Source organism: Staurois parvus, unplaced genomic scaffold (assembly GCF_062004578.1).
Source record: "Staurois parvus isolate SC_StPar_1 unplaced genomic scaffold, SC_StPar_1.0 ptg000137l, whole genome shotgun sequence".
NCBI classification, from domain to species: domain Eukaryota; kingdom Metazoa; phylum Chordata; class Amphibia; order Anura; family Ranidae; genus Staurois; species Staurois parvus.
Genome location: NW_028317933.1, coordinates 4,328,469 through 4,399,977, shown reverse-complemented (window position 1 = coordinate 4,399,977; position 71,509 = coordinate 4,328,469). Strand labels below are relative to the sequence as shown.

General features: G+C 44.1%; 3 protein-coding genes and 1 pseudogene across 9 annotated transcripts in view; 3 read left to right on the top strand and 1 right to left on the bottom strand.

Moving 5' to 3' along the window:
• Positions 1-4,581, top strand: part of RBM39 (RNA binding motif protein 39) — a 25,416-nt gene extending 20,835 nt beyond the window's left edge. For all 6 annotated transcript variants that reach the window (XM_089673273.1, XM_089673275.1, XM_089673278.1 and 3 more), the window contains 4 exons: positions 958-1,081; positions 1,997-2,102; positions 4,261-4,339; positions 4,429-4,581. In XM_089673273.1, the coding sequence (XP_089529399.1) occupies positions 958-1,081; positions 1,997-2,102; positions 4,261-4,339; positions 4,429-4,529 (410 nt within the window). In that variant the 3' untranslated portion in view covers positions 4,530-4,581. The remainder of the gene's footprint in view (positions 1-957; positions 1,082-1,996; positions 2,103-4,260; positions 4,340-4,428) is intronic.
• A 13,685-nt stretch (positions 4,582-18,266) lies between these two features.
• ROMO1 (reactive oxygen species modulator 1) lies at positions 18,267-32,828 on the bottom strand. Its single transcript, XM_089673272.1, has 3 exons — positions 32,671-32,828; positions 26,383-26,516; positions 18,267-18,722 (listed from the first exon to the last, which is right to left on the bottom strand). The coding sequence occupies exons 2-3, from the start codon at positions 26,514-26,516 to the stop codon at positions 18,614-18,616; spliced, it is 243 nt and encodes an 80-aa protein (XP_089529398.1). The 5' UTR covers positions 32,671-32,828; the 3' UTR covers positions 18,267-18,613.
• NFS1 (NFS1 cysteine desulfurase) lies at positions 32,762-66,777 on the top strand. Of its 2 annotated transcripts, none has more exons than XM_089673271.1 (13): positions 32,762-32,943; positions 36,663-36,739; positions 45,986-46,102; positions 48,026-48,109; positions 50,798-50,950; positions 51,050-51,143; positions 54,333-54,467; positions 56,323-56,480; positions 58,361-58,466; positions 60,288-60,369; positions 61,282-61,365; positions 61,811-61,900; positions 65,288-66,777. In XM_089673271.1, the coding sequence occupies exons 1-13, from the start codon at positions 32,853-32,855 to the stop codon at positions 65,349-65,351; spliced, it is 1,335 nt and encodes a 444-aa protein (XP_089529397.1). In that variant the 5' UTR covers positions 32,762-32,852; the 3' UTR covers positions 65,352-66,777. The 2 variants fall into 2 exon arrangements, with proteins under 2 accessions (XP_089529397.1, XP_089529396.1); XM_089673270.1 differs by having other exon boundaries at positions 36,660-36,739.
• LOC149465761 (uncharacterized) lies at positions 39,947-41,618 on the top strand (annotated as a pseudogene).
• Positions 66,778-71,509: the final 4,732 nt, after the last annotated feature.

Here is a 71,509-nt window from a genome sequence, read left to right as displayed (position 1 = left end):
CTGTGTGTTTTCCAGGCAAATGCTAGGAACTGCATAAAAGCAGTGGTCCGTGATGTCCACGATTCTTTGTCACATGGATTTCTGCTGGAAGATGTGTGTACTTGTTTCTGTAACAATCGGCCAGATCACATTTTGGTGCAACATATAAATAACCATGGTGCTATTTTGGTGTGGAACTATATGGACTAGCTTGCAGGCACTTGTGAACGGCTTTGTCAGTAGTTTGCAGCACCTGGCAGAAATATTTATCCTGTGATGGCAGATGGGATTTAGTTTAGTGTAGAGTAAATATGTAAACCATTCCTATCCGAAACTTTACCGGCAGATCCAAGTTACAAGTTGTATAACCATTAAACCGAGTACTTTAACTTGCAACTGCAATGACTTTTTATCCCTCTGTTGAGAATATCTTTATAGCATAGCTTTGCTTTTTGATTGTAAAAGAATAATATGTAGGGGAGACTATTGCTGGCCCAGCAGACGCGCACACCCTGTATACTGGACAGCTCAATTATTTTCTCAAAACATACAGGGGTTAACTTACTAAAACTGGAGAGTGCAAAATCTGGTGCAACTCTTTATAGAAACAAATCAGCTTCCAGTTTTTTTTTTGTCAAAGCTTAATTGAACAAGCTGAAGTGAGAAGCTGATTGGCTACCATGCACAGCTGCACCAGATTTTCCACTCTCCAGTTTTAGTAAATCAACCCCACAGTTCTACTGATGTATTTTTTCTGTTAGTCCTACCAGTGTCATAATGGCTTGAGTAGTCATACATTTTTTTTTTTGGCAATTAAAATCCCAGTCCTGCCTTCTCTGGCCGTACATTCCTGTCTCTTAAATCTGAACTCCCCTCAGCTTCTCTGCTGAAGCTGCTCGCAAATTTGATTCATGTGTGCACTCCACTCATTGTATTAATCCTTTTTAGTTTAGATGTTTTCTTTTTTTTTTTTTATAGCTCTTGCTGCTGCTTCTGCTGCTGCCATCTCGTTGACTTCAGCCACATTACCTATTCCAGCAACAGCAACTCAGCCACTCGCTACACAGTGCTTCCAGTTGTCAAATATGTTTAACCCTCAGACGTGAGTAAATGTCATTTCTGTGCTTTATATATGGTATAATTTTAGATTTTATCCTAGGGCATTTCTTAGAGCTTTTCTTTTTACTGCATTTTCCCCAGTATTTTCTACAATCCTGTCTGTGCTATCATCCTACTAAGTCCTGCTGCCGTATGACATCTATTTAGTCACTTGGCAAGCCTGTTAACATTTTACTAAATTAAAAAGTTAGCAAATGGTGGCGTGTAAACATCTGTGACTTGTTGGCTTACCTTGTATTTGCTCAATTTATAAAAACTGAAGCTTTTCCTGGTAGCAGCCTCTTTGCTACAGCTGAGAGATTAAGCCCAATTAATAGCTGTGGAAAATTTGATGTGTTTTTATAAATCAGAATTAGGCCTCAAGCTCACGGGGCTTAAAAAGATGCTGCTTTTACAGGCGTTTTGTTTTTTTTTTTTTTTTTTTTCTGCTTGTAAACACATCCCTGTTAACCTATATAAAGCGCTGAGCAAATTGTTGGCTTTATATAAATCCTGTATAATAATAACCTATGTGGCTATGCACAGAATGGAGTTTACAGGTGTATTCAAAGAGGAGTGTGTACAAAAACAATCACCAGCGTGTTCAGGAGATCTCTTGTGCAAATAGACCTGGAACAGGCATAAGTGCATTTGTGCTGTAATACATTCTAATGGCCAGAATACATTCCTATTCTGTCCAGTAGAATACGATAACGCACATACACATTTGCAATGCATATCTTTTACAGCGTTTTTTTAAAGCAATGTTTCTCCTGCCAGGAAAAAAGGCGTTCAGAGGAGCTGATCAAATGCTCAGTGCACACGAGGCCTAAATGTTGTGCTTGGTTAATGTCTGTTCAGTCATGTCCTGTCCTTTTTTGTGAGCCCTGCAATTTAATTTTATTTTTAAATCAAACAGGGAAGATGAGCCAGGCTGGGACCAAGAGATAAAAGACGATGTTATTGAAGAATGCAACAAACATGGAGGAGTTGTACACATTTATGTAGATAAGAATTCGCCACAGGTATGTTTTATTTGAGCAGCTCTGTTAGGTAATGGTCGTCATAGGTTTTACTCAGTTTAGTAGTTTTATATAACTTTTGGGTACAGTAATCTCCTATAGTAAAGTAAACCAGTCCAGTGGTGGTGGGTGTTGCCTTTTCCATCCAGATTCAATATACTCTGTAATTTAGTCAAATGAGAGGATTAATACTTTACTTCCTCCAAGGCCTTCTCTCTGCAGTTTGGTATGTTGTAAACTTCTTCACTATCAGATTTGGTTTGTTTTTACACAGTAGCTTGTGGTCTTCCTGCTTTACCAGGCTATTCTGTGGGATGAATGACTAGTAAAAACTAAACGCTGCTTCTGCTGCACAGGGGTGAAAACCCCTACAGGCTGATTTGTGCTAAACAATTTTTGTGTTATTCCCTTTTAAGACATAAATCCAGGATTTGGCAAGTCTTTACTTTGCCATTTTAAACCGTTACAACAGCTAAAGAACCTTCGGCTTTTGATAGTTCTGGGTGTATCGGATATCTGTTCCTCTGGTGTGTTTCTAGCCACTGGCCTCTGCTTCACCACTCTTGTCTTGTAGCAGCTGTGGGGAAAAACTACAACATATAGCAGGAGACCAGGTATTTGGCACACCCAGAAGCATTGGGTGCTGATGGATATTTATCTGCTGTAGCTTTGAAGTATGCAAAGTTCAGACTCATCCACTGGAGAAGTATTTAAAGGGCATCTAACCCAAAAAATATGCTGCAATTTACCAGTGATCTGATGGTATCATTTTTTCCCCCCTTCTTTTGGGTCTACACTCATTTCCTCATTGTATTTGAGTACAGCCATAGTTGTTACTAAGGTTAAACTTCAAATGTGCCTGCCTCTGTTCGTTCCCATTACCCAGTGGATTGATCAGGCTTGTAGTTTACATAATGAGAATATGGTTCTTTGTGCTTTCTTTTAAGCTCACAGGAAGTAACAAGGACCCCACATTTATGTCAAGAACTGGGATTTTTTTGATCATGCTGAGAATGTTCTCAAACATACAGCCACATATATGTCCTGGTAATGTTGGATACTCACCCACCCAGCGGCTCCAGTGTTATCCTGCTGAGATCCTCTTGTATTCCACCACCTCTCGGTCCCGCGCTGCCATGTTGATTGTGGCATCAAGAGGCCCACTGACTGGCTCTTCCTGGTTCAGCTGGCACTCCTGATGTGGCTCTAGGCCCGTCTCCCTCCTTTGTGAATTAAGCAATATGTGACATGCATATCCCAGGAGGAAAAGGGAGGACCTTGCATGGTATTCACTTAGACAAATTATGCGCAAGGGGTGGCATTGACCGCCCTTCTTTTTTTTTTTTTTTTTTTTTTTTTTTTTTTTTTTAAAGAGGGGGACAGAAAAGACGACATTCCTATTCTGGCAGGGGAGAGGGTGTGGAGAGGAGGGAAGCCTCTCCAGAGGGTGAAGATCCGCTTTAAAGGTGTTGTGAAGTCACATCTATTACATATCCAATAACTCATTACAAATAAGTTGCCTAGCATAGATGGCCAGATGCCTGCCTGCCTGCCATAGATAAATCTGCCTGTCATTGCATCAGGATTTGATACTGGTTTATCAGATTGAGGCAGTGCATTTTGTGGTTTTCTGCTGTTTTCCCTTTTAATGAAAAGAGGAAGGATTGGCAAGACTACTTGGATGAAAAATCTGTTGCAGAACAGTTTACTCCCAAGGTGTACTTGTGAATGGTCTGAGTGATCACAAACTGGGATAGGATTGAACTCGAATGGCACACCTAAACCTAGGGCTCTACTGGCAAATAAATCTCTTTACTACAGAGAAATGTATGCGCTTGTTGGCAGCTGTCTCATTTTTGCTGCTTAGATACGTAGTCCCTTGTTGACAGCCACCTCATTTTGCAGCAAATTGAAAACAATGATACTAATGAAAGAACCATCCCGAAACCGTTAAATCACTCGGCAGAGATGAATAGCACATGTAGCTCTAGGCTTAGTCTAGGTACACTGAACGGTTCTGATCCAATGTAATACTGCACTTCACTCTGCTGAACTGCTGTGATGCAGGGGTCTCCGCAGGCTGCGGTTTGCATGTCACTGTTTTGCATTATGTCAGGAGGTTATGAATGTCAGTTTTTCATGTTTTTCTTTTCCTTCACAGGGAAATGTTTATGTGAAATGTCCAACCATAGCATCTGCAATAGCTGCAGTTAATGCACTACACGGGAGGTGGTTTGCTGGTAAGTAACAGTTTATCACTGTTTTCTAAGTGGTTTGTGTAGCTATTTGATAGTTCAGTGCCAACTTTTTCTTTCTTTTTCATTCACAGGTAAAATGATCACAGCTGCGTATGTCCCACTTCCAACTTACCACAGCCTCTTCCCAGACTCCATGACCTCAACTCAGCTTCTGTTTCCTGTTCGTCGATGAAACAGACTGCTACTGTTTTGTACATAGCTTTTTTTTTTTTTTTTTTTTTTTTTCCAAGTGTTGAGAGAGGAGAGAGTGTTGTCAGATTTGTCTTTTATTTAGCTCCAAATGAAGAGGAATGGATGTAACTTTGTGTAAATTCTAATACCTTAAAATGTAAAGGATGAATGCATTGTATTGGCTAACCAGCATTCAGCCCCATCCATTTGCTGTGCTGCCTTACATCCTGAAAGAAGTAGCTCAGACAGTAGAAGGGAAAAGGGCATTGGGGAACTGAAATGCCTGACATGTTTAGGTTTCACATCAGAGGACCTCTGTTACAGATGTTTAGCAGTTAATTTGTTTTCACCAAAATCTAGAAGACTGAGGAAAAAGCAGGGAAATACATAACTGCAAAATTTTTTTTAAGTCTCGGATATTACATTTATGTATCTGTGAATTTATTTTGTACATAGTGTCATGGTGTTTCTTTCATACCAAACAAAATCTCAGCTGTTTCCAGGCATTACTTTTTTAAATCTTGAAAGACTAGTTGAGAGCCAGATAGCTGCCAGGAAATGCCTGACGTTTTGTCTGGTTGCATTTAATCTTTTGCTCTTTAAGCTCTGTGAGCTCTGAAATTATATTTTTTTTGTTAATTTTAGTGTGTTTGAAAAGACTGCTTGATATTTCTATCCAACTTTCATATTTCAACTATCTTTGTAAAGAAGCGCTCAAAAAATAAAAGTATTTGAAAAAAAGTGTTGCTGAAGACTGGAATTTCCTTGGTCAGATGTTGAGGGGTCAGTGCTTCAAGTGGAATGATATAGAAACTAAATACACCTGTTTAACCAGTTGCTGACCATGCTATAGCTGAATGTCAGGTGCAACATGGTCATCCAGTTCTGGGTATGACGCCCTCCCAGAACCACACACACACCTGGCGCTCTGTGATCATTGTCCTTCGGACACAGCTGATCACATGAGACAGTAATGGGCCAATCACAGCAGCCATTGACATTGTGATCAGCTGTTGTTGGACACAGCTGATAAGATGGCAATGATGGGCACTGTTGGGGCTGTGCTGATAATCGGTGCCCTGATTATTAGTGTAGATATCCTAGATTGTAAGATCCAAGGAGCAGGGCCCTCGAATCCCTCATGTATTGTTACTGTGCTGTCTTGAGTACAGTCTGCCATTATAATGTACAGCGCTGAGCAAACTGTTGGCGCTATATAAATATTATTATATTATTATTATACAGTATTTATAAAGCGCCGATAGTTCGCTCAGCGCTGTACATTACAAAGAGAGAGAGCATGTGACAACAATACCAATACAATGCAAAACATGAGGGGATCAAGGGCCCTGCTCTTTCGAGCTTACAATCTAGGATACTGTATAATAATGTGTCCCATCGCACTTGCCGGTTATCGGCAGTACTTTCCTCACTCTGTGACAGCGTGAGGAAAGTGCTGGTGATAACCTGCAAGTGTGAAAGGATACATCTACACTAATCAGGGCACCGATTATCAGTGCAGCCCCAATAGTGCTCATCATTGCTTCTAGTCAGTGCCCAGCAGTGGTGCCAGTCAATGCTTGCCTATAGGTGCCCATAATTGCCACTTATCAGTGCTGCCTCATCAGTTAAGGATAAAAATTACCTTTTTGCAAAACTTTATAGTTTGAAACTAAAACTTTTTTTTTTTTTTTTTTTTTTATTCCAACATTTTTGGTTCCTTTTTTTTTTTTTTTTTTAGCAAAAAAATAAACCCCAGTGTTGATAAAATACCACAAAAAAATATATTTGTGTACGAAAAAATAAATAAAAATTTCATATGGGTACACTGTTGCATGACTGCACAATTGTCAGTCTGAAGAAATATGGCCTGTGCAGGAAGGGGGTAAAAGTGCCCAGTAGGCAAGGAGTTAAAGAATTATCATTACAACTTTTTTTATTTTTTATTTTTATCCCCTAGGAGACCCAATCCATGTACCACTTGGTCCCATTTAGATCTGTTCGGAAATAAAAGTACATTCTTTCTGTTTGGACAGGCTGAAACCCAAATATGGGTGTTCTTGTAGGGGGAGTTGTAGCCAGTACTGAGCCCCCTACCCCTCTGTTTGTCATTCTGTGTAAACTGCCTATGATCAGGTAATCCACATACAAGATGTACAATGCAGAGCTGTGTAATTTTGCCACCTGTCTCCCCTCCCAGCTCTGTCTCTCAGCCTTTCTCTCCCCAGCAGCTTCACATTCAGGCAGTCTTCCCCCTAGCTCTAATGCAGGCTATAGACGGTTCGTTTATTGGCCGATTTTTCGTCCGAAAGAATAATCGGCTGATTTTCGCACTGTTAGTGGGGCAATGGCATCGGCCGATTTTTGCGGTTCCTCATTTTGTTTATTGGTCATGCTGGAAAATTCGTGATTGGTGGCAACATCGGGTTACAGAATGAACGTCTATGGCTTGTATAACACTACACCTCCGCTTTTTCCAGGCAGTATGAGTGATGAGTGAGCAGTGCTGTTAGGAAGCTACAACACCCAGATTTACTCATTCACTTTAATTTGTCAGATGCAAGGGGAATTCTAGAGTGTTGCACTCCTGTCCAGTGGCACCTGCTGACAAGAGTCCAGCCCTGTCACTCCTGTATTATTTGCTAGTAGTGTTGCTTTCCCCTCCTCCACCAGCAGTGATGGTGGAGAAGGAGAAAACCATCTGACCCATGCTCTTCAGCAATGACAGCCTATCTTGCAATGGGACCCAAGTGCTTTATGCACTGGGGAAGGGTTAACATGCTTTTTGATTTGTTATTCCTAAACATGCCAAGATCTTTCCAAAATTTTTACACACTTGTGATCCAGATGTTCCGCCATACTGTATAGTCATATATGGAACAGCAGTCAGTTTACACCAGTCAAAGCGTCTTTGAATACGTACTATGAATCCATTCCTATATAACTAGGCCACTCCGGATTGGAGAAGAGCACTCACATTGCTGTACCATATTTGCCTCTCCCCTATACAGAACACCCGTTTGGGTCATGACATGAGCAAACTGCTCTGCAACACACGAGTCTCTCCTTTGTGCCTGGATTTTTTCCTTCTCCAGTCTATTCCAAAGCTAAGTCGGTGACCAATCTTTTTGCTATTAAGAAATATACAGTCATAGTCAAAAATACTGGCAGCCCTGTATTTCTGTCAGATAATACACCACTTCGCCTAGAAAATTGTTGCAATTACAAATGTTTAGGAATTCTCATGTTCATTTCTTTCGATTGTATTGGTATGACACAAAAAAGTGAAGAAACAAAAGGCCAAATCTGACACATTCCATGCAAAACCCCAAAAACGGACTAGACAAAATTATTGGCACCTTCTCAAAATTGTAAGAAATAATTGCATTCCAAGTTGGTGATATTCCTGTAATTTGTAATTAAACTCGTGTCAATTAACAGGTGATGACAATATAGATATGACACTGGCAACCAGTTACAATGGTGAAAACTGTACATAACCTTTCTGTTAGAAAATAGCAAAGAATTGAGAATTTGAGAACAAAAATTGTTGAAGCATGGACAATCTCAAGGTTACATGTCCATCTCCAGAGATCTTAATGTTCCTGTGTCCACTGTGCGTAGCATTGTCAAGAAGTTTACAGCCCACGGCACTGTAGCTAATCTCCCTGGACTTGGAGGAAAGAGAAAAATGTATCAAAGATTGCAGTGAAGGATTGTTTGAATGGTGGATAAAGAACCTCAATCAACTTCCTGAAAAATTCAAGTTGACCTTCAGGCACAGGGTACAACTGTCAACTCATACTATATGCCGCCATCTGAATGAAGGGGTGTTATGGTAGGAGACCCAAGACTGGAGTTTGCCAAAACTTACCTGGGGAAGCCAAAATCCTTTTGGGAGAATATGCTGTGGACAGACAAGGCCTTTAAAGAAAAGAATACAGTCAAACATGGTGGAGGTTCACTGATGTTTTTGGGATGGTTTGCTGCTTCAGGCACTGGATATTTGGACTCTGTGCATGACATTAAATCTGGAATTGCCAAATAATTCTGGGGTGCAATGTAGGACCCATTGTCAGAAAATTGGGCCTTCGTCAGAGGTCATGGGTCTTATAGCAGGACAATGACCCACAGCACACATCGAAAAGCCCCCAGAAATGGTTTCAGACAAAGCATTTGAGAATACTGAACTGGACAGCAATGAGTCCAGATCTCCGTCCCATAGAGTACCTGTGGGGAGATCTCAAAACAGCAGTTGGGAAAAGGAACCCTTCCAATCTGAGACCTGGAGCAGTTGGAGAAAAAAAAGTGGTCCAAAATTCCAGTAGAGAGGTGTAAGAAACTTATTGATGGTTACAGGAAGTGACTGATTTCAGTTATTTTCCCAGGGGTTTGCAAACAAAAATTAAATTAAGGGTGCTAGTAATTTTGTCCTGGGGTTTTTTTTTTTTTACGCATCGAAGCCATTTTTGGAGTACAACCCAGAGGCCCTTGGTGCAGTGACTGCCTCCTCCCGGGGCTGGATTAGGAGCGACATGGGCCTGGTGCTGAGGATTTTGGTGGACCTTTTATGGAAATTCAATTTGCTGTGTACACTGTACACTGCACACATGCCACAGTCCTTGTACCCCCCCCCAAAAAAGACTCCTATTTACTGTGCCACAACTGACACCCTCACAGACACATGAACCTGATGACAAAGGATCATTTGTTAATAAATGCTTCCATTACACATGCTTTTGTACACACAAAAATGATATCATTTTGTCTGGCTAAACCTAAAGAACTTCAGAACCAGCGACAGGTGAGACAATAAACACCTTGGTCAGGACTAGGGTTGCGCCAATACACCGGATGCCGAAATGTATTGACTGAAAATAGTGTTATCAGCATTTTGCCGATAAAAAAAATAGGTGCCAATAATGGCTACTGAAAACGCATGGTTTTGCTGCATATTTAGCAAGGTCTAAGAGGCAGTGCGCAGATCTGAGGAGTAGCTAGTTTGAGAATCCTGGCCAATCCCCAACAGAAGGCTTCGCAAAGGGGCCAGGACAACCTTTAAGAGTAGCTGAGCCTCAGCAGCAGAAGAGTTTGGGTGAAAGAAGGATGTGAGAGGCTGAAAGCGAGAGCCTGTGAAGGGGCCCAGACAGAGAGGGGCTCATCTGCAGGCAGAGGACCTTGGAAGGCTGAAAACGTGTAGATTCACCAGTCCCCTGATAGAGGACCACCTGTGTAGAGGAAAGGAGCACTCTAGTGGGAAACTGGATTTGCTATCTTACCCAGGACTGTTTCACACTGCAGTGGCAGGCACTGGATCCCCTGCCCGGGAATTCACCCAGTACAGCCACCACATTGTCGCAGCATGTCTGTATATAGACACAGAGAAGAAAGTCCTTCTCTGAGTGACCCCACAACATACTTTAATGGTTCTGGGGACATCTACTTGGTACCCTCTGAAGGAACAGATGCTTGCTATCTTGATCCCTTTGACCTTGTAGCTTTATGGTCTACATCATTGGAGTTGTCTTCAGCTCTGTGGGTTGAGGCCTGTTGTCAGATACCTTTGCTGCAGTCACTTGAAGTCTTGGTGGCCCAATTCCTCACACATACTGCCTGCAGAGACTCTAAACATACTCCAGTACTATCCCCTGCAGAGTCTCTGACCTTCCTGTCGATTTAGAGCAAGCCGTGCCACCGGGTGCTGTGGCAATCTTTGACTCTGAATTGGATTCCCAATAGTCTATTTTGAAGAGACTATTTTTGAGGCACCACACTCTCTCCGTCACCTTAGAATTACAATGGATCGATTTGGATCTTTTTCATGCAGTGCACACTACCTTTCATTTGGAGGGCCAGCCTGTTGTCTCCAGCCTTGAGTCTTTTAGAACTTCACACCTGTAAAGACCTTTCCACTACACCAGCTACTTGGAGTGTTCCTATATATTGACTGGGAGCACCCCGAAAGAATCTGAGGAGGAGCGTATTCCTGCCTAACATTGGAGGTACAGGGAGGGTTTGGCCATTCATCTACTTCTGTAGATAAGGCTAAAAGACAAATCTGTATAAGCCCACTTAAACACCTTCTGCATGAAGGTGCTTCCCCACTTGTACAACATCCTTCTGGGTTCTTAAGGTACCCCCTTAAGCCCTCAGGCTAATCCTTTGCCTCTGGCAAATTCTGCTGTTCCCCCTGTTCTCCCTGTACTACCCAGTGTCAGCTCTGACTTGGGAGCTGACCTAAAGCCTGGCCACAATTCTGCCTCAGAAAATTTCCCTTCCCTTGGGGCATTTAAGTCCCTCAGTGGTTCCCTTCTCCAGAGGGACCCTCTGACCAGCTTCAACTGTCCTTCATCCAGATGAGCTTAATACTCAGTGTGGCCTCTGCACGTCAGATATTCTTGACTCCTCTTTCTGCCCTAGTGTTTATTTCTGACATCCCCATTGAGGGATACTGAGACTGCCTCTGATAGAGAATAGACATTATGGATTCTAGTAGGCAACATCTCCCAGAAGGGCTTGAGTCCTGCAAGATCCAGACAGATTTATCCTTGCCAGGTTTCAGCGCTGTCACCTGTCCTATGACAGGAGTTTAAGAAGAGGCTGCAGCTGGAGGAGTGGATCCTGGCAGCTTATCCTTCTCTATGACTGCCTGGTGAGGGTGACAATCGTACATCTCTCCCCCCCCCCCTTCTCTCTCCCCCTCTCTCTCTTTCTCCCTCCAGCTTTCTTTCTTTCCTTCTCCCTCTCTTTTTTCCCTCTCCATCCTTCTTCCTCTCCCTCTTTCAATCTTTCTCTATTTCTTCCGCTTTCTCCCTCTCCCTCCTTCTACAGCTCGCTCTTTCTCTCTCTCTCTCCCTCTCATTCTGTCTTTCTCCTTCTTTCTCTTTCTCCTTCTCTTTCTCCCTCTCATTCTATCTCTCTCTCTTTCTCTCTCTTATTCTCTCTCCCCCTATCTCTCTCTCTCTTTCTCCATCCAGCTTTCTTTCTTTCTCCCTCTCTTTTTTCCCTCTCCATCCTTCTTCCTCTCCCTCTCTCTCCCTCTTTCAATCTTTCTCTATTTCTCCCGCTCTCTCCTTCTACAGCTCTTTCTCCTTCTCTCTCTCCCTCTCATTCTCTCTCTACAGCTTTCTTTCTCTTTCTCCCTATCTTTTTCTTTTTTTCTCCAGCTTTTTCTTTCTCTCTCTCTCTCTTTATCCCTCCCCCTTTCTTGTTCTCTCTCTCTTTCCTCCCTCTTTCTCCCTCTCATTCTCTCTCTCCCCCTCTCATTCTCTCTTCCTTTTTTTCTCTCTCTCATTCTCTATTCCTCTTTTTCCTCCCTCTCATTCTCTTTCATTCTCTCTTTTTTTCTTTCTACAGCTTTTTCTCGTTCTCTTTCTTTCTCCAGCTCTTTTTCTTTCTTTCTCATTCTCTCTCTTTATCCCTCCCCCTTTCTTGTTCTCTCAATCTTTCTCTCCTTCTCCCTCTTTCTACAGCTCTTTCACTCTCTTTCTCCCTCTCATTCTCTCTATCCCCCTCTCATTCTCTGTTCCATTTTTTCCTCTCTCTTCCTCTTTTTCTCCCTCTCATTCTTTCATTCTGTCTCTTTTTATCTCTTTCTACAGATCTTTCTCCCTCTCATTCTCTCTCCCCCTCTTTTTCTCTTATTCTCTCTCTTTCTACAGCTCTTTCTCCCTCTCTCTTTCTACAGCCTTCTCTCTCTCTTTCTTCTAATTTTTTTTTTTTGGGGGGGGGGGGGGGTTGCCTGATTTTTGTGATGCTTAGGGCAGCGGCAGCATGAAAGTAGAAAATACCACTGCCTGTAGGTGAGAGGATTCATCATAGTTCCTTGATGCAAATTACCCCCTCGGCAGGTTTACCTTCAGTCCTTGTTACTCCTCCTTCCCTTCAGTGTTGGAGGAAATCCTCTGTGTTGTCTCCTGTCCTCCTTTCTCTTCTGGGTCTGCTTCAGACACTTTCCTTCTATTGCAGGTCTAGTTCATGGTCCATGGAGGCAACAATGCTAGACTGCTCATCAAGTCTTTGGTGTGACCACTAAGTCTCTCTATCAGGTGGTTGATATACTGTGAGTCTCAGTCTGACACACACTGATCCCTTTAGGGGCAATCACTTTGAAACCAGTTCCTCTCAACTAGTAGCCTCTAAACATAGAGGGAGAAGGTCACAGATTGTCTTCTAGGTATGCCTCAGATCCTACATGGCAGGTAAGGCTTGCTGGAGGAGGACCCTGTGTTTACCTGGATTATCAGCGGGCAGAGCACATTAATCTGCTTTAGGTTTCCTCTGCCAAGAATAGGGAATGCCTTAAAGCAGGGGTGTCAAACTGGCAGCCCTCCTGCTGTTGCAAAACTACAAGTCCCATCATGCCTCTACCTTTGGGAGTCATGCTTGTAACTATCAATCTTGCAGTGCCTCATGGAACTTGTAGTTTGGCAATAGCTGGAGGGCCACCAGTGCCTTAAAGGATAAGTTCACCTTTCTAGAAAAAAAAATGTAATAAATGCACATTTTTTTTACCTGCAAAAAATGTGCATTTAAATCAAAAACTCCCATGCTACAAAAAAAAGTGTGAATCAAAATTAAAAGAAAATGATTGCTGCAGTTGTTGTCATGTGTTTCCACATCAAAGAGATATATGCAAATTTAACTCAGCGCAATCAAAATATATAACCCTAACAATCAAATACAATCATGTGACTAGATAAAAATCATCATGCAAATACAATACATCTGCATAAAAATAAATAAAATGTGACTAAATAAATTTATATGTATATCATTACATATGAAGTGCCAAATCCAAAATATTAAATAAAAAAAAAAAAGCATCCTCATCTGTGCAGATAACATGAAAATAGTGACAATCTATAGTCAGAAAATAAATAATAAAATGTATGTATGTAAAAAAAAGTCCACTGTTTTCTTCTTCCACCTTATAATAAATCAATACGCATGAAAACATCCACCAGTTCAGGTATTTAAACGAATCACCACCACAAGAAGTGCTTCTTCCACCTTCCAAACAGGCTGCTTACCCCAGGTTGTGACCTGTTACACTAGGTCATAATTCGCCTTACCCTTTAAAAGAACTATGTCTCCTTGCAGCTCATCCATGTCTTCTCGTCACATGAAACACCATTCCACCACATATTTGCTCAAAAGAACAAAAAGAATCTCGTTGCACAATATATCAGCTCATCATAACAGTTTATCAAACTAAAGGGTTAACATCTCACTCACAAATTAAGTGCACTACATCCAGTGCACATAGAATAGATTGCCTCTTTAAAAGCAACAATTTCCTCCCTAAGGCTGGACTTTGGCATCAGATAACTGTCCAAGATGCCCAACGTCCGGTTCCTCTTTGCGTGATGACGTCATCTGGCCACACCCGACACGTTTCGTCATTCAATCACGACTACTTCAGAAGGATTCGCAATCTTCAGACCAGTCTTCCTCTGAATGAAGGTATGCTCCTACTTCTCATAGTGAGAGAGATATCTCGTTGACTCTTGCGAGTGCTTGGACAGCTTGCATTCCAGATGCCTGGGTGCAGGAGTTTGCCAGGACTACCAACTCAGGTTATGCTCCCTGTCAACTCCTCTTCCTTCCTTCCTATCTTTCTTTTCGCCTGGGCTCAAAAGTAGCTTATATACCTCAGAGAGTGCATGTTGCTCCACAAAATATTTTCATACATAAACCTTTTTAGTGTCCTCTCTTAGAATGAGCCCCATAGGTGGGAAATCAAGGTGTTAGTTTAATTCCCCCCCCTCAGCAGCAGCATACTACCCTACCAACAGTTACCCAGACATACCCAATAGTCCTTTATAAAGGAAGCATGGGACAGCATCGTTGACCTATGATGGCCCAGTGCTGTCAAAGGGGTGCAGGGAAAGAGTTTGCTCTCTTTTGCAAAATCTCAGAAGAAAAGGTTTTTTTTAACCAACAGGTGAGTGTAATGTTGTAGACGCATGCACAAAATAAGGCACATGACGTCACACGCTTCATTAATTAAATACCTTCTTTAACCACTTGGGGAATGGCATGGTAAACTCCTTTTCAGACCAGACCATTTTTTAGAACTGTGACAGCTTGGCTGACAATTACTCTGTCATGCAACATTGTACCCCCATTAAATGTATATCATTATGTCAGAGAGCTTAAAGCAGAACTTCACATAAAAAGGGGAAGTTTCGCTTTTCCTTCTGCAGATTTGGCACATCTGTCTTTTTGGGGGGAGGGAGGCAGATAGATTGCCAAGGCGATCTGAGCAGATGTTCGTGCCCCCCCAATTTTCCCCCTGCAGTCTTCGAGACACGTCACAGGTCCCAGAAAGCTGGGGGACCAGATTTCACAGTAAGCAACTGGCTGTGAAGCTGAAAGCAGTTTGTATGCTGGCACCGAGGACCAAAGCCCGGTGAAGAAACTGGCCGGGGGACATTGCTGGATCCTGGGACAGGCAAGTACCCAATTATTAGAAGTCAGCAGCTACAGTTGTTGTAGCTGCTGACCTAATTTTATTTTTAACAGAGGACTGTAGAAGCGCTTTCATTGTTGGCAATATTCAAAGACCACTGTTTTCTATATAAAAAGAATGGGTGGGAAAAAAAAAGTTTCTTACTTTTTGTTAAAAAAAAATGCCAGGAGAGTATGAATAACCATAAAATGCCCCCTTTTTGGAAAACAGACACCCCAAGGTGATCTCATTTTTTGCCACAAAAAGTCTGAAGGGAGGTGGTGGTAATGGGCTCGACGTACAACTCACATACAGTGGCAGGATGAATATGAAAGGGTTAATGTACAGGTCACAGTAGACAGGATGAAAATCAGATTTATAGGGAAGGGGGGTTGACAGGGTAAAAAAAACAAAAAAAAAACACAACAGACACTGAAAAATGTTGATTCCAGTATACGAGCAACAGAGTGGCTAAATGGTTAGCACTTCCGCCTGGCAATACTAGGGTCATTGGTTCGAATCTCAGCCACGGCACCACCTGCCTGGAGTTTGCATGTTCTCCCTGTGCCTGCGTGGGTTTCCTCCGGGTATTCTGGTTTACTCCCACACTCCAAAGACATGCTGGTAGGTGAATTGGATCCTGTCTAAATTGGCCCTAGTATGTGAATATGAGTTAGGGACCTTAGATTGTACACCCCTTTAGGGTTAGGGACTGATGTGAATGTATAATATATATGTAAAAGCGCTGTGTAAAATTGATGGCGCTATATAAGTACCTGATATAAATAAATAAACACCACCTCACACAAAAAACAAACAAACCACACAACACAAAAACGCAATAGTTTACCGAAGAGCCAATTCATACGACTTTGGGTCCAAGTCATGTAAGTGTGAATGGAGCCTAAATCTGCTTCATTGATTTGTGCCATGTTCCACAATTAATACACGACTCTGTTTTCTCCCCTTCCCTAGCCATGAGGAAGGGGAAAACTCACATGTAAACACTATACTGCTTACAGCTGTGATTGGGCTCTCTGACCAACCCCAGCAATCCCAAAAAGGTACATAGCTGCTCCAATTGGCTTTGTATAGAGTCCCTGGAATTCATGGAGCGTGTCCTAGACCAGTGTTTCTCAACCTTTTTTCAGTCAAGGCACCCTTTAAAATTATGCACACAGTCTCAAAGCACCCCATTCTAAAATGTGAAAAACTATTCTAATAGTTTTATATAATGCAGCAACATCCACACATGTAGGACACTCAACATTAGAGGTGATTTATTATTCCAAAGCAAGTACACTTTTGCATACTGGTACTGACTAGTATTCCAATGTTTCTCCTCTCCCTCAGTTTTTCTCCATCACTGAGCTAATGTGACCCCAGCACTGATGGAGAGGGGCGGGGGAGGGTCAAACTAGGATGCTGGGCAGGCAGCTGGCATCCTCCTTATCAACTGATGAGGTCATTGGTTGTCAGGACGCCGGCGGCTAGAATGTCGTAATGGTGCTCAATGAAAACCTGTGGCTTTGTGTAACTAAAAGGCAGGCTTGTTCCACCCGATGGCTTGTATACATGTTTTTATGCAATTTTTAGACATTTTGCCAAGGCACCCCTAAAAGGGACCTCAAGGCACCCTGGACACCCTGGTTGAGAAAGGCTGTCCTAGACATTGTGACTGTCATTTCAAAAGCGGCAGTATGGCTACTCCATGACTATATTGCTACTGTAAAAAAGAAAACACAGGCACATTCATAAAGTACAGCAATGTGCCTTGGGATTTTAAAACTGGATGAGCAGAACTAAATAAAAAGTTCTATTAAAAAAAATATATATATAATAATAATAAATAATATAGGTGCACCCAGCCTTTTGACCTGTCAAAATTTGACCCATGATCAGCCTCATGCATTCCCTATACATCAGGGCTGTATGACAGAGATAGCAGTACAAGAAACCAATCAATTTATGTGCTGACAAGGGGCATGCTGATAGGAGAAGACAGCAGAGTGACAAAGAGTGCTGCTTCTCCTTTCACTGTCTAGTTACAGGCTGGGGCAGATCCAGGCTGATCTGGGTTCAGATGAAGTGCGTTGAATGATACTGGCCACAACAGGCAAGGCATCTAGTGGCAGAAAAGGCACTGTGGGGTAAATCTTTGTATTGAAGGTGAATATTGCAGTAAAAGCTAGTTTTGTAATTTCAGCTTTTAAACAGTCTATTTATTAAGTGTTCTTGCATGGCGACCACTTACTGTTATCTCACATATATATTCTTATTATTATAGCCAAATTTACCACCCTAACTCCTCCCACAGTTTTTACACTACATAGACAGTAATATACCGAAACGTGCAGATTGTTCCCGATTGATGCGCTATTACTTTGTGGAACGTTTCACCGAATGGTTCACGAAATATTGCTGTTTTTGTGGTGAAATTGGTCCCATAGGAATGAATGGCAGAATGTTCAAAACTAGAGTGGGAGCTGACAAAAGCTAGTGTGAGCTGAAAAATCAGGACGATTTCTAAACTGCCACCACTCCCTCATTTTCAAGCCAACCTACACAAATCTTATATCAAAACGTTCAGCTATCCCTGCTACCACTAAAAATGTCCACGGCTAAGCCATAGTCATGATAGTATTCACAATATGACCATTTGTTTGCAACTCACGCCGCCCGTTGACATTCATTGAAACTCCAATCTAGCCACCTCAAATTTGAAGGGCAAGTTCTAAACTGCAGCTGTGCCTTCATTTAATATTTCAGAGACATACTATGCATCAAAATGTAGGCCTGGGTCTTGTGATTCTCACAATATAAAGCTCTACGGTGTAGGATTTATAGTTTTTAAACTACAACCGTTTGAATACGCCAGTGAAGTGAGCAAGTTGGAGCAGTTTGTTTTTAACCGCTCTTCTCTGCCCTTGCTGTAGAGTGAGTTGCCATAGGAACCCAGGTGTGTGAGCAGGCAGCAGAGTGACAAGCCGCTCCCCCCAGTTTCTCCACCCACTCCAATTGTAGACTACTGGTGGAGGCAAGAACACTTCACACAATTTCCCCAGAAATTGGAGCTTTTCTAGTTTTTCTTGTTACTTTTTTATTCAGGTCTGCTTTATAGGTTTCAATGATCTCCCTACTTTCCTCAAGACTAATTCACTCCAAACCTGCTTTAGATTGCAGGCAAACTGCAGTTTCAGAACATTGTGTTCCATGAAATATGGGGGCCATTACTGGCCAAAAACATGATCTGAAACAAAAAAAAACAAACTTGCAACAAGTATCTAAATTGGAAAAAAGGTTTTATTGTTCCTAGTTAAAATGATAGAAAGCAATATATAACAAATCATGGTAGTGTTCATTTGAAAGAAAAACCCTCAAATGAGAGCTTACGCCAAACGGACACAAATGGCGGATAATTCTATACTGGAAGGTCATGTTAATGGAATTCAACCTGAATGAACAGAGCAATAAAAGGACTAGACCGTGTGCCTCTGTTCTCACTGAACAAACCAGCCATTTCCAGGGACGGCTATACAGAATGGCATCTATCTAAACATGGATAGGGACGCTGTAAATGATTTCTGTGAAATATTTTATAGGTCGATGATGCAGCCATCAACTAACACAATTCAACACCGAATCCCCATTCCAATGGCCATAAATGTCCCAAAGGTGCCACCGCTTTGCATCATGGTCTTTGCAACGCCGCCAAAAAGTTCTCGTCCTCTCATTCCAACTCTGAAAGAGAAAAAAGGTGACATCAATGCTACGTGTCTGCTATACACAACTCTGCTACTCTCCATGTTCAGTTAAAGAGCAGCTCCGATCAAGAAAATAAATACCTGAACTGCTAACATGATGTTAAGCACTGGAAGATTTTACCCTCTTCACGACCAGGCCATTTTTTGCTATGAAGCACTGTGCTACTTTACCTGGCCATTGCGCGGTCATGCAACACTGTACCCAAATGAAAATTCATATAGTTTTTTATTTTACAGAAATAGAACTTTCTTTTGGTGGTATTTGATCACCACTGGGTTATTTAGTTTTTATTACATAAACAGAAAACATTTTGAAATAAAAAAATAAATAAATATATTATATATATATATATATATATATATATATATATATATATATATATACACACACACACACACACACACACACACACAGTTGCAAGAGAAAGTATGTGAACCCTTTGGGATTATGTGGAGTTTTGCATGAATTGGGCATAAAATGTGCTCTGAACGTCATCTAAGTCACAACAATAGAAGAACACAGTCTGCTGAACACAATACCGCACAAACATTAGATGTTGCCATGGTTTAATTGCACATAACATGTAAACATTCACAGTGCAGGGAGGAAAAAGTATGTGAACCTTTGGACTTAATAACTGGTTGACCCTCCTTTGGCAGCAATAACCTCAACCAAACGTTTCCTGTAGTTGCAGATCAGACCTGCACAACGATCTGGAGTCATTTTGGACCACTCCTCTTCACAAAACTGTTTCAGTGTAGCAATATTCTTGGGATGTCTGGTGTGAATCGCTCTCTTAAGGTCATGCCACAGCATTTCAATCGGGTTGAGGTCAGGACTCTGACTGGGCCACTCCAGAAGGCGTATTCTGTGCTGTTGCAGCCATTGTTTTGTTGAATTACTTGTATGCTTTGGGTCATTGTCCTGTTGCATCACCCATCCTCTGCGGAGCTTCAGTTGGTGGACAGATGGTCGTACGTTTTCCTGCAAAATGTCTTGATAAACTCTGGAATTCATTTTCCCATCAATGACAACAATCCGTCCAGGCCCTGAGGCAGCAAAGCAGCCCCAAACCATGATGCTCCCTCCGCCATGTTTTACAGTGGGGATGAGGTTTTGATGTTGGTGTGCTGTGCCTTTTTTTCTCCACACATAGTGTTGTGTGTTCTTCCCAAACAACTCAATCTTGGTTTCATCTGTCCACAGTATATTTTGCCAGTAGCGCTGTGGAACATCCAGGTGCTCTTTTGCAAACTTTAAACGTGCTGCAATATTCTTTTTGGACAGCAATGGCTTCCTCCGTGGTGTCCTCCCATGTACTCCATTTTTGTTTAATGTTTTCCTTATTGTAGATGTGTCAACAAAAATGTTAGCATGTGCCAGAGATTTCTGTAGGTCTTTAGCTGACACTCTGGGATTCTTCTTTACCTCATGCAGCATTCTGCACTGTGCTCTTGCAGTCATTTTTACAGGACGACCATGCCTAGGGAGAGTAGCAACAGTGCTAAACTTTCTCCATTTGTAGACAGTCTGTCTTACCGTGGACACATCAACATCAAGGCTTTTGGAGATACTTTTGTAACCCTTTCCAGCTTCATGCAAGTCAACAATTCTTGATCGTAGGTCTTCTGAGAGCTCTTTTCTGCGAGGCATGGTTCACATCGGACAGTGCTTCTTGAAACCAGTAAACCCAAAACAGGTGTGTGTTTTTTAAGGGCAGGACAGCTGTCAGCAACACATCCAATATCATCACACTGATTGGAGTCAAGGTTGGCTCACTCCTGGCTCCAATTAGCTCTGAGAGAAGTCATTAAGCTAGGGCCTCACATACTTTTTCCTCCCTGCACTGTGAATGTTTACATGTTATGTGCAATTAAACCATGGCAACATCTAATGTTTGTGTAGTATTATGTTCAGCAGACTGTGTTCTTCTATTGTTGTGACTTAGATGACGTTCAGAGCACATTTTATGCCCAATTCATGCAAAACTCCATGTAATCCCAAGGGGTTCACATACTTTTTCTTGCAACTGTATACACACACACACACACACACATATATACACACACACATATATATATCTTAATGAATTTAAGCCAAAATGTTTTCTGCTGTATGTCTTCGGTAAAAAAAAAACAAAACAAAACAAAAAGGAAAGACATCCCAATACGTGTATATTAATTTGTTGACTTGAAAGTTATAGCATCTACAAGCTATGGAATGTATACTGGAAGTTTTACTTTTTTTTTATAGTACTAATGGCGGCGATCAGCAACTTATAGTGGGACTGTAATAGTGCGTTGGACAATCTGACACTTTGTGGGAACTGACTGACACGAATACATAGTGGTACACCGAAATGAAAATTCTGGTGTTGAAACCGAAAATTCAGGATGCACCTGGCCGAAAACCGAAATAGACAGTTTTTAAAAATGAATATATTTTTCAAACACAATTTTTTTGGAAAAAAAAACAAAAAAACAAAACCCCCCAAAAACCACAATATATAGACACCTCAATTTTTTGGTAAAATATGAAAGATAATGTTACACTGAGTAAATCGATACAAAACATGTCACACTTTAAAATTGCGCATGCTCATGGAATAGCATCAACTATGGTACTTAATCTCCATGGATGACGCTTTAAAAATTTTCTACAGGTTACCAGTTTAAAGTTACAGAGGAGGTCTAGTGCTAGAATTATTGCTCGGACATTCGTGGCGACACCTCACACGTGTGGTTTGAACACAGTTTATACAGTCATGGCCGAAATTGTTGGCACCCTTGATATTTCTCCAGGAAATCATGTATTTCTCACGAAACGTATTGCATTAACACATGTTTTGCTATACACATGTTTATTCCCTTTGTGTGTATTGGGACAAAACAAAAAAAGGGAGGAAAGAAAGCAAATTCGACATAATGTCACACAAACCTCCAAAAATGGGCTGGACAAAAGTATTGGCACCCTTTCACAACTGCGGATAAATAAGAATGTTACAAGCATGTGATGCTCCTGTAAACTCACCTGGGGCAAGTAACAGGTGTGGGCAATATAGAAATCACACCTGAAAGCAGATAAAAAGGAGAGACGTTCACTTAACCTTTGCATTGTGTGTCTGTCTGTGCCACACTAAGCATGGACAACAGAAAGAGGAGACGAGAACTGTCTGAGGACCTGAGAACCAAAATTGTGGCAAAATATCAACAATCTCAAGGTTACAAGTCCATCTCCAGAGAACTAGATTTGCCTTTGTCCACAGTGCGCAACATTATCAAGAAGTTTGCAACCCATGGCACTGTAGCTAATCTCCCTGGTCGTGGACGGATGAGGAAAATTGATGAAAGATTGCAACGCAGAATAGTCCGGATGGTGGATAAGCAGCCCCAAACATGTTCCAAAGACATTCAAGCTGTCCTGCAGGCTCAGGGAGCATCAGTGTCAGCGCGAACTATCCGTCGACATTTAAATGAAATGAAACGCTATGGCAGGAGACCCAGGAGGACCCCACTGCTGACACAGAGACATAAAAAAGCAAGACTACAGTTTGCCAAAATGTACTTGAGTAAGCCAAAAGCCTTCTGGGAAAACGTCTTGTGGACAGATGAGACCAAGATAGAGCTTTTCGGTAAAGCACATCATTCTACTGTTTACCGAAAACGGAATGAGGCCTACAAAGAACAAAACACAGTACCTACGGTAAAATATGGTGGAGGTTCAATGATGTTTTGGGGTTGTTTTGCTGCCTCTGGCACTGGGTGCCTTGACTGTGTGCAAGGCATCATGAAATCTGAGGATTACCAAAGGATTTTGGGTCGCACTGTAGGGCCCAGTGTCAGAAAGCTGGGTTTGCGTCCAAGATCCTGGGTCTTCCAGCAGGACAATGACCCCAAACATACGTCAAAAAGCACTCAGAAATGGATGGCAAAGAAGCGCTGGAGAGTTCTGAAGTGGCCAGCAATGAGCCCAGATCTAAATCCCATTGAACACCTGTGGAGAGATCTTAAAATTGCTGTTGGGAAAAGGTGTCCTTCCAATAAGAGAGACCTGGAGCTGTTTGCAAAGGAAGAGTGGTCCAAAATTCCGGGTGAGAGGTGTCAGAAGCTTATTGATGGTTATAGGAAGCGACTGATTTCAGTTATGTTTTCCAAAGGGTGTGCAACCAAATATTAAGTTAAGGGTGCCAATACTTTTGTCCAGCCCATTTTTGGGGTTTTGTGTGACATTATGTCATATTTGCTTTTCTGCCTCTGTTTTATATTTGTTCCAATACATACAAAGGGAATAAACATGTGTATAGCAAAACATGTGTTAATGCAATACCTTTTTTGTGTGAAATACTTGATTTTCAGGAAAAATATCAAGGGTGCCAACAATTTCGGCCATGACTGTATATTTGGCGAGTGGCCCACATATGCGTTCACCACTACGCACGAGAGCACTTTAAACTTTTTTTTTCTACACTGCCCCTTTAAAAAATGTTTTTTAAATCACTTGTATCCCTATCACAATGAATGCATGCATCCCTTGTGATAGAAATAAGCAGTGACAGGTCCTCTTTATGGAGAGATATTGGGACAATAAGACCCCACATCTCTCCTCTACAATGTAAAGCATTAGATCAAACAAAAACAAAAAGAAAAAAGGCCTTGTTTACAAAGTGCCGGAACTGCAAGTGACGTAGTGATGTCACTCTGGTCCTCCAGGGGCATAGAGATGAGTGGAGGCCATCTTTTCTTCACTTATTGCTTTGCCCAGCGCCGGGATCGTTCGATGACTTCTCAGGCTGAGAACCATCGAGGGGCGCTGAGGAGCAGCAGCGGGTGCTGTTATTTTTTACACCTGTATCGGTGCTTATTTTCATATTGGTCAAAAGGCAGATGGGGGTGTTTTCAGCCAAAATGTTTCAGCCACTGAAATCTCGCTGCATCCCTACTAATACAGTGATCAGTGCTAATAATAGTGTTCCTGTACTAACGACACTGGCTGAGAATGGGTTAACATCTAGGAGCAATCAAGGATTTGTGTGCCTAACAAGTGTTAAGTGTGTACCAGGGGCGGACTGACAGCTCATGGGGCCCCCGGGGAACAGGGGATCATGGGGCCCCTGTGTCCTTGCCCAAACTCAAAAAAGCCTATGAAAAAGGTACCAGGGGCATCTCATGGGGCCCCCTACTGACCCCAGGCCCTCGGGCAGTGCCTGAGTTTCCAAATGGTCAGTCTGCCCCTGGTGTGTACTGTGTGCTGCTTTTTACTACACATTGATTTGTTTCTTTTCCCTGCTTTGCAAAATGATCATTCTGTCTGTAAAAAGCCCTGTGTTGTTTATCAACACAAGGCTCAAGGCTGGGATTCGACACAGCCAGTCGGCAGAGCCCAGCCATAAATCAGAGGTCGGGATCTGATGACAAACTCCCGCTGTGTCAAATCACAGGAGAGTAGGCGGGCGGGGACACGCATATACACCCGAAAAAACCAATGATGTACCAGTACTGTACCTGCAGTATATGTACTCTGGTGGCTCGGCAAACGGTTATAGTCAGATAGTCCCGTCACCCTTAAAGTGGAACTAAACTCATCTCCACTTGCCAGAGATGACATCTGTACTCCAAATTCTTCCAGGTTCAGGATCTTTGGCCATTTCAATGGTCGGGCTGACATAACTCTCACGCAGGCACACAGGATTTAACTCATTCATTCTCTGAGGCATGCCAAGAATGTTCACTAAGGTAAAATCAAATGCTTTTAGAAAGGGCATAGGAGGGATCTGGGGTCTTACTGACCCCAGATCACTCCATAAAGATTACCTGTCACTGCCTATTGTGTCACAAGGAATGTTTACATTCCTTGTGACAGCAATAAAAGGGAGAAAAAAGATGCAAATAAATAAAAGCAACAGTGTAAAAAAAATAAAAAAAATAAAATTATATATATATATATATATATATATATATATATATATATATTTATTTTTTTAAAGCATCCCCATCCACCTGTGCTCGCACACAAAGGCGACTGCATTTGTCAGTCCTACGTGCATGCAAACAGCGATCATCCCACACGTGAGGAATCACTGCGATCGTCAGATCATGGACTGTAATTCTAGCACCAGAACTCCTCTGTAAATCCAAAGTGGTAACCTATGAAGGCTTTTGGGTAGTCGCCCATGGGTAGTAAAATTTACATAGTTTGTTGCCATCGCACGGGCAGGCACATTTTTAAAGCGTGACATAATCAGGATCTATTTACTCGGCCTAACATCATCTTTATCAGAAAACTGGGTTACAGATTGTGTTTTTTTGCATTTAAATTGCGCTTGAAAACCGCAAATTTATTCTCTACAGCCCCTGCTTTTAAAAACAAATGATTAAAAAAAAAAAAATGATCTATCTATATCTCTCTCTCTTTCTATCTATTCCATATTTATCTCTCTCTCTATCCATCCATCCATCCATCTATCTATCTCTCTCTCTATCCATCCATCCATATCTCTATCTATCTATTCCATATCTCTCTCTCTCTCTCTCTCTCTCTCTCTCTCTCTCTCCATCTATCTATCTATTCCATATCTCTCTCTCTGTCTCTCTCTCTCTCTCTCTCTCTCTCTCTATCTATTCCATATTTATCTCTCTATCTATCTATCCCATATCTCTCTCTCTCTCTCTCTATCCATCCATATCTCTATCTATCTCATATTTATCTCTCTCTCTAGCCATCTCTCTCTCTCTCTATATCCATCTATCTATCTATTCCATCTCTCTCTCTCTCTCTCTCTACCTCTATCTATCTATCTATCTATCTATTCCATCTCTCTCTCTCTCTCTCTATCCACCTCTATCTCTATCTATCTCATATTTATCTCTCTATCTATCTATTCCATATTTCTCTCTCTCTCTCTCTCTCTCTCTCTATCTATCCATATCTCTATCTATCTATCTATTCCATATCTATCTATCTATTCCATCTCTCTCAATCCATCCATATCTCTATCTATTCCATATCTATCTATCTATTCCATATTTCTCTCTCTCTCTCTCTCTCTCTCTCTATCCATCCATATCTCTATCTATTCCATATTTCTCTCTCTCTATCCATCCATCTATATCTATCTATCTAATGTTTGGGGATCCATTTGGGGAACCTTTTCTAGCAAAGATTAAAAAACATTAAAAAGTTTAAAGCTGTCATAGAGCCCCTTTCCTTTTTAAAAGCACATCTGCCTAATAAACAGCAACCCTTCAGATTTTCCATCCTGAAAAAAAAAAAAATTGTACATTTTTTTTTTTTCAGGACAAGTAGACTGTCATGAGGGACATGTAGATTGGGACCCCAATTTGGTCCTTAGAAAAGTAGTTTTTTTAATAAAATTTCCACACCCCTGATGCACATAGGATACAGTGGCAAGGGATATAATTTCATATTTATTTTCACTCAGCAACACATATTCATTTTTTATTTTTACTTGAACCATTTTTGTTGCTGGTCTCTACTGTTTCTGTTTGAGAGCTCTGCACAACTAGACACCAGATTCTAAATAAAGCTGCTGCTCAGTCCAGAGTCCCAAAAGGTAATATTTGCTTTTTGTGGACTCTCATCTCAGAAAGAAAACCGCTCATTTGTTTTGTTTGCTTACCTTAAACAGGAGAACGTGCCAAAGAGTGCCCCGGCTGCCATGCCCACTGTGCAACCCATCATGAAGCCCATCTTTATTCTGTCAAAGCAGCTGGGCTGTGACTGCCCATAAGGTCCACCTACAGTAACCGGCATCTGCAGGAGAGCAAGCCTGTTAATATTTATCAATCTGAGCAAAATAAGACATATCAGCATTTCCTGAAACCATGAGCCCGATGGATTTACTGAAGGAGCTGAGAATCTTCACTAAAAATGAATATTCACTAACTGAATTGTGAATATTCAATAATTAAAATGAATTTCTACACAATTTTTTTGAGAGAAGATTGACAATTCCTTTAGTAAATCAGCCTCAATCTATCAGATAAGTTTGGATATAAATGCACAGCAAAGAGCAGAACAAAACTCTTCATTAAAGCTGAATGCTGGGATTAAAAAAAAACAAAAAAACACTTGCAATGGGCCACCCTGCAATGCAAGAATTAAAATGTTCATTAAAGTGGAAGAAAAGCAGAACTATAACTATTCTTAAAAATGTTCCCTCCCCCCTTCTCCCATCTACCTTGCATACAGGGCCTTGGATAAGGGGGTACCACCAGCCCTTCTGAAGGGGACCCAGACAGCTGGGTGAATAGGATGCAGGCAGGGAGGGTGATCGGCTTAGCAGGGTGGCAATTACTGGAACCAATTCCCTGTATGCCTGAACACCCGTCAGCTTTACCCGACGATCGCCAAGTTCCTGCTGGGAAATGCAGGCCGGGACCCAGTGATTGACATCCCCAGCTGCCAATAGCAGCGCGGGTAGGGCGGTGCACAGCCCCTATCCGGAAATGTAAATCACATATATATGCACGTGAGCAGGGGCGGACTGACCATTTGGGAACTCGGGCACTGCCCGAGGGCCCAGGGTCAGTAGGGGGCCCCATGAGATGCCCCTGGTACCTTTTCATAGGCTTTTTTGGGTGTGGGTGAGGACACAGGGGCCCCATGATCCCCTATTGCCCCGGGGCCCCATGAGTTGTCAGTCCGCCCCTGCACGTGACTTTGCGCAGCCCTGCTGCCCTGTAGTAGTACTTCTGCTATAGGGTGGCAGGCAAACAGTTAAAATATTTTATTGTTAATAAAACAGAAATGAAAAAGAGGCAAGAAAACAATAGTTGGAGGGAGAAAGGGAAGGATTGGATGATTAGGGTAAATAGAGGGTTAAATAGACAAACCTTTAAAAAAATGAATTTCTCACTTGCTGTTCGGCCATTGTATATAATCGGCCAGACAGTGGCACTCCAGGGGCGGGTTGCCGTTCATAAACGGCGCCCGCCATTTTGGACTGGGAGTGCGCAGCACCGCGATCCGGTGAACACCGATCACCATACGGGACCTCTGTGTGAGGTCCCGATCATGTGATCACTGATTGGCCAATCAGTGATCACATGCAGAATAGTACGCAAGATGTCACTTGTGACATCATTGCTTACTACGTGTGAAATCTGTGAATGATCACAGAGGTCACATGGTACAAGGCTATTCACAACAGCCTTGTACCATGTGACAAACTGACCAATCACAGCTCACACAGTATTTCTCAATGGCTGCAAGAATGCAGCCAGAGAGAAGGAGAAATGATTGCTTACTGCTTACAGCGTTTATGGGTGTAAAAGCAATCAGTGTAAAAAAACAACAAAAAAAAAAAATCGTCATCACCCCCCACAATGGTGACACTGTACTGCTAGAGTGACAGTATGTAAAAATAAAAAAATATATAAAAATGTAAAAAATGTTTTAAAAAATTATATTTTTTGGTTATAAACTAATTTGGGTTATTTTTTTTACTAAAAAGATAACTGAATAAATTTTGGCCAAGATTTATGAAGAAAGATTATTTATTTGCAAAATTTTATAAGAAAAACACTTTCAAAATTTTTTGACTTTTTCATTTATATAGCAAAAAAAAATAAAAATCCCAGTGGTGAATAAATACCACCAAAATAAAGCTTTATCGGTCTAAAAAAATGCTAAAAAATCCATGAGTGCAGTGTTGCATGACCGTGCAGTTGTCAAAGTATGACAGCACTGAAAGCTGAAAATTGGCCTGGACAGGAAGGGGGTAAAAGTGTCCGGACAGGAAGTGGTTAAGTGACAGTAACTGCAGATTGAAGATCCACCTTTTATTTACAGAGAAATAAACAGAGTAGATACAAAAGTATACAAATGTTACTTTGTGGCCATCAACACTGTTCAGACCGGAAATGGAGGGATACAGAGTCACATGATCTTGTGTTTTGACTAGCAGCTGCTAGTGTTGCTGAGGATAGTCCAGTGTCCTTAAAGGGGAGCTCCACCCAAAAGGGGAAGTTACGCTTTAAGCCTTCGTCCACCGCTCCCCATTAAGTATTAGGGAGTGGGGGGGGGGGGGGGAGTGGGGGGGTACCCGAATTTGACAGGTACCCACTTCTGCTGCGATCAACTAGGTCAGTGGTCGGCAAGCCGCGGCTCTTTACAAACTTTAATGCGGCTCTTCTGTGTGCTGGGCGTCCGCTCCCCTCCCTCCTCTCGGGCGGCCGCCCCAAAAGTCAGGACTCTGCAGCTAGCCCAGCAATGGGCAAACTACGGCCAGGCGGACCTTTTAATCCGGCCCGCGGAGCGTGGCAAACATTGGCTGTCAGGATGTAGGCGGGGCAGCGTGACGAACTCCTCTCACAGTCCGCCCTGAAGACCGGAACGGCGCGGGAACACGGCGAGAGGAACGCGCGGAGCAAAGGTAAGTGAATTGACACAATATGGGGAATGAATTACTATAGGGGGGATGAATTACTATATGGGGGATGAATTACTATATGGGGGATGAATTACTATATGTGGGATGAATTACTATATGTGGGATGAATTACTATATGGAGGATGAATTACTATATGGGGGTTGAATTACTATATGTGGGATGAATTACTATATGGGGGATGAATTACTATATGGGGGATGAATTACTATGGGGGATGAATTACTATATGGGGGATGAATCACTATATGGGGGATGTATTACTATATGGGGGATGTATTACTATGGGGGATGAATCACTATATGGGGGATGTATTTTCAGTTTTAAAAATGTGGCTCTCAAAATAAATTTCAATCGTGGTTTTGGCGAGATTTGGCTCAGTTGGAAAAAAAAAGGTTGCCCACCACTGAACTAGGTGATCAGAAGTGAAAGTTGTCCTCCTCCCCCCCCCCCCCCCCCCCCCGTAGTTTTCTGGGACACGCGATAGGTCCCAGAAGACTTTGGGACCTTGCACAAGGCACAGCGCTGCTCACGCATGCGCACTGGGCACCCGGCTGTGAAGCCGCAAGCTGTCAAAGCCGGGTGACCACACTGAAGATGTTGGCGTGAGAAGACGGCCGGTGAAAACATCTGTGGTGAGGCCACTGCTGGACCGAGGGACAGGTAAGTGGCTGTATTTTAAAAGTCAGCAGCTACGGTTTTTGTACCTGCTGACTTTTTTTTTCTTCAACTGGAACTCTTGTTTTAATTAAAAGAAGTCCAGCCAAAGCTGATTTGTTTGTTCTGCACTCCGGTGACCCATTTCCTGCCAACAGAAGGCTAAAGCTCGCTGCTGGCTGATGTCACTCAGCCGGTCCAGGCTGCTGAAGGATTGCAACCATGCAGTTGGGATCCACCCAAAAGTGATCCGCCTGAGCCAGCTGCTCCCATCCCCTCCACAGCCCAGCACTCCAATGAGGGAGAGGGAAGACACTGACAGTCACTGCTTTCTTCTCAGAGCGGAGGGGAGAACGGAGCGATCAGTAGTGTATGATCGCTCAGGTCTCACCCTTAGAGCCGACCGGGGACAGATGCAGCACAGAATCAATGCTGCATCCACGCAGGCAAGTAGGATTTAAAAATACTTCTCTGTAATTAAAGTATAACTGAAGGCAAACCTTTTTGTTTTGAGTGGAGAGGAGTGGAGAGGGGTTAGGAAGAAAAAAAAAAAATAATCACAATTTTTGGGTTGTGACTAGAGATGGGAGAAAAAAAAAAAAAGGAAAAATTGGGAAAAAAACTTTCTTTATTAAATGTTTTTGACAAAAACAAAAAATGGCTAGAAAAATCCCAGGTCACCATGGTGACTATAAACTGCGTCCTGGCGCCTGGATTCACACATTGTGTAATGAAATTGAAATGTCATTCTGGTTTCTGTGCGATTTAAGTACAAGTGTGATTTTGGTGCGAATTCTCTCTCCTCAATTTCCTCCCACCGACTTCCATGCCTCCCAGCCACCCCCGTGCAGAAAAATCGCCTCCCAGCCACCTCCGTGCAGAAAAATCGCCTCCCAGCCACCTCCGTGCAGACAAATCGCCTCCCAGCCACCTCCGTGCAGACAAATCGCCTCCCAGCCACCTCCGTGCAGACAAATCGCCTCCCAGCCACCTCCGTGCAGACAAATCGCCTCCCAGCCACCTCCGTGCAGACAAATCGCCTCCCACCCACCTCCGTGCAGACAAATCGCCTCCCACCCACCTCCGTGCAGACAAATCGCCTCCCAGCCACCCCCATGCAGACAAATCGCCACCCAGCCACCCCCATGCAAGAATCGCCTCCCACCCAGTTCCGTGCAGACAAATCGCCTCCCACCCACCTCCGTGCAGAAAAACCGCCTCCCACCCACCTCCGTGCAGAAAAACCGCCTCCCACCCACCTCCGTGCAGAAAAACCGCCTCCCACCCACCTCCGTGCAGAAAAAGCGCCTCCCACCCACTTCCGTGCAGAAAAATCGCCTCCCACCCACTTCTGTGCAGAAAAAAACAAACAAACAATCGCCTCCCATTAGCAATCCCAATATACACTTATCTCTGCATGCCACTCGATCACTTGCGACTCTGGAACGCACCGCTACAAACACGACCTTTTCATAAGGGCTCGTTCACACTGGACTGTTTTTCCAACTCTTGCCAAACGCCCTTATAGCGCCCCACAAACGCCTATAATGAAGTCTGAACCGCGTCGCAAATGCCGGCCGGGCGTTTGCGGAGCGACACCCTAGACTAGAAGAGGAGGCTTCAACTCCTTCTGACTCGACCAGAGGCGTCCGTTTTGCCGCGACGCTAACGCTCCCGTGTGAACAGCACCATGTGCTGTAATGTGCAGAATTTTCCCAGGCATTTGGGAAACGGTAAAAACGCTTCCCAAACGCCTGTCTGCCGCTTGCTAACAAGGCTAGTGTGAACGTAGCCTAACGGCACTCAAAACGCAATGTGTGTGGATCGCATCTGTATGAACGACCTCAACAGGAACACACAACATCCAGCCTGTCATGCCAATCTGTGAGTTTGTAAACACATCCAGAATCACGCGTGTGAACCGGGCGGCTCCATTCATATCTGGGTGTTTTGGGATTGCGGCAGAATCGCAAAACGCAGAATCGGGTGCCATTATTTCCAAGGCAACTAAAACGTGTTGCGGTTTTGCCGTGATTGTCGCGGGGCAAGTTGCATCACGTGAAGTTTGTTGCTTAAAAGTCGCCTCGCCCCGGCCGCTGACAACCCATGCTATGCTGAAAATACAAAACGGTCTCCTAACTTTTTTTATTGGCCTCCTGTATTCATTGTGAATTTGTCAGTCCCTGCTTTTATACCCCCTGCACCTCACATTTCCAGTGTAACAAAATCACTTTCAAATTTTTTTTCCAATCCCCCACCAAAAAAATTTAATAAAAAAAAAAAAAGGGGGGGTTCCCTCATGGCTTCAAAGTTTGAGACCTCTAATTGTCCTCAGAACAGGAATAGAGGGGAAATTTAACATGGAGGACACTAAAGCCGGTGACAACCAGGGATTCCCTCACTTCCTGTCTTGGCTGTGGGACAGGAAGTGAAGGGAAATCTCCCCCATGGGACAAAAAAGCTGAGGGAAGTTTTAACCCTTCTCTACCCACTACTACATATACTTCATGGAGATGCAATGACCACAAAGAATTCTGAGCCCAGGAGCAAGCATGCCAATCGGGAGAGCTGACTTCACTTGCTGCATGCTTTTTCCCAGTCAACCCTTAAGCAGCCAGGAGGGATGCAATTTCAAAGGCAATGTCCGCCTCATAGTACATGGCTCCTTCTTGGGGAAGTTTTTAGGCAGCTAACCCACAGTCCGATGCTGACCACACACACTATACAATCTCCTTTAGATCTGCCACAGGGACATTTGCTCTCATATTGTATAGTATCGTTATATTGGATCGGATGGCGTAATGGGGGGGGGGAGGGGGGGCCGGCCGGTAAGCGTCCTTCATGTCTTGAGGCTCACCTCTGCAACCCCTTGTGTGCCCGATCCGCGCTCCTCCGATCACCTGTCCGCTCCAGGCCGCAGCACACTGATGACGTGTGGGTTGCCCCGCTGCCCCGCCCACCCCGGAAGCCTCAGCAAAGTGTCCGCCCACCTGGCCTGGGGTACTCGTTACACAACGAGCCAGGCAGTCCGCGGACGAGATGTTGTGTAAGACGGCGATACGGAGGCTGCTGGCGGCTGGAGGGTGCGGGAGAGTCCCGGCCGCCAGAGCCAGCCGTGAGGCGAGGACAGGTACTCCGTCTAGGCCTCGGCCTGGAGAGAAGGCCCAGATAGTGTGGCGGGGAGACATAGCAATGACAGCTGAGGGGGGCAGATCCGGGTATTCCTCCGTCTGTCTCTCCCCCCCCCATTCCTCCGTCTGTCTCTCCCCCCCCCTCATTCCTCCGTCTGTCTCCCCCCCCATTCCTCCGTCTGTCTCTCCCCCCCCCCATTCCTCCGTCTGTCTCTCCCCCCCCCCCCCATTCCTCCGTCTGCCTCTCTTCCCCCCCCCCCCCATTCCTCCGTCTGCCTCTCTTCCCCCCCCCCCCATTCCTCCGTCTGCCTCTCTTTCCCCCCCCCCCATTCCTCCGTCTGCCTCTCTTCCCCCCCCCCCCATTCCTCCGTCTGCCTCTCTTCCCCCCCCCCCATTCCTCCGTCTGCCTCTCTTCCCCCCCCCCATTCCTCCGTCTGCCTCTCTTCCCCCCCCCCATTCCTCCGTCTGCCTCTCTTCCCCCCCCCCATTCCTCCGTCTGCCTCTCTTCCCCCCCCCCATTCCTCCGTCTGCCTCTCTTCCCCCCCCCCCCATTCCTCCGTCTGCCTCTCTTCCCCCCCCCCCATTCCTCCGTCTGCCCCTCTTCCCCCCCCCATTCCTCCGTCTGCCCCCCCCTCTCATTCCTCCGTCTGCCCCCCCCCTCTCATTCCTCCGTCTGCCCCCCCCCCCTCTCATTCCTCCGTCTGCCCCCCCCCTCTCATTCCTCCGTCTGCCCCCCCCCTCTCATTCCTCCGTCTGCCCCCCCCCTCTCATTTCTCCGTCTGCCCCCCCCCTCTCATTCCTCCGTCTGCCCCCCCCCTCTCATTCCTCCGTCTGCCCCCCCCCCTCTCATTCCTCCGTCTGCCCCCCCCCCTCTCATTCCTCCGTCTGCCCCCCCCCCTCTCATTCCTCCGTCTGCCCCCCCCCTCTCATTCCTCCGTCTGCCCCCCCCCCTCTCATTCCTCCGTCTGCCCCCCCCCTCTCATTCCTCCGTCTGCCCCCCCCCCCTCTCATTCCTCCGTCTGCCCCCCCCCCTCTCATTCCTCCGTCTGCCCCCCCCCCCTCTCATTCCTCCGTCTGCCCCCCCCCCCTCTCATTCCTCCGTCTGCCCCCCCCCCCTCTCATTCCTCCGTCTGCCCCCCCCCTCTCATTCCTCCGTCTGCCCCCCCCCCTCTCATTCCTCCGTCTGCCCCCCCCCTCTCATTCCTCCGTCTGCCCCCCCCCCTCTCATTCCTCCGTCTGCCCCCCCCCTCTCATTCCTCCGTCTGCCCCCCCCCCCTCTCATTCCTCCGTCTGCCCCCCCCCCCTCTCATTCCTCCGTCTGCCCCCCCCCCCTCTCATTCCTCCGTCTGCCCCCCCCCCCCCTCTCATTCCTCCATCTGCCCCCCCCCTCTCATTCCTCCGTCTGCCCCCCCCCTCTCTCCGTCTGCCCCCCCCCTCTCATTCCTCCGTCTGCCCCCCCCCCCCTCATTCCTCCGTCTGCCCCCCCCCCCTCTCATTCCTCCGTCTGCCCCCCCCCCCTCATTCCTCCGTCTGCCCCCCCCCTCTCATTCCTCCGTCTGCCCCCCCCTCTCATTCCTCCGTCTGCCCCCCCCTCTCATTCCTCCGTCTGCCCCCCCCCTCTCATTCCTCCGTCTGCCCCCCCCCTCTCATTCCTCCGTCTGCCCCCCCCCTCTCATTCCTCCGTCTGCCCCCCCCCTCTCATTCCTCCGTCTGCCCCCCCCCTCTCATTCCTCCGTCTGCCCCCCCCCTCTCATTCCTCCGTCTGCCCCCCCCCTCTCATTCCTCCGTCTGCCCCCCCCCTCTCATTCCTCCGTCTGCCCCCCCCCTCTCATTCCTCCGTCTGCCCCCCCCCTCTCATTCCTCCGTCTGCCCCCCCCCTCTCATTCCTCCGTCTGCCCCCCCCCTCTCATTCCTCCGTCTGCCCCCCCCCTCTCATTCCTCCGTCTGCCCCCCCCCTCTCATTCCTCCGTCTGCCCCCCCCCTCTCATTCCTCCGTCTGCCCCCCCCCTCTCATTCCTCCGTCTGCCCCCCCCCTCTCATTCCTCCGTCTGCCCCCCCCCTCTCATTCCTCCGTCTGCCCCCCCCCTCTCATTCCTCCGTCTGCCCCCCCCCTCTCATTCCTCCGTCTGCCCCCCCCCTCTCATTCCTCCGTCTGCCCCCCCCCTCTCATTCCTCCGTCTGCCCCCCTCTCATTCCTCCGTCTGCCCCCCCCCTCTCATTCCTCCGTCTGCCCCCCCCCTCTCATTCCTCCGTCTGCCCCCCCCTCTCATTCCTCCGTCTGCCCCCCCCCCTCTCATTCCTCCGTCTGCCCCCCCCCCTCTCATTCCTCCGTCTGCCCCCCCCCCCTCTCATTCCTCCGTCTGCCCCCCCCCCCTCTCATTCCTCCGTCTGCCCCCCCCCCTCTCATTCCTCCGTCTGCCCCCCCCCCTCTCATTCCTCCGTCTGCCCCCCCCCCTCTCATTCCTCCGTCTGCCCCCCCCCCTCTCATTCCTCCGTCTGCCCCCCCCCCTCTCATTCCTCCGTCTGCCCCCCCCCCTCTCATTCCTCCGTCTGCCCCCCCCCCTCTCATTCCTCCGTCTGCCCCCCCCCCTCTCATTCCTCCGTCTGCCCCCCCCCCTCTCATTCCTCCGTCTGCCCCCCCCCTCTCATTCCTCCGTCTGCCCCCCCCCTCTCATTCCTCCGTCTGCCCCCCCCCTCTCATTCCTCCGTCTGCCCCCCCCCCTCTCATTCCTCCGTCTGCCCCCCCCCCCTCTCATTCCTCCGTCTGCCCCCCCCCCTCTCATTCCTCCGTCTGCCCCCCCCCCTCTCATTCCTCCGTCTGCCCCCCCCCCCTCTCATTCCTCCGTCTGCCCCCCCCCCCTCTCATTCCTCCGTCTGCCCCCCCCCTCTCTCATTCCTCCGTCTGCCCCCCCCCCCCTCTCTCATTCCTCCGTCTGCCCCCCCCCCCCTCTCTCATTCCTCCGTCTGCCCCCCCCCCCCTCTCTCATTCCTCCGTCTGCCCCCCCCCCCCTCTCTCATTCCTCCGTCTGCCCCCCCCCCCTCTCTCATTCCTCCGTCTGCCCCCCCCCCCTCTCTCATTCCTCCGTCTGCCCCCCCCCCCTCTCTCATTCCTCCGTCTGCCCCCCCCCTCTCTCATTCCTCCGTCTGCCCCCCCCCCCCTCTCTCATTCCTCCGTCTGCCCCCCCCCCCCCTCTCTCATTCCTCCGTCTGCCCCCCCCCCCTCTCATTCCTCCGTCTGCCTCTCTCTCCACCCCCCTCATTCCTCCGTCTGCCTCTCTCTCCACCCCCCTCATTCCTCCGTCTGCCCCCCCCTCACCATTCCTCCGTCTGCCTCTCTCTCCACCCCCCTCATTCCTCCGTCTGCCTCTCTCTCCACCCCCCTCATTCCTCCGTCTGCCCCCCCCTCACCATTCCTCCGTCTGTCTCTTCCACCGTGTTCCCCCCTCCTTTATTCCAAATTCCCCCTTTACTCCTCTCCCAGTGATGTCCAGTACATTTTAGATTTTAGTGAATCTCAGCAACTAGCATTTTCAGAAGGAGGCCAGCAATAAATAGCAGCCTCTGTGTGTCTCTCGGTTCTCCTTTCCTTTGACATATCGTCAGTAAACAAGCTGATGAATCCAAAGCAGACAGAACTGGGCGTCACCTTGAATGTTGATTGCATAACCTGATGGAGTTTGCTGAGTGTATTCAACTGAGTTATTTTGTTTTTCAGCAGACTGGCGTGATAGAATGTCCAAAGAGGATTCAGAGCTCAGACCACTGTACATGGATGTTCAAGCAACAACCCCAATGGTGTGTTGTGTTATACCTCTTTCTGCTAAGTACAGCCTAGACCAGGGCAAATCCCAGGCACCAGGTCGCCATGGCAACTAGAAATTGCGTCCTGGCACCTGGGTTCACACACTGCCTCTCTATTGCCACGGGCGCACAATCGCTTCCCCGTTGCCGCGGGCGCACAATCGCTTCCCCGTTGCCGCGGGCGCACAATCGCTTCCCCGTTGCCGCGGGCGCACAATCGCTTCCCCGTTGCCGCGGGCGCACAATCGCTTCCCCGTTGCCGCGGGCGCACAATCGCGTTGCCGCGGGCGCACAATCGCGTTGCCGTGGCCGCAGAACTGCTTCCCCGTTGCCGTCGGCGCAAAAACCCCTGTCAGTAGCAATCCTACGTGAACACTTATCTCTGCAGTGTCTATCTCTTGCAAGTCTTGAATGCACCGCTACAAACTCACACAGGACCCTTTTTGCAATAGCACTCAAAACACAATGCAGGTGGATCGCATCTGTGTGAACCACCTCAGTAGGAACACACAATATCCAGCCTGTCATGCACATCTGTGAGTTTGAAAACACATCCAGAATATGTGTGAACCGGGGCGGCTCCATTCACACCTGGGTGTTTTGGGATCACGGCAGAATCGCTGTGATCGCCAAAAACGCATGTTTAGATGCTATTATTTTCAATGGCTCCTAAAACCTGGTGCAGTTTTGCCGTGATTGTCGCGCAGCAAATCGCATCATATGAAGCTTGTCGTCTAAAAGTTGCCAACCATGATAAACAAACCTGGCACCTAACTATTAGCTGGCTCCTAGTTTCAAAGCAAATTTGTCAAGCCCTAGACCATGTAATAATAACTCCCCGCATACTGTTATACTTGTTGAGAAAAGTGTGTGTGTTTTTTTGTTGTTTTGTTTTATGTGTTTTTTTTATTCTTCATTCAAAAAAGACCAGATCAGGTTTGGGATGTCCATAATTGAAAACGACTCTTATTTTTCCAATAAGTGGTAAAGTGTCAGGTTCTCTTTAAAGCCCGCCCAGTGGCTGAGTTATACTTGCCTTCAGAGCATTCCCCTCCATCGCAGCTGCCACAAAAGACACGTGCTGGCTGGTGTGAGATTTCAAGTTTAAATTGATTTTATGAAAAAGATTCACAATGTTTTCCTACCAGGGTGATGATTCAAACCTTTTGAAATTGATCAAAATGGCAGCTTGAACACGTCAGTTTGTAACAGATTTGATGCAAACATTGAACCAGTTGTAATTGTTCACACTGGTATGTATGTGGTCTGCCTTACTCAGATCTTAAAGAGATATTAAACCCAAACGCACACATTCATTATATTGCAGCTTACCGATTTTTAGATGTGATGGCTGCATTTGTTTCCTTTTTTAAGGCTTTCCTCCTTCTGTTTTCTTCTGGTGATCCAGTTAGCAAGTCTGTTATTTTTCAGAAGCTCAAGCTTGCCAACAGAATGTACAGTTGCAAGAAAAAGTATGTGAACCCCTTGGGATTACGTGGAGTTTTGCATGAATTGGGCATAAAATGTGCTCTGAACGTCATCTAAGTCCCAACAATAGTAGAACACAGTCTGCTGAACATAATACTACACAAACATTAGATGTTGCCATGGTTTAATTGTACATAACATGTAAACATTCACAGTGCAGGGAGGAAAAAGTACTGTTTGTGTAGTATTATGCTCAGCAGACTGTGTTCTTCTATTGTTGTGACTTAGATGACGTTCAGAGCACATTTTATGCCCAATTCATGCAAAACTCCACGTAATCCCAAGGGGTTCACATACTTTTTCTTGCAACTGTATCAGTTACATGGATGAGACCAACCATTTAACACTCACAGGGGTGATTAAAATGATCAGCTTTATTTATTCATGTTAACCCTTTATTGCAAAAGGAAGAAAAAAAACCTGTTTGCCGTAACTTATAATGTGTGAGCTGGAGTTTGGCTTCAATTTGTTATTGTATTTAAATCTACTGATACATTTTATGACTCCCCTCCCCTGACTGACAATGCTGTTGTCAGCCGTGCCTCTTTCATCCAGAGTGAAGTCTCACTAATACAGGAGTTGTGTTACTGGCCAGATCACCAGGTGAAAACAGAGGGTAAAAAAGTCATAGAAAAGAAAACTAATGCAGCCGCTACATCTAATGATTGGTAAGCTGCAATATGTCACAGTTTTGGGTTTAATACCGCTTTAAAGTGTATCTATAATGAAGATATGTAATATGCTGCAGCATTTTAGATCTTAGGCTCAGTTTACACTGCTGGACCCCAAGGTTGTGCAACTTTGCAATTTCCTTGCCACTTCCTTGTGACTTGCTTGCAACTTGCGATTTGACATTGCAGTCTATGGCACTCACACCAATGTTGATGAAAAGTAGCGTAGGAACCTTATTTTTTTTATTTTTTGTGTGCGTCGCTGCTACTTAAGTCAAATCGGTTAAGATGGCACCCATTGAAATGAATGTGTTTTGACTTGTCATGCGATGTTATGTGTTGCAAGTTGCATGAGTTGCAGCATTGTGAACAGGGACTCTGGTGTGGTGGCTGCATTCATTTTCTTTTTTTCAGACATTTTTTTCCCCTTAATTTTCACCTGCTCATCAAGCCAGTTACAAATTTCCTGTCCTAGGATGACCTCACACGCCCACCATACTGTATCAAACCAAGAACAGTGTTCCAACACTTGGACAGGAAGTTAGGACTACAGACCACCTCCTTTCCTCATCTCCAGAACATGTAGTCCATAGAGGTGAACTGGGCAGAGCTATTAATAGTGCTCGAGACAACAGTACAGAGAGCGCAGGACAACTCTGCATTTCTGGCAGGAGCAAAAGAAATTTTCTTCTATCACCTTTCAAGATGGCACACCTGAGAGATGAGAGGCTCCTCCCTACAGGAAATGCAATCAATTTACAGCTGTTATAAGACCCCTTCCTTCCCCTTGTCCAACGTTTGTTGTTTTTGTGACCAGAAGACCAGGGAGGTTGGATGTCACCTTGTGAGGTAGGCATAGGCAAGCAGGGGAGGGCTGAACTAACCTGCAGGCTCGTCCACCACATGGTTTCAGCGCTCAGTGGTTTGCAAGAAGGAGAGCGTGCACTCCAAGCCTCGTTCTGGCATCAGCAGGATCTTTCGGCCATGTGACTGGAAGTTGGCGGGTCCAGGAACACGGTGCGGCCCACAAGAGGGCTGAGAGATGCTGGATCGTGAGGACAGCAGGGCAGCTCACAACGGTCGGCTGACAGTCCAGGACGGTACACCTGGCATCTGCAGTGGAGACCGGGCTGAACCACTTCATGGAGAAGGAGGAAGGGATGGCAGCATCAGTGACTTCGGGCAAGTCCAAGTCGGGGCTCGGTGAGTGCCTTTCTTGAGGGGGAGTGCTAGGAGGGGAAAGGGGGCCCAGATGGACCATGTCGGGTCAGACCGGGTGTGTACCCCAATCCCCCCCCCCCCCCCCAGTTAACTATATGTTAACGCCCAGCAGCCAAAGTGGGATAGGAAGAGAGAGCGAATTCTTTCAGAATTCCCAAGCAAAACCCAGAAGGCCCCTGATAGACCACCTTCTGTACCTGTGGGCTAAAGCTCCTCTAGGAAATTTGGTTATTGCAAAAAGAAGCTAGCTGGGTCCCATCCTAAACCATTTTGATAAAGATGCATTAACAAGCTGGCAGGGAAAGAGGCTTAAGGCTTGATGAAAGATTTACTAGGATCTATGCAAGCAGAGATGGTAGCCACCTTCCAGTCTTTTCAAACCTCAGTGGCACAGCTGCAGGGCCCAGGCCCAGAGGAACGAACCCCTAGGAAAGTCCCATCTTCACAGGAAAGCCTTAACTCCAGAGGGGGCTCTAGTTTATTCTTCCCGTCTTCTAAGATGCTTAATCCAGCCCAAGCCCAGGGATAAGGAGGATAGTAAGGGAAAGCTGGATAGTCAGCCACAATGAGGCCACAGCTTGGGAGGAGGTGGGACTAGAACTGGGTAGTAAGGCAGGTGAGGAGATTAAACCTGACAGGCACGTTTTTCTGCAGGACGACTTGGAGGGCCTCCTTCAGGCGGCTTACGCCTCCGAAGAAATCCCAGAAACCCCCAGAGAGACCTCAGCGCAGGACAAAATATATAGGGGCCTAGTTGAGGCCCATGCTAGGGTGCTCCCCTTCCACCAATCCTTAAATGATTTAATCAAGAATGGAAGGATCCTGAAAGGAGAATGGTCAGAACTAAAACTTGGAAGAGAAGGTTCCCCTTTAAAGAGCAGGAGGAAGATGGATTCTTTAAGCTTCCGATTTTGGATGCTGCGTTTTTGCAAGTAACCAAGAGGTCTGATCTCTCCATTGGGGATTCAGGAGGCATTAAGGATTTGATGGACCAAAGGTCTGAATCCCTCCTAAGGAAGGCATGGGAGGCTAACACATTTGCCATGGCCCCAACTCTGGTAGCAACCTGCATTGCCAGAAATACAGACTTTTGGATGGAAAGACTGGTCAAACACCTGTCGCAGGAGGCCAAGTCAGATGAAGTGCTAGATTCCCTCAGCGATAGGGACAGTAGTAGCCTGCTGCAGTCGAAGCCGTTAAAGCCTCAGCTAAAACAGCCACACTCATTAATTCAGCCAGGAGGGCTATCTGGGTTAAAGCATGGCAAGGTGACTTAACTTCCCTGGACAGAAGGTTAGTGTAGGTACAATCCTCACTAGAATGGTGGGTAACCCCCAGCAGTGTGCAGGAAGGCAGGCCCTGGGCCCAGTGGGACCCCCTAAAAGTGGTCACAGATGCAAGCTCCTGGGTGTTGGGTGCTCACTTGGGGGATGCTAAAGCCTAAGGTCCTTGAGACAAGGCGATTTCCCAGTCTTCATCCAACTCCAGGGAACTCAGAGCATTAGGTGAAGCCCTGAACGCTTTCTAGAACTGTATCTAGGGCAAGAAGGTTCAGGTCTGCTCCGACAATGCAATCACGGTGGCCTACTTCAACCGTTGGGGAATCCGATCCAGACATCTTCTGGACCTTTCCAAGGTTATCCTGGGTTGGGCAGAAGGGAAGGTTCTTTCCCTGGCCAACGGTTCATACAAAAGAAACAAGCAACCAGGAGGCAGACTTCAGTCGCCAGCCGATCAGACAGGGTGATTGGAAGTTGAAATTGAAGGTCTTTCAAGCCTTGGTCCAACGTTTCAGTTTCAAGGAGGGTATGGTTCACGATCCTATAAACCCTGTCGGTGGCACCGCCTTGGAGGCCTCCGATCCTTCCAGATATTAATTCTTCAGGGTCCAGTGCTTCATCCCAAGCCGGAGTTCTTCCAATTGACGGCCTGGCTAATGAGTGCCAGATCCTAAAGAGTAAGGGTTGTTTGGACAGAGTTATAGACACTCTCCTCCTCAGCAGAAAGCCTGTAACCAGGAAAATGATCTCAAAAGTATGGAAAATCTTTTGTTCATGGTGCAAACGCAAACCGGTATCCTCTACCTCTGTTCCTATGTTTCTTCAGGATGGTGTTGAGAGAGGGGTGGCAGTTAGCACCCTTTGAGGACAAATTGCTGCACTTTCAGTTTTTCTTGACACTATATTGGCTAGAGAACTTTTAGTCAAATGGTTTTTGGTGGCCAGGGAAAGAATTACCCCAGCCACAAAAGAGAGGTTTCCGCCGTGGGATCTGACCAGAGTGCTTGAAGCCTTATCAAAACATCCTTTTGAACCAATAAAGGAGGTTCCCTTTACATTTTTGACATTAAAATGATCTTTTATTGTTGGCTATCACCGTGGCTAGAAGAGTTGCAGACCTACAAAATTTGTCGACCAACCCTTTTTGTTGATCCTGCCAGATAGGGTCATCCTTAGGCCAGATCCGATGTACCTGCCCAAGATAGCTTCCTTATCTAATAGGACACAGGAAATAACTTTGCCTTTCTTCTGTGATAATGCCAGGAATGCAAAAGAAGCAAAATTCCACTGTCTTGATGTGCGGAGGTGTCTCCTCACTTATCTGCATAGGGCCAAAGATTTTTGGAGGTCTGCCCATCTGCTAATTTTTTATGATGGACCAAGGAAGGGACTTCAAGTCTCTAAGGCTTTGGTCTCCAGGTGGATCAGACAAACTATCGCCTTAGCTTATGAGAGTTCAGGGTTTCCTGCACCAACAAAGGGAAAAGCTCATTCAACTAGTGCTATGGCCACATCCTGGGCAGAAAAAGTGGGGGGCCTCCTGGGAACAGGTTTGCAGTGCAGACACCTGGTTCAGTCAAGACACTTTCTTGAATTACTGGATCAAAGTGCTGTCGCAGCAAGACTTAGCTTTTGGCCGGAAGGTGTGGTCCCACCCTAAGGTAGGCCTGTGGTTACTTGATTATCCTCTCAGATGTGCTGTCCTGGAAGGTGATAGGAGAAAACCATCCGTTGGACTTACCCGTAACAGCATTTCTATGAACCTTCCAGGACGGCAGGCTTCCCTCCCTATTGGAAAAAAAACCCCAAGTTAGTAATTGGTGAGTGCCTATGTAGAATTATTCCCCTTGTGGACCGGTTTTGGTAGTTACTTTATTACAAACTGGAGGGTAAGGGGAAGGCAGGGGACTTATAACAGCTGTAATTTGTTTCCTGTAGAGAGGAGCCTCTCATCTCTCAGGTGTGCCGTTCTGGAAGGTTCGTAGAAATGCCATTACCGTTGTTTTTTTGCACTTATCAAACAGATATGACAAAACACTTGCAATGGTTTATTTAGCAGACAAAAAGGAAGTAGAAACAAGGTCATATTTCAGGTTTACATATAGTGTAGCATAGCTGTGAGAAACTGTATCAGCTGGTATAATCAGTGAACTGTAATCCAAACAAAATGAAACCTTCAAATTCCATCAGTGTAATAGAACAATATAAGGAATCTAAGTTTTGGTTAAAGTGGTTGTAAAGGTTAAAAGTTTTTTACCTTCATGCATTCTATGCAGCAGCTCCCCTAATACTTACCTGGACCCCATCCTGATTCTGCTATGTGCATGAGAGCCTAGGCTCTCCCAGGTCTCTCTCTCCTCATTGGCTGACGCAGGAGCCATTGGCTCCCACTGCTGTCAGTCACACAGTGAGGAGGGGGCAGGGCTGAACCACGCTCTGTGTGTCTCATAGACAGCACACACAAATGCCTCCAGAGCAGGCAGTTTGCTCTGGGGGCACTCAGCAAGGGGGAGGGGCCCGAAGTGCTGGTGGGGGACCCGTGAAGAGGAGGATCGAGGCTGTGCTGTTCAAAACCCTTGCTCAGAGCAGGTAAGTATAACATGTAACATACATTGCAGATTATGGCGTGCTGTCCTCCAGTGATGATGGGTCCAGGATCCTGTCCACCACAGGGTTTACATTGTGTCCAGCACCTGGCCCATTACCGATGCAGAGAGTGCACATTGCATGGCACATGCACTACAGTATACACGACACATTAATAGGGGGAGAAAAAAGAACTTTTTTTTTTTTTTTTTTTTTTGGCCAAAGAGACTCTGCATGTCTCTTCTGCCAAAAATCTCTACCTCCTAGCAGTTTTTTATTTTTAGAATTCAATTCCACTGTAAGTGCAGATATACATTGGGAGTAATCCAATATTTTAGGATAGGAGTGGCCTTTAATCTAAAACATGCACGGCGATGCATTGTTTTCTTTTCCTTGTGGTATTGTAAAGAAAAAACTGATTCTGATCTCAAATTTTTTATCATTTAATTTTTAGCAAATTTAAGGTGATATTAAAGGCAATATTTTTTTTTTTTAAATGTCATACTTGCCTGTAATGGTTTTGCACAGAGCAGCCCCAATCCTCCTCTTATCGGGTCCTCCACCCCACCGTTCTTGGGCCCCTCCCTTCTGCCGAGTGCCCCCAGAGTAAGCAGCTTGTTATGGGGGTACCCAAGCAGGCTCACTCCCGAGCCACTGCTCTGCATATCCATTCACACACTGGGCTGTGGCTTGGTCCCACCCCCTCTCTCTCCTTATTGGCTCACTGCCGGTGATTGACAGCAGTGGGAGCCGATGGCTCCCACTGCTGTCTCAGCCAATAAGGAGGAAAAGTCTTGGGAGAGCAGAGGCTCTCGCGCACATCGCTGGATCTCGATGGGGCTCTAGTAAGTATTGGGGGAGGAGCTGCTGCACACTGAAGGTTTTTTACCTTCATGCTGAGAATACATGAAGGTGAAAAACCTTGAGCCTTTACAACCACTTTAAAGCAGGCCTTTACATGCTTCTCTTCTGGAGATACTGAGACAGGCCTTGGTAATAACTTCAAGATGGAGAAAGTGGGAGCTATAAAGAAAGGTCTGCCTTTTATCAGGATGTGTTTAGCCCCATTATGAAAGAACTGCTGAAATACAGCAATAAGCCAATCACTTGATTTTTCTGGAGTTGTGCCGCCACAGTAAAGAATGTTCGTCGTGTTGCCATGATTTCAAGTGAAGAGTTAGCAATAGAATTGCAAATTTGGATAATATTACATTACAAAATGGGTTGTGTAGTAGTATTATTATACAGGATTTATATATTATTATTATACAGGATTTATATAGCGTCAACAGTTTGCTCAGCGATGTACAATATAACGGGAGACAATACAGTTCAATACAAGAGGGATAGGAAGGCCTGATCCTTGGAGCTTACAATCTAAATGTAGTAGAACAAATAGTAAGGGCTCGTTCACACTAGAATGCGGTGCAGGAGAGCTGCGGTCCCGTGTGGCTTCCCGCACCGCATTCCGGTAGCAATGCCCTTGCGATCTGCTATGGGGGTCAGTTAATAGTTGACGCCCCAAACACAGGTCACAAACACATTGCATTTGCCCGCATCAAATCGCATGGTAGAAAGTAACAAGTAATGCAGTTGCCGTGCGTTCCAAAAAGTAGTGCACTACTTTTGGTGCTGCACGATTTCAGCCCATTCAAATGAATGCACTTGAAGTCATACCGCCCAGAGCTGCAGATGAATTGCAGAGGAGCGCAAAGTGCGTTCTTGTGCGATTTAAGCTTGGCGCATGGTGTGAACTGGCCCTAAGAGTAGATCTTCCTAGTGGTGACACAGACGACAGCAAATACTTGACAGAGGTTCAAACCTTTCCCCACTGTACCCAAAACAGCAAATACAACCGTTTTGACTGAAGTTCTATTTTAATTGATGTTTTAATTGGCTATCCTGGGATCTATAATCATTTTAGGTGAAGTTGGAACAATACATCTCAATTTATTTATTTAATTTTTTTCTATGTGCAATCTTTTTATTTTTAGGATCCCAGGGTACTAGACCGTATGTTGCCTTACTTGGTGAATTACTATGGAAACCCTCATTCAAGAACCCATGCGTACGGCTGGGAGAGTGAGAAGGCTATGGAGAAAGGACGAGAGGTAACTCCAATTAGGTTTTTTTTAAAGGGTAGCTGTGCCTTTAATAAAAGTAGGACCAGGGTAATCCCTAAACCATTTTTTGAGCAGTAACTAAGAATTTTGTATTCCATTCTCAGTGTCTACCACTCATGTCCAGCTGGAGCAATTTCTGTGTGGCTGACATTTTGTCAGTTGTTAATCAGGGAAGAGTACTAGCCATTCAGGAAAAGTCTACAAATCTTAGTACATAGCCTTATTACATATAAATCAAAAAGCATGAAAGAAAGACTTGTCATAAAAAAAGTATTTTTTTATGCAACTTACACATTGTTAAAGTTGAAGAAAGGGCGATGGAGCATTTACCTTATGCAATTATCCTTTCAAGTGGTTATAAACCCAGTGAAGTGACTGGCTTCAGGTGTTACACAGAGATGAAACAAATCCTTCTTCATAAGTTGTACCTGTTTATCTGTAGTATTCTCTTCTCCACATCTATTCAAAGTGGAGAAATTATAAAGCTTGTCTGAGATTTCAGGAAAAATGAGGTGGAGAGCTGAATATTCACTCTGCAGAGCTCAGTAAAGAGAGCTCTGATTTGAGGGAAGGGACACACCCCCTTCACACAGCACACAGAGCTGAGACTGTCAATCTGCTGGAGGTCCCTCCCCTGTCACCATTTTTCTCCTGGTGTCAGGAAAACTTGTCAGATGTGACTCATGCTGATAGAGGAATGATGCAGCAGACAGAAATGACTGCTTTTAGTTGAGACAAGTACACACTATAGAGGGAAATGCTTTGTTAATTTTTCATGTCTGAGGTTTAAAACCACTTTCTTACCACGCTATAGCTAAAAGACGTCTACAGCATGGCTCTGCTGTTCCAGGGGGTTCCATAGACGCCCTCCTGAAACTGCACCCCTGTGGCGCACTCCCGACGTGCTCTGTGATCACTGTGTCTTGTGGACATAACTGACCACATATCGTGGTAAATGGCCAATCGCAGCTGCCCTTTACCTTGTGATCAGCTGTGTTCAGTCACAGCTGATCACAGTTTGTAAATACTTGCCGGATATCAGCAATGCTTTCCTCACGTGTTGTCACAGCGTGAGGAGAAAAGAGCTGGTAACCAGCAAGTCTGACGGGCATGTAAACAGATACTCAGGGCACTGATCATCAGTGCCCTGATTAGTGCAGCCCCATCTGTGCCTATCAGTCCCTTTCAGTGCAGCCCCATCAGTGCCCATAAGTGCTTCCCCATCAGTGCAGCCTGTCAGTGAAGAAGAAAAATTAATTGCAAAACTTTATTACAGAAATGAAGAAAAATGTGGGGGGTTTTTTTTTTTTTTTTTTTTTTTTTTTGGGGGGGGGGTTTTTTTTGTAAAAAACTTTGAAAACCATTTATCCTTTTCCTTCCACTTCACAATTATGTGCCACTTTGTGTTGATCTATCACGTAAAATCCCAATAAAATACATTCACGTTTTTGGTTGTAACATGACAAAATGTGCAACATTTCAAGGGGTATGAATACTTTTTTGAGGCACTGTAAGGCACAAATAAAAGGCTTATCAATAAAACACCACTGGGAGGAGATCGAAAACTTCTTGGGGAAAACACCAGAGTACTTGGTAAAAAAAACTCTGTCAAGCCTAAAAAGGAGCATTTAAAATTGAGAATATATAAGGCAAATAATAAGCATTCTATATATTTATTTTAACATATTGATTTACGTGTCACAACTGGACTGCAAGCACTGCATATAGAGTTGGCAATCTATTTTGGGTTCCTGGGACACCGAGATAAGATGACTTATCCAAGGACAAAGTAAACAGTGATGTGACCTTGCCTTTCTTTTTCAGCTTCAGTTAAATTGTTTGAAGTTTAAACATTTTGCTGTAATGTCAGATTGATGTATTTATCTGAAAATAGTTTATTTCCCAATGCAGCAAGTGGCAAACCTGATTGGAGCAGATCCAAGGGAGATTGTTTTCACAAGCGGGGCCACCGAAGCAAACAATATTGCTGTAAAGGTAAATTGTAAGTTTCATTAATAGTTCTTTTATTAAAGTCATTTTTTGTGCCCTTAGGCTTCTTCTTATGGGAACACAATGTGAGATTTTTCCAGAGTCAGAAGAATTCCTCTTTTAGACAGTTGTCATGAGAACAAATTGAGATGGTAAAACATCTGTCTTACCTAGTCAGGGTGACTGGCTATTACTGATAATCTCTACACTACCCTTCTATAAAAAAAACAGCATGTTCTTTATATAAAACAACATATGAGTCTGAACTGCACTGGAAAATTCCTGAATAAATATAATCAACGTGTGTGTAAAATAATTATGATGTTAGAATGATGACCTGGGATAAGGAAATCCCCCGAAGGACCTTTTTCATACAAAACCAGAAGCAATCCATTTTCTTCAATATGCTTTAGCATAATGATTATTTGAGGACATAGGTGTCAAACTGGCGGCCCACCAGCTGTTGCCAAACTACAAGTCCCATGAGGCATTCCAAGATTGACAGTTACAAACATGACTCCCAAAGGCAGAGGCATGATGGGACTTGTAGTTTTGCAACAGCTGGAGGGCCGCCAGTTTGACACCCCTGCTTTAGGATATAGATATCCTGGAGCGTATTGGGCGCAAACACCGCACCCCAGCCAGTATCCAGAAACACTTTTGATGGTGCAAAACCATATATATGACTGACTGACTATATTATGCTGTGTTGGTAACTTGTTTAATTATTTCTGTAGAAAAATACTGCGAGAGGGTGTAACTCTCCAAAAGAGACACTAACCGCAATGAAAATCTGATTAGGGTTTCAAAATGCCCACATTTTGAGGGTATTCTAGATTTTAGAGCTTCTTTTTTTTTATATTAAAATAAAAAAGATGTTATTCTTGCCACACAGAGCGATCCTTCATTTCCTTTTTTGGAGTCCCCTGCTTGGGCTGTCCACCCCTTCTTACAAGTGCCTCCATAGCAAACCGTGCACCATGGGGGCACCCATGCGGGTGCACTCCCAAGCCAGGCTATGTGTGCCTATAGACACACACAGCACGGCTCGTCCACAGCCCCCGACAACAGCAGGAGCCCAAAACTTTTTCTGCTCTGAGTCTCCTGTAAGAGCAGGAAGTGAGAAGAGAATAGCTGCAGCTGGGCACAGCTCTAGATTGATAATGACTCGGGTAAGTGTTTAGGGACAGGAAAGTAGTATTCAAGCATTTTTTTTCTTTCCTGCTTGTAGGAAATGCATTATAGTGATATTAAAGGCAATTTTTGTTTTTGTCATACTTGCCTGTTCTGTGCAGTGGTTTTGCACAGAGCAGTCCCAGCCCTCCTCTTCTCGGGTTCCCCCACCGGCTCTGGTGGCTCCTCCCCCCTGCCAAGTGCCCCCATTTGTAAGTGGCCTGTTCTGGGGGCTCCCGAGCCACTGCTCTGCATGTCCATTCACATAGAGAGCAGTGGCTTGACACCCCCCCCCCCCCCCTGTTCTCTCCTCATTGGCTCACTGGCTGCAATTGACAACAATGGCTGAGACAACAAATGTCTCAGCCAAAGAGGAGGGAGACTTCCTGGAGAGCCGAGACTCTTGTGCATATCTTTGGATCATGATGGGGCTCAGGTATGTATTGGGGGAAGGAGGGGCAACACAAGGTTTTTTTTTTTTTTTTTTTTTACCTTCATGCATAGAATGCATGAAGGTAAAAAATGTTGAGCCTTTTAGAACCACTTTAAAGTAAAAAACGTTAAGACTGTAAATCCACTTTTAGTAACATGGGCAGTTTAATTGGCAGTTATCTCTGAAACCATTCCTAATTGAATACAGCCTCCTCTGCTTCCAGCACCACTTGTCCCCCAGAGAAGTTACCCCCCCCCCCCCCCTTCCTGACCAGTCCATTTTTTGTGATACGGCGCTGCATTACTTTAACTGACAATTGCGCGGTCATGCAACGCTGCACCCAAATGAAATTTGTCGTCCTTTTTTTTTTTTCCCCACAAATGGGGCTTTCTTTTGGGGGTATGTGATCGCCTCTGTGTTTTTTATTTTTTGCGCCGTATTGCTCTGCTATGCAATACAAAGCCGCATGCTGGTGCTGACGGGGAGAGATCTGTATTGTTTACTTACAGACCTCTCCTCTGTCAGTGTTCCTCGGCTGGGTTCCGGTGATCGACAGCTGTAGCTGCCAATGGCACCCCCTACACGGAAATACAAAATCACGTGTGTGTGTGTATATATATGTGTGATTTTGCGCAGTCCTGCCGCCCTGTAGCAGTACTTTTGCTATAGGACGGTCAGGAAGTGGTTAAGTGGCCAGGGGTGTACACATGCCATGGCAGGAATTATGCTCCCTGTTGTCCATTCAAGTGAATGGGGCTGTGCAAAAAAGGGGTTAAAACAGGCAGTGAGGAGACAATACACCCCCTCACCACCTGGCTATTGCAGTCAGAAAAGTGATCCCAATACGTATCCATGCTTCAGACAGCAAAACCAGGTAATAGACTTTTATGAAGGCTTCAAAATACTGCAAAACATGCAAGACAAATGCAGCATGTGGTATAATTTTTGAAGCAAAGGGAAGGAAACTCTCTCGCCTTGACTACTGCAACTCCCTCCTCATTGACAGGTTTCGTTAACAATGAGGGTGTTTATTTTGAATGAACCTCTTTTGTTTCTGATATCGATCCTCTTGTTTTATTTGTATCAAGGGAGTAGCCAGATTCTACAAGTCCCGCAAGAAACACATCATCACCACTCAGACCGAGCATAAGTGTGTCCTGGATTCATGTCGCTCATTAGAAGCAGAAGGATTTCAGGTCACTTACCTTCCTGTTCAAAGGAACGGCCTAGTGGACTTAAAGGTGACAGTCACATCTGTATCTCTCATTATGTGTGTTCATGTAGCAAATATTTTTCTTGGTTTTCCTTTCTGTTATAATCATGGTTATTTTTGCTTTTAGGTTCTAGAAGAGGCCATCCGACCGGACACTAGTCTAGTATCTGTTATGGCTGTGAACAATGAGATAGGAGTGAAACAGCCTATAGCAGACATAGGTTAGTATCCATTTTTTTTCTTGAACTTTTCTTAAAGCTGAACTCCAGGTAGATTGCTAAATCCACTGATGGAATACATAAATTGGGGCTGTGTTACCTGTTAAAAGATTTGTATTTCAGTCCATCCTGTTCTGAGGCTTACACAGCTCTTCCATATAGCACAGATCTGCCGACAGTCGGAGGGGTCCTGATCTTTCTCTGTTGCAGTTTCACTTTCACTAACAGGCCTTCGCTTCACACCAGCTTTTGACTGGACAGTATAAGGAGAAACTGCCCACTAATGGGCTTCTCTCATTTTAAGCTTGCCTTCAACTTATATTGTCATTCTCCTTGCATTGCAGTACAACTCCTTTGCTCCTTGTGCAGCTTCTCTCTCTTCATTATTAAGCTGTGCTGTACAGTGACTGCAAAGGCAGATACAAGGCCAAAGTCTGGTACTTGCACTGCTTTAAATAGGAAAATAAAAAAATATTAACCACTTGCCGACCTGCTGCAGTACATGTGGCTGGGCGGCACCTGCAGGCAAAATCATGTACGTGTATGGTAACTTTGCCTGTATGGGTTTAGGAGGGTGCAACCCCCCCCTTATGATAGTTGAAAACGTATTTATTCATTACATGTTCTTATATAATGCCGTCAATTTACACAGCGCTTTACATATATATTGTACATTCACATCAGTCCCTAACCCTCAAGGGGCGTACAATCGAAGGTACCTAACTTACATTCATACATATATAAATATACACAGCAGCACAATCCCAATATAATATCCCAGAAAAGTTATCCACCTCCACCCTTGAAGGCCAAGCAAACAAAATATATAAATCTTTACTTTTTTTACCTAAATAATAAATATATCCCCCAATCCCACCTTATAAAAAAGTGTCCAAAATATCAAAATAGTGTCCCAAATGTCTCAATTATCAAAATAAATCTCCACACATGTAAGCCATTAAATTCTTTCTTCTTCAAACTTGTAAATCCTGATGGCAGTAAACCTCAAAGAAAAAAAAACTTAACATAGTGTCATACCATTTAAATAATAAAAAAACACGTGCCACTCTCTGTGCAACATGCAAAATCTATATATACATGTATACTCTATAAGTGAGTATCTCTATACAAGCAGAAATATATCAATAAAAGACACTCGCATAAAGTGTCAGCTGCAAACACAAGTGAAACTAAAAATATCACTCCAAACGATATGTGTCACCACACTCAGTATACATAAGTGTACACCTTAGACCCAAACCAGCAATCTCCACCTCATGTGCTGATGGATAATTACCCTATGCAGGAAGAGATAGGGCATCACACCACTCTGGGTTACTATCTCCTCATTCAGATCATTCAGATTTCAGGCTTTTTCCAATATTATTCCTCCATTTCCCTCATGAGAAAATTCACAGTTACCGATAGTAGATAAAACACAGTCTTCCTTTATTTGACAACTTACATTAAAATAAGGGTGAAGCAGCTCCTCCTCACAGGGATACAGATACAAACAAGTTTAGGGAAACATTAGCCGCATGTTCCCACTTCCAAGATGGCCACGATCGCACTTCCGGTCAGCGTCGATACGTCTGACGTCACGTGTCACTGACGCGTTTCGTCACTTCCTATGACTTTTTCAGAAGTCATATATATATGAAGTCCTATATATATCCTTTTTTTTTTTTTTTTTGTGCTTGATTTGGATAAAGGTGAGATGGGTTAGAAACCCGTCAAACTTTAGTTGCCGTCTTTTGTCCCTGCTGGGTAGATTTAGCCTCTCTGTTTGGTCCAGTGACCATTACAGCCAGGACTAAAAGTAATGTGAAATCAGAGACATCACTCTCTAGTCTCTTGGCTGTTTCAGTCATTCAAAAGGGAATTCTACTTCAACTACACTTCTTAGACTGAACCTAAGCAAGGTAAGCCTTACATGGGTGTACTTAAGCATACGCCTGTGCGGAGCTGTGTTTGTCCCTAGAGGGATGCACAGGAGGTCTGTGCATCCCCATGCAGGCCGTCTTTTACGTCAGTTGGGATATATCAACTGCACGACACAACCGCTGCTCCAAATTTGACACCCATGTGGGTGCAGGTCCCCGAACGCAGACAGTATGGGTATGGTGCTCCCACATGGATGTCAAATTGGGAGCATTAGCTGTGTCTGCATACCTGTCTCCTCTCATGCTCCAGCGTTGTCCCATCTGATTCTACAGGAGACATAGACAGGCTTCCTCTGCTGTCAGTTAAATCCAGTGAGGAGTGAGCAGAAGCCATGGCTGAGCCATGCTGTGAGTGTCTGTAAAAGCACACAGCCCACAGGGATGCTCCCATAGCACACAGCTTGCTATGAAGGCACCCAGTGGAAGGAGGAGTCAATGGGACTGCTCTGTGCAATACTGTCGCACAGAGCAGGTAATTAAAACCTTTTTTTTTTTTTTAATTAAAAAAAAAAAAAATTTCCTTAAAGTGGTTGTAAACTACATATACCCAGTGCAGTGACTGGCCTCAGGTGATGCACAGAGATGAAACAAATCCTCCTACATAAGTTGTATCTGTTTATCCAGAGCAATCTTTCCCTTACATTCTTGTGCAGAATTTACACAGGATCTCCCATCTCTGAAAAGCAGGGGGCGGGGTGCTGAAGTTACATCAGTGAGGGGAGCTCTGAGAGCTAATTGGAGGGAAGGGACATACTTCCCTTCACACAGCACACAGGAACAGAGCTGAGGCTGTCAATCAGCTGGCGGTCCCTCCCTGTCACCATTTTTCTCTTGGTGTCAGGAAAACTTGTCAGAGGTGACTCATGATTAAAACAGAGGAACGAGGCAGCGGACAGAAATGATTCTTAGTGCTCTGGATTGGGACAAGCACACACTATAGGGAGATATGCTTTGTTCATATTTCTGAGGTTTACAACCACTTTTAATATCACTTTAAGTACACTCATATAAATGAGGCCTTGGCCCAACTTTGCTCACTTCCTGCTTCATACATTGGTTTTACAAAATTTTTTGTAAAGGTTTAGTGGTCCTTTAATGGGCTGCATTAAAGATGCCAAAATAAACCCTTCTATGACGGTGTAGCCAAGCTTTGAATTATCCTGGTATTAACATCTTATAGTTCATGAAAGGAAGGCTAAAATATATTTCAACTTTATTCTCCGCTTTCCTTTCTTTGTTTTGTCTCCAGGGCATATCTGCAGTTCCAGAAAAGTCTTCTTTCACACTGATGCGGCACAGGCTGTTGGCAAGATTCCACTGAATGTGAACCAAATGAAGATTGATCTGATGAGTTTGAGTGGTCATAAAATCTATGGCCCAAAAGGTCATCTTTTATTTATTTGTACACTTTTTTTTTTTTTCAGTTTTCTAAAATAAGTTATATTAATAATTGTGTGTGTATATGTGTGTGTATGTGTGTGTGTATATGTGTGTGTGTGTATATGTGTGTGTGTACATACACAAAATCACTACTGTACAGCTCAGACGGGCAGAGAGAGAAGTGGCAGAAGGAGCCAATTGGTTGTGGTGCAGTGCTCATGTACTCACAAGTAACATGCTGAGAGGAGGCGAAGGCAGAGATACGAGCACCAATCTGTTACTTTTTTTTTTTTACTGTCCAGTCACAGGCTGTGGGAGGGGCAAGACCTGTAAGTGTTATTTAAAGCTAAACTTCAGCCAAACCGCTAAATACATGACAAAGCAGGAGTCCTCACTTTTTAAAGCTGTAGTTAAAGCTGAACCCCAGGCTCTCCTTCAATCATTTGAAGTTGTACAGGCTCCTCCCCTGTGCTGAAATGCCTTACTCTAATTTCAGTGCACATCGTGAGCTTCTCACAGTGTACATTAGAAGCTTCAGAAAGTCCGAAAGTGCCCAGCTCATTTCCTGGGTGGAGATTATCCAGCATCATCTAGCGGTTTCAAGGCTGAAGGTTCTTGAGAGCAGCACCGTGGCAGGGTGCTGTGATGTGTTCAGGAAAGTATATATAGCACCCTGCTGGCCCGTCCAACTAGCAATCTGCCTGCAAATGCATAGAAAAGCACAGAGACATAGTGATGACATCACTGAATCTAAAAAGTGTATTTAACTGCCTCCTGCCCACCATATAAGGAAATGACGAGCGCAAGGTGGTCCTCTCTTTCTGGGAGGATGTCATATGACGTCCTCCCACTCTAACCGTGCGATCGGTGGTGCGCTGTGTCCCTGGGACACAGCGGATCAGTGGAAAGAGCCGATGACTTTGGCTCTGTCATGTGATCAGCTGTGTCCAATCACAGCTGATCGCATGTAAATAAGGAAATGCTAGTTATCAACATTTCTCTCCTCACGAGCTGTCACGCTGACAGCTCGTGAGGAGAGCTGGTAATCTGCATTCCTCAGAGGGGACATCTACACTGATGATTAGTGCCCTGAGGATCAGTGTAGCCCCATCAGTGCCACCTATCATTGCCCATCAGTGCGCATCAATGTCACATATTGGTGCCCATCTGAGCTGCCACTCAGTGCTGCCTATCAGTGCCACCTATCAGTGCCGTATATGAGTACTGCCTTTCAGTGCCCATCAGTGATGCCTGTCAATGCCCATCAGTGCAGCCTCATTAGCGCACATCAGTGAAGGAGAAAAATTACTAATTTACAAATTTTCTACAACAGAAACTAAAAACTTTTTTTTTTTTTTCTTCAAAATGTTCAGCTTTTTGGTTTATCAAAAAATAAACCCAGAGGTGATTAAATACCACCAAAGGAAAGCTCTATCTGTCTAAAAAAAAATAATTTCATATGGGCACATTGTTGCATGACCGCACAATTGTCATTCAAAGCGCAACAGCGCTGAAAGCTGAAAATTGGCCTGGGCAGGAAGGGGGTGAAAGTGCCCTGTAGGCAAGTGGTTAATGAAAGTGGAAAGTTGGAACAGGAACCAGGGAGGGCAAAAACTAAGCAAATGAAACTTCCTTTAGGCAGCTACAGATTCTAAGTATTAATCATGTCAAACATGTAGAAAAGTCACTGTAAATTAGGTCTAAGGTTGCTTTTTTTAAAATGTAAATTCTTTTGGCTTTTATATGGAGTGAAAATAAAATGCAAGACAAAATAATTGCTTTGAGTATGAAGATAAAACACGCTTCTGGTCTTGGGTGCTTAACATCTGCTAATTGCCTCTTCTTTTTTTCTTTTTAAGGCGTAGGAGCAATTTATGTTCGCCGGCGACCTAGAGTACGAGTGGAGGCCTTGATGAGCGGTGGAGGTCAGGAGAGGGGCCTGAGATCTGGTACAGTTCCAACTCCGCTTACTGTGGGACTTGGGGCAGCCTGTGAGATATCTCAGCAGGAGTTAGAGGTAAATGGTGTGCTTTATATGATAAAATAGGATTGCAGATCTCTGGTGCTGGTTGTAGTGTCTCTAACTCCTATTTAAGGCAAACCTGTCAGATTTTTATTAATTTTAGATGTATTCTGGGATTTTATAGCAGGGGTGCCTTCACTATGCACTAAGGTCAGAAGACCTGCTTATATCTGTATGCTGCCCCGTCTGTTCTGATGACTTCAGTAAATATTGTAGATGAGGATTCCTTGTGCCAAATACAAACCGTTCTTTTATACTGGGGACTAGAGCATTATGGGAAGCTGGGGAGAGTTACGGATGTGAAAGGACACTTGGAAGCTGGGTGTTGGATTTTGACACCAATAATAACGTATAAAGCCATTTATAACTTTGCCCCAAATTACATCACCAATCTTGTCACCCAAACCGTACTCTACGCTCCTCGCAAGACCTCCTACTCTTTAGCTCCCTTGTCTCCCCATGCTAGTCTCCAGGACTACTCCAGAGCTTCCCCCATCCTCTGGAACTCTCTACCCCAATTTCAGACCATCGCCTACTCTGCTCACTTTTAGGCGATCTCTGAAAACCTATCTCTTCAGGGAAGCCTATCCTGCCCTCAGCTAATACTGGAATCTTCTCTTCCAACCAGTCCTTCTCCCACAGTTGTTACCTTTCGTACCACTAGCCCCTCCCTCCTAGATTGTAAGCTCCAAGGAGCAGGGCCCTCAAATCCCTCTTGTATTGTTGCTGTATTGTCTCACGTTATATTGTAAAGTGCTGAGCAAACTGTTGGAGCTATATAAATCCTGTATAATAATAATTTATCCTCTTCCTACCTTCAATCTGTAAATAAACATCCCCCAGCACGATGCCGATGTCCCCTACTGGGAATATCTTCATAAATATCCTTGTATTGAGACCAGTAGCTGACGCTTTGCATGGCTGCTGGCTGGCACTGGCCATTGGGGCCCCCATAGACAATCAGGAACCAATTAGAAGAGTTCCCAGAGGTGTGATTTTTATCAAATGCAGGCTGAAGGATTCAGTGAAAAATAACAGCTACAGATGAACACTGCCACCTATTTGTTTTATACTGTATTTGTCCAGTATTACAAAAATAATAAATTAAAAATCTATGCATATACTGTATATCAAAGAATCAAAAAACAGCAGAGTTTTTATTAAAACATTATATCCACTAAAACCTCATGTTCCTAAAAAACATAGAACCATGTTATGAAAATTAGTCATAATGTTGTTATAACTCACAGTTTAGACCTGGTTCACACCGTTGCGACTTGTCATGCAGTTTGACAATTTCAAATCACGACAAGTCGTACCCTATTGTCAGCAATGGAACTGTTCAAATCAGTGTGATTCCTACTTTGCTGCACTGATTTGCAATTTCAGGTGTGACTTGCGTAGACATCTGTGCATGAAGTTGCACAGATGTCATCCATGTCGCACCTGAATTCACACTGGTATGCGGTTTTGAACTTTCATAGTAGGATTCAGTGTGAACCAGGGCTTATTGTCAAGCAAACTGATGCAAGCTGACATCGCTAAATTTAACCTACCTAGTCTTTATTGACTTCTGGTAACAAAAAAGTTAATTCCATATTGACTTTAATTTTTTTTTTCCTGTGGTTGAACATCTATTCTTAAATCTCTCCCTGAGCCAGTGTATTGCATTATAAAAAGTTCAGCAGCTCTTATTTAAAATATGCCATAAATGAGGCTATTTTTGTACCAACTAGGATTAGTATAAATTTATTACATAAAATTGTACGATAACCATAGACAGTCAGAATAAGAAATTTATTTGGTGTCTCTCTTTAGTGTTTTTGATGCTTGGTATATTTGTAATGTTTTTTTGTATTTCTCTTCACTTTCAGTACGACCACAAAAGAATCGGCTACCTGGCAGATCGCTTGATTAAGAATATAATGCATAATATTCCTGAGGTTGTGTTGAATGGAGACCCTGAGCAGCGTTACCCAGGTATTAAATCTGTGTACCATGGGCTGTACAACAGCCGTTATAACTTCCTTGCTCTATTCAAATGAAAAAAAAAAATTGTCTCTAGTTCTACTTTAATCATTGCTTCTCATCGCCTCTAAACAAAACTCTTTAGCTTCTTAGATTCTGGTCAGACAGATCAAGCAAGTTTACAGATGCACAGCTTTTTTCCTTGCTCCAACTGTCCTCTGAGAGCTGTGCTGGGAACATTGAGTCTGGATTCGATCTTAAATAGAAAAAAAGTTTGGGTGTGTGCCAAGTGTAGAGGGGAGGAAGGAACTTTATATGGTACTGGGAGACCAAGCCAATTAGAGGTACTGCTAACCAGAGAGCCAGGTGGCTTTACATTTTCATTGTGTATTATTTTGAGTGAAGTTGAAACTCTGTGTGGGAAACCTTGTGTCAAAAGGACTTTTCAGATACTGTCTAATAAAAGAGGGCTACCAGGCCCTTACGTTTTAGTTCCTGCCTGGCATAATCTCACTATACTTTTTATATATATATATATATATATATATATATATATATATATATATATATATATTATTACTACGAGTTTATATAGCGCCAAAGGGTTTGCTCAGCGCTGTACAATAGGGGGGACAATACATGGCACAGTACAACAATATATTTATTTCTGTACACAATTTTGTTAAAATGTTAAATACAAATAGTAAAAGAATACTTCATAAAAAGAAGAAAAAAAATTAGGGGTTGTCTTTTTTTGTTTGCATATGTGATGTGTTTAGCTGGTGGTAAGCTGAAAGCAAAGCTATGCATTCGGCTTTTGTAGGACAACACTTTAATGGTGGCCTTCATTTTCCTGCTGCACCATACAGGCACTCACAAGGATGAGAAATAGGAGGGGTGTTCAAGTCTAATTGGGACTTTTGAGTTTATAGGATAAAAGAACAAATTTCCAGCAGTGGAAACTGCATTTTTTTTGTGGACATACTCCCCTGCTACATTTATACACTTATCCCAGCATTTAAATAATGCCTGGAAATATTCGGCATAGAAAGATTTGTCAGTATATCTGAACCATCAGGCATTCCACACGCTGAATGTTCACAAGAATGGCTGCTGTGAGCTGGGAACCACCACGGCCAGGATCATCACTGATGGACATACGGCCTTCTTTGAAACCTTTACACCATTCAAATGTCTTACTGCAGCTGAGCATCTCATCACCGTACTGTGCTTAAAGTCTTTAGTTATCCGCGGTTCTACACCTTCGTTCACAAGAAACGTCATCACCGCATGCTTTTCCATGCACACACTAACATTGTTGTCTGCTATCTTGATTAACGGTCTCTGGACTGGTCTGTGACATGTGCGCCGCCTATCAGTAATAGGACACACATGCCACTTACTAGTGCATGTAATATCACCACGTTAGCATCCCTTCTTCCACCTGTAACAATTAAAAGTCCTGGTTTGACTTGAACGATCCTTGTAACTTAATATTTAGTTGTGGGGATCCTCCTACCCCCACCTCTCCCGCTATTTGGTTTTTTTGTTGTGTTTTTTTTTTTTTTTTAATTGGTGAGTTACCATTTAGACCCTGCGCCACCTCAGTCCTGTGCTTACGCAGGTCTTTTCTTCAAGTCTGGACAAAGCAGGAGAGAGTAAGAAGGTAAGTAGAAGCACAAGAAGGGACTGCCATTAATCTGAACCTGTCCTTTTTTTTTTTTTTTTTTTTTTTTTTTTCCCTTCATTGACAAAGTAAAGGTTCTTTTAAATGCATTACTATGATAATCTCTGTATACCTTTTTAAAAGTCTAATCTTCTTACTTTTTTCAGGCTGTATAAACCTTTCATTTGCCTATGTGGAGGGGGAGAGTTTATTGATGGCATTGAAAGATGTTGCACTATCTTCTGGAAGGTATGATAGTACAAAGCATGATTTGTCCAAATCACTTTAGTAATTATTGATAAGATCATATAAAACAACTAATGCATTTTTGGGGGCCAAGCCACTCCCTCTTTATCAGGGCTACAAGAAAGTAAAGCACTCTTATCCTAGTATCATGCTTTGAATCTTGCCTGTGCGCACATACATTCTCAGACATTTGGAATCCTCATCCATATTGAGTATATGAAGGTGTATGGATGCCATCAGTGTTGTAGCTGAATAAAGAACAAATACACGTTTGTGTGTAGAGTGGTGGTTATATAATTATAATATAATATTACTAATACAAATAATTCCCTGCAGATTTTGTAAGTTTGCCCATTTACAAACAAATGGAGGGTCTATAATTTTTATCATAAATTTTTTTTAAATTATAGAAACAGGATATCAACCCAAAATCCAGAAAAAACACATAATACAAATGTTATAAGTTGAGTTGCAGTTCAGTGAGTAAAATAAGTATTTGATCCCCAAGCAAAACATGATTTAGTACTTGGTGGAGAAACCCTTTTTAGCAAGCACAGAAGACGTTTCTTGTAGTTGGTTACCAGGTTTGCACACATCTCAGGAGGGATTTTGGTCTCTCCATAAATTTTCTCTAGAATCAAGGCCTGGAGACTGGCTAGGCCACTCCATGACCCACTGTATGGGTGGTGTATGTACAGTATATTGGCTTTGTGCAGAACCCAAATGCAGCAATATTCTTGCAACAAAGTAAAAAGCTTTTATGATCAACACAAAATAATCTACATCAAGCACAATAGTAACTGACTTCCTCATACCAGATAATTGTGGACTAGGTAGATGTTACTGAAATTGTGGTGCTTGCATATGAACCCTTCAGACTTGCACTTTAACCTTTTTGTTTGTGCTCACCTCTAGCGCTTGCACTTCGGCATCACTAGAGCCATCTTATGTCTTGAGAGCTATAGGAGCAGATGAGGACCTCGCTCACTCCTCTATCAGGTTGGTTTTGAGAGTTACTGTTTATGAAGATGTATATTTTAGACTAATAGAATGTTAAACCAAATTTGTAGTATTTGTCCAAAAAAAACAGAGCTTCCGCTAGCGCGAACAAATAAAGGTATCAAGGTGCCACACATCTGCAGCAGGCCTTTCTGGTGGGGACTTCCTGTGTTAATGTCAAAGCTCTCTCCTCTTTCTGCACTTTTCTATAGGCCAGTGAGGCAGCCCACCTTAATGGTGAACCAATAGGAGTGTGTAGGGGATGGAGTGGCAAACTTTGACACTACCAGGAAGTTCTTAAGCTGATTAGAACTGCCCACCATTATGCCGTAATGGCAAGGTCCTGGAGGTCTCTGCTGGCATTTTCATCCTCTTTTTAGTATTTTGTACTTTACATTCCTGATTGATTAGAAGGTAGGCTTTATGTTTATCTATTATCTCTTAGGTTTGGTATTGGACGATTCACAACAGAGGAAGAGGTTGACTTTACTGTTGGGAAATGCATCCAGGAGGTGAAACGGCTCAGAGAAATGAGGTATACCAAACATTGAGAGGATCTTGGCCTCTTCCTGTACTTGTAAAAATGGAGCATGTGTAGTGTACCAGTGGACAGAGAGCATACTTTTATAATCTTAAGAACTGGTGACTGCCACCTGGGGGGTAGTGACAACCCCTCCCATGCAATTTTCTACACCCCCTTGCCCATCAGCCCAGAAAAGTGGCAATTTTAATTTGACAAAGTATAAAAGGCAAAAAGTGATGTAGCGCTAAAACAAGAAGATTATATGAAAAAGTCACATTAAGCCCATAATCAATGTAACATAGTGACACAATCATTAACATGTAAAAGGGCGAAATAGTGCGTGATGGAACTAGATGAGTAAAAATAAAACACATGTGAGACCCCTGCACACAGTGCACATATCAGAAAAAAGTCCAGTGATCCGTATCACATTCCCTCCACTCATGCAAAATCAATGGACTGTGTGTGGACCCGCACACCCCGAAGTGCAATCCAAGACCGGCTGAAATGGCCTCTCACCTCCTATCTGCGACCCTGCAGGGCCACAGAGCTTGAAAAATCACCACTGGATCAGGATAACCTTCCTCTTGGGTGAATGGCTTCACGATATATTTCCAATATACTGATTCCACCTCTCCTGTAATATCCTCAAAGGTCAAATGAGCAGGGTGGATCCCAACTCAAATCCCAATAGGACCAAAGAAGAAGAAGAAGACATCCTCCATAGTGTAAAACCGCTTTACTTCTTTTAAAACTGGATACTGTGTACACTTACATCAGCAAGATGAAATAACAGCTAGTACCCATACCATGGGTGTAAGCGTGTGGCTGAAGGGTGTTCCAAGATGGCGCCACGCCGGAAGTGCGTCACCACGTATTGCCGTGGTGTCCTGAGGAAGTCACGAGGTCACGTGACGCAGCGCGTCGACGGCAATACGTGGTGACGCACTTCCGGCGCGGCGCCATCTTGGAACACCCTTCAGCCACACGCTTACACCCATGGTATGGGTACTAGCTGTTATTTCATCTTGCTGATGTAAGTGTACACAGTATCCAGTTTTAAAATAAGTAAAGCGGTTTTACGCTATGGAGGATGTCTTCTTCTTCTTTGGTCCTATTGGGATTTGAGTTGGGATCCACCCTGCTCATTTGACCTTTGAGGATATTACAGGAGAGGTAATATCAGTATATTGGGAATATATCGTGAAGCCATTCACCCAAGAGGAAGGTTATCCTGATCCAGTGGTGATTTTTCAAGCTCTGTGGCCCTGCAGGGTCGCAGATAGGAGGTGAGAGGCCATTTCAGCCGGTTTTGGATTGCACTTCGGGGTGTGCGGGTCCACACACAGTCCATTGATTCTGCATGAGTGGAGGGAATGTGATACGGATCACTGGACTTTTTTCTGATATGTGCACTGTGTGCAGGGGTCTCACATGTGTTTTATTTTTACTCATCTAGTTCCATCACGCACTATTTCGCCCTTTTACATGTTAATGATTGTGTCACTATGTTACATTGATTATGGGCTTAATGTGACTTTTTCATATAATCTTCTTGTTTTGGCGCTACATCACTTTTTGCCTTTTATACTTTATCAGATCTATAGGTATTGGATCAGATGTTAGCAGCTTTACATGTTTATTTATTGATTATTTCAACATAAGAGCGCAAGCAGATTTTGTATATCATCAATTTTAATTTGACAAATTTGGTTCCATTTGATTTCAGTGGGGTTCAGGTTTGGCATCCGAACTTCTTAGAAGTTTGGCAAACCCCTGCCGAACTGAACCAAACCCAGTGCTGTTTGGCTCTTCACTATTCTCAAGAGGTCAGCTTTAAAGTGATACTAACAGAGAAGTGTTAATTGCCATAATTCATTCACATAAATATATCATGCCACTGTATTGTTTCTTAATTTCTTTCAATACGTTCTTGCTGCAGCACTGTTATGTAGTCACATGATCTTTCCCTGTTTTTAGGCATCTGCAGGGACAGATGCTTGGGAGGAGCTTTTATTACTCTGCTGATTTAATGCTGTCTACGGTGTGAGTCTGTGTCTGTGCAGCCCTGATTGGTGCTGTGACTGTCACGACTAAAAAAAACCCTGTTTCTGAAGAGCAATTCAAATTAGATTATAAATATCAAATAACTGTTTTACAGCTCCCAATAAATATTTATTGAACATCAAATTATGTATTTTTGTGCATTAATATGGTGTAGGCAGAGTCAGTGATGACTGACACTAGCTTTAAGTTTGTTCAAAACGGCATCTGCATCCAAGGCTCTTTTTTAACTTTACAGGTATTATTACATTAGATATATATACCATATTTTTCGCCATATAAGACGCTCCGGAATATAAGACGCACCCAATTTTAAAGGAGGAAAATCTAGAAAAAAAAGATTCTGAACCCAATACATAGAGTAATTCATCCCCCATAGAGTAATTCATCCCCCATAGTAATTCATCCCCCATATAGTAATTCATCCCCCATATAGTAATTCATTCCCCATATTGTGTCAATTCACTTACCTTTGCTCCGCGCGTTCCTCTCGCCGCGTTCCCGCGCCGTTCCGGTCTTCAGGGCGGACTGTGAGAGGAGTTCGTCACGCTGCCCCGCCTACATCCTGTCCGCCCCGTAGTTTGCCCATTGCTGATCCACGAGCAGAGGGGGTGATGACGTCAGCGCGCACCGCCGGGTGTACCAAGATGGCCGACCGCTCCAGAGATAGGCCAAAGCCGCGGCCTTTCCTACGGCCGTGGCCGCGCCTCACGGATTCTCTCTCTATTCGTCGTATAAGACGCACCAACTTTTCCCCCCCAGTTTTGGGGAAGAAAAAGTGCGTCTTATACGGCGAAAAATACGGTAATACACATTTGTGTTTAAAAGTAAGCTCTTTTTTTTTTTTTTTTTTTTTTTTTTTTTTTGTGAGTTTCTTAGTGAATGTAATCATTTAGCATACTTTATTCCACTCCCATAGTGTTTTAGCAATAAGAGGACATGGAGGAGGGGGGAGGGAGGAGAGTGCCATTTACCACTGTGTATACGCCCACCTGTGTGACTCTATAGTCACATGGGCTTTACAGATGAGAAAAAGGAGGAAATGAACAGCTTAGAAGGGACCTGAATTAGGAGCGTATTCAGTAGAGGACCCCAGCTGGTCTACACAATCTCTGCCTACAATGGGGACACAGAGAAGAAGGGAGGGACAGCTGAAGGCAGGATCAACCAGGTATTATTCACAAAACAAATGCTTTAGTGGCTTTGTGAGTGTGCACACTCTGTTATATAACATGTAATGAGAGTTCTTCATGGTCTGGGTTTAATGACACTGGAATAAATTTCCAATATTTTTGCCTCATATCTTCGTCTTTAATAAATGTGTATTCTTTGCAGCCCATTGTGGGAGATGGTGCAAGATGGGATCGATCTGAAAAGCATCCAATGGACCCAGCACTGACTATCCGGGTACCCAAGATTGAACATCAGAACACGTTCTGTTTGTTAGTCTATTGGCTTCTGTTACACAATTGGATACTTCTGTAGTTGCCAACACCCCTGCTAGCTAAGGGGTCTGTCAAACACTTGTGTAGTCGTGTCCCCCTGCCCCCATTTATTTAAAATGCAAGCTCTAATAGTTAAATGGAGCTACCTGGGCTGGTTTCTTCTGCTGCAGAATTTTTGCACAAGCAATATAACTTTAGACACTGCTGATGGTCACATAAAAAAATATATCCTTCTTCCCAGTCCTTAATGGGAAATACAGGTGGAACATGTAACATTTTCCAAAAGGTGAACTTATCCGTCATACTTTCCTTTCCTGCAGGTAAATCAAATATTGGTCTCTCCTGAAGAGCTCTGGGCGCCATTGATGGCATACAATTCTGGTGATTCAGATGTCTGGTTCCCAGAATGGTGGGCACTATGCTTTCTCGTACCAGTGTCTGTTACTGCTGTGTAAGACCACCAAGGCAGAGTATACAATTTGGCAGCATTATAATGAACCCATGTTAACTCACATTGCGCTAAGGCGGCCCTTTATTTTGAATAGATGTGCTTTGCAAGCACACATCCTGTACCTGACCCTTTTTCGGGAATGCAACATACTACAGCTGCCTTAGTGTGTTGGGTTGCCATTCAAACTGAAGGGCACCTCAAGGCACCAACACGCTTAACTGGTGTCACCACATGTTTCAGTAACACATGTTGGTACCACAATCTAAAAGTGTGAACCTGGCCAAAATATCGGGATTGTTAGAATTGCAACCAAAATATTTTGAATATTTGCCTAGGCTAAACTGCTTAAGGTTTCATTTTGGTTAAGAGAGGCGCATTCATTTAGAATAGATACTGGGATGTTTAAGCAGGTCATGCTTTGCTTAAGTATTTATCTGCCTATTTCCAAGCATTTTTAGCAGTGATCTTTATTAACAGATTTTCTTTGCCATGTGTCACATCTTTGCCTCTGTTTTTGTTTATTAAAATACTGTCTGCAGCAGATGGGACGTATACCTAGGGCCCCCCACACACTGCATATTACATTCACTTATACACACAAGGACACACATTTGTGTGCTCCAACCTTTGTATGTAATGTGTTCTAGTGTGTGCATGTGTATTTCTGACTTCTCTCTTTTCTGCTATTTAGTGCCCATGGCTTTTAAAGTCAGCCTGTTTATTGACAGAGTGAAGATATTTTTGAAAAGTATCTATCTAGTAGTGTTAGGGCACAAATTATGGGACACTACAATCTGTATTCACATGACCTGTCCTTTCAGTTTTTTGCCTTATTTTTGCTCAGGTTTGTAAATGTGAGGCTAATGTACATTACCGTTTATATTTTGCATTTGGCAGATTGTAAATCAATAAAGGTTTTTGAGATTGTATTGGTGTGCTGTGGTGGCTCCATATTAACTTGACTGCGTGGAAGAAAAAAAAAACAAACACAATCTTTAACCAATTCAATACCGAGCAATTTTACACCTTCCTGCCCAGGCCATTTTTCAGGTTTCAGCGCTCTCACACTTTGAATGACAATTGCGCGGTCATACAACATTGTACCCAAACTAAAATTTTATCATTTTCTTCACACAACTAGAGCTTTCTTTTGGTGGTATTTAATCACCACTGGGGTTTTTATTTTTTGCTAAATTAACAAAAAAGACCGAAAATTTTGAAAAAAAAAACACGTTTTTCTTTGTTTCTATTATAAAAGTTTGCAAATAAATAATTGTTCTTCATAAATTTAGGCCGAGATGTATTCTGATACATGTCTTTGGTGAAAATAACCCAAATTAGGATATATATTTTTAGTTTGTAGGAAAGTTATAGAGTTCACAAACTATGGTATAGATCTGAATATTGATCAATCCTGAAGTACTGACAGCCAATCTAATTTCTTGAGGTCCAAGAATGTCAGAATAGTACAGATATCCCCCAAATGACCCCTTTTTGCAAAGTAGACAGTCCGACGTACTTCATAAGAGGAATAGCGAGTTTTTTGAAGTCGTATTTTTTTTTTTGTCATTTTTTGGAAAATGAAAACATTAAAAAAAATATTTTCACTATTTTTTTGTACATACTGTCACCAGTACAGCGTCATCATATAACTGGCATGGCGGTGATCAGGGACACTGAATGGTGACAGTGTGGGGAAAAAAAATATATATATATATAATTTTTTTTTAATTTTTTATTACATTTTTTTCTTTTTTTTTAAAGATTTTTTTTTTTTCATATTTCACTATGTCCAAAGTAGTACAATGTTACCATAGTAACATTGTACTACTTTGGGGAAGTGATCAGTATTTTTTTTTTTTTTTACACAATTTGCTTATAGCAAAGAATTACTTTGCTATAAGCAAGCATTTACCTGAATGACATCGATTCATTCAGGGTTTTTTTTTTTTGTGCTTAGCTGTGATTTGGCCACAGCTAATCACATGACATGTGCATGTGATTAGCTGTGACCATTCACAGCTAGGCAGTAGAATACAATGGATGACATGAATGAAGCCATCCATTGTATACAACTGTCATGTGACCTGCTGTGATTGGTCACAGCAGGTCACATGGTACCGGCAACGGGGGCCGGTACTCAGATCTGTCATCGGCCATGTCCGAGGTACACGGCCGGTGACAGATCGCGCCGCTGCGCGGCTCTGCAAGCGCGCAAACTGCGCATGTGCGGGAGGTCGCCATATGGCAGCCTCCCGGAAAGGTAATGCACTTTTGAGGATGCCATTTGGCCATAGGCCGGGCGTCAAATGGTTAAAGAAAATTTTAAAGTGTTATTAAACCCATAAGACATTCATTAGAAAGGGTTCGCTACACTTACATGTCCAACCTGCTTCTGCATCATCTCCTTCTCAGGGCCATCTGTTCTGCAAGAGAGGAACTTAAAAATTTGGCAAAGTAAAACTCTTGTCTATGAGATGGCTCCAATGCCTTGCAAGATCTACCTGGTGCCATCTCTACGTGCTTCCTAATGTACCTACAGCCACACAAGAACATCTCTGTACAGGTTCTCAGTAACAGGTTGGTTGGTAACAAGTCTAATTCTTGCAGGCAAGCCAAAAACACCAACCCAGTAGTATAGTAATGTGCCTTTACTAAAAAAGAATGCTCATACAGTGTATTTATAGTTGTATGAATACAGTTCAAGACATCTAGAGTGCTACAAACATACATGTACATGTTACCTATCCTTTCCTAGCAAATGCACTAGTCTGTTTGTAATAGGGGTACTCTAAAAGTGATCTACCATAGCTCCTGTGATAGCTGGTCCATAGCAAACTGGACTCTGCCAAGGGAAAGTACTAGAAGGCACACTACCAGGCAGCTAAAGACTGCCAAGACCAAGAACCCATTTTTTCTGCTATCTCTTAAAAAGGCTGAAGTCCTGTTTGCTTTTGAAATCATGGACCAGCTATTGCAGAAGAGCTGAAAAGTGAAGTATGGTTTTCTTTTTCATACATTTTAGAATAGGAAATGGTTAAACCCCCTGGTAGTTTATTTTTTTTGTTGTATGTGTACACAAGACGCAATAGGAAGTAAGAGGAAATCTCTCAAAAAGGAAAAGGAATTCTGTCTATATATCTATATCTCTGTCTATATAAGGTCGCACAGTAACCGTGCATGTCAGAGAACAAACCAAGCCATGAAGTTCAAGCAAATGTCTGTAGACCTCCGAGACAAGATTGTATCAAAGCACAGATTTGGGGAAGGGTACAGAAAAATTCCTGCAGCATTGAAGGTTCCAATGAGCACAGTGGCCTCCATCAGTGGCGTCCCGTGGCAGGTGCGGCGGGTGTGGCCCGCACCAGGTGACACCGGACCCGCTCCACGAAAAGGTAAGTTGGAAAGCAAGCCAACGATCCCCGCAGGATGGATCGGATCCATCCTGCAGGAATCGTCGGCTTTCTTTCCAACTTACCTTTTCGTGGAGCGGGTCCGGTGTCACCCCGTATAGGTTGCATGATGACTATCCCTGCAGATCCGAACCATCCTGCGGGGATCGTCGGCTTGCAACCTATACGGGGTGACTCCGGACCCGCTCCACGAAAAGGTAAGTTGGAAAGAAAGCCGACGATCCCCGCAGGATGGATCTGCAGATTGAGCATAATGGAACGGTGTCCGATCCATTATGCTCAATGCGCAGATCCGATCCATTCTGCGGGGATCGTCGGAGGGGGTGTTACCGCACCGGGTGACACCAACCCTAGGGACTCCTCTGGCCTCCATCATCCACAAATGGAAGAAGTTTGGAACCACCAGGAATCTTCCTAGAGAGGGCTGCCTGGCCAAAATGAGCGATCGAGAGAGAAGGGCCTTAGCCAGGGAGGTAACCAAGCACCCGATGGTCACTCTGAAAGAGCTCCAGCGTTTCTCTGTGGAGAGAGGAGAACCTTCCAGAAGAACAACCATCTCTGCAGCACTCCACCAATATGGTAGAGTGGCCAGACAGAAGCCACTCCTCAGTAAAAGGCAAATGGCGGCCCGTCTGGAGTTTGCCAAAAGGCTCCTGAGGGACTCTGAGACCATGAGAAACAAAACTCTCTGGTCTGATGGAACAAAGATTGAACTCTGGCCTGAATGCCAAGCGCCATGTCTGGAGGAAGGCAGTGTTCTATGAATGAACTACAAGTCCTGACATCCTCTGTGGCTGTCGATTTGTAGTTCTCAATAAACTGACGGCGCTGTGGAGCGGCATGGTAGTTTATTGATTCTTCCTGTCAGTATATCTGATTGCCTGCACATTCTGTACTGACAGGCCTGCAGGAGACCTGCTTGGCACCAGCGATCTACTGATCGCAGGTGCAATGCTTTAGAGGCTCCAGAAACAAAACAATAATAAATGCACTTTCTTTTTTTTTTTTTCTTGCAAAAAAAAGTGCATTTTATTATTTTTTGAAAAAAGGTGAACATTAAAAGGGGCATTGGTGCACACTCTTTCCTGAGCCCAGCTCTATGCATTCATAGGACACATAGAGCCACAGCTCGGCCCTGCTCATTGGCTCAATGGCTGTGATTGACAGCCAATAAGGAATCACTGGCTGTGATTGACAGCCAGTGATGAAAAAGAGACTTGGGACAGCCAAGGCTCCTGTGCACATTGCTGAATCAAGAGGGGGCTAAGGCGAGTACTGGGGGGGGAGCATAACATGAAACCTTCACCTTTTCCCTAAAAACTGCCTCTGCAGATTAGGGGTTTCTGTAGATAAAACAATCTGTGCAGTTTTGACAAAAGTTGAATAAGACTGTTTCTTTGGAGCGAGTGGGAGCTGTTATAAATAAATAACTGGGGAATATCTGATTGCATGGGTGTCTCTGTGTATCATCTGGGGGCCAATACTATTTTCAATATATGAAGTCTTAGGAGGTATTTGACCAAACGGTCTGTCTTTTAATGTTCTCCAGCACATACTTGCAGACGGCCCCCAAACTATTCTTGCCAACCATCTGAGGCTGTGAGTCTCGGATTATGGGATTCTGTATATGTGTATATATATATATATGTGTGTATATATATATATATATATATATATATATATATATATATATATATATATATAAACATCAAGGCTTTTGGAGATACTTTTGTAACCCTTTCCAGCTTCATGCAAATCAACAATTCTTGATCGTAGGTCTTCTGAGAGCTCTTTTCTGCGAGGCATGGTTCACATCAGACAATGTTTCTTGAAACCAGTAAACCCAAAACAGGTGTGTGTTTTTTAAGGGCAGGGGAGCTGTCAGCAACAGATCCAATATCATCACACTGATTGGAGTCAAGGTTGGCTCACTCCTGGCTCCAATTAGCTCTGGGAGAAGTCATTAAGCTAGGGCCTCACATACTTTTTCCTCCCTGCACTGTGAATGTTTACATGTTATGTGCAATTAAACCATGGCAACATCTGTTTGTGTCGTATTATGTTCAGCAGACTGTGTTCTTCTATTGTTGTGACTTGGATGACGTTCAGAGCACATTTTATGCCCAATTCATGCAATACTCCACGTAATCCCAAGGGGTTCACATACTTTTTCTTGCAACTGTGTGTGTGTGTGTGTATATATATATATATATATATATCACTCAGGCTTCCAGATGGGATCACGCCC

Bases quoted from the DNA above. Each gene is read 5' to 3' on its own strand.
- ROMO1 (XM_089673272.1), bottom strand. From the start codon at position 26,516: ATGCCGGTTACTGTAGGTGGACCTTATGGGCAGTCACAGCCCAGCTGC. The intron at 18,723-26,382 runs GTAAGCAAACAA...TTTCTCTTTCAG, and splicing joins GGCACGTTCTCCTGTTTAAG to AGTTGGAATGAGAGGACGAG.
- NFS1 (XM_089673270.1), top strand. From the start codon at position 32,853: ATGTTGTGTAAGACGGCGATACGGAGGCTGCTGGCGGCTGGAGGGTGC. The intron at 32,944-36,659 runs GTACTCCGTCTA...TTTGTTTTTCAG, and splicing joins CAGCCGTGAGGCGAGGACAG to CAGACTGGCGTGATAGAATG. The intron at 60,370-61,281 runs GTATGATAGTAC...GCTCACCTCTAG, and splicing joins GTTGCACTATCTTCTGGAAG to CGCTTGCACTTCGGCATCAC.